This window comes from Taudactylus pleione, unplaced genomic scaffold, assembly GCF_031769625.1.
Source record: "Taudactylus pleione unplaced genomic scaffold, aTauple2 ptg000127l, whole genome shotgun sequence".
NCBI lineage: Eukaryota > Metazoa > Chordata > Amphibia > Anura > Myobatrachidae > Taudactylus > Taudactylus pleione.
This window is the reverse complement of record NW_028284529.1, coordinates 8,171,397-8,243,485: the sequence shown is the minus strand read 5'-3', so window position 1 is coordinate 8,243,485 and position 72,089 is coordinate 8,171,397.

The following is a 72,089-nucleotide window of genomic DNA, read 5'->3' as shown; positions in this document are numbered from 1 at the left end:
CAAATTTGATCAATAGAATTCTTAGTGCTTATATTGTGCATCTGCATCTCCCTTTTTTTTCTGCTGTAGAACTAAAGTTCTCTGCATGGTAGCACCTATTATTATGTTTAAGATTAGGATTTGCAGCTCAGCCCCTTCCAGGATGTCATCCAGTGCCTAAAACTACACTTCTCTGAAGGCACAGGCTGATATGTACCTGTGAGGGGGGGGGGAGGGCCAGGCAGAGCTCCCATGGAAGAGCAGTGAGTCGGAGGATCAACTGTAACACTGCACCTGTACTGACAGTTACTAATTTCCTCCAAGCACATTTTCATATGCCATGGTCTCCAATATTGGTCTGCAATGTAAAAAATTAAGGCTGCAGATGTACATCAATGTTCATTCTTCAACTTGGGTAATGCCGGGTATCCCAGCTAGTATAAAATAATGCTAGGTAGCAAAATGGTAAGCACAGGTACTGATAAACTTTGTGAAATATGTTTTACATTTAAAAAATATGAACTTGAGATTTGACTGTTATATTATTATATTTTTGTATTATATATTATTTGTGTTGAAATCTGGGATAATTCAAAGTAACAAAGTAAGAATAGATCAAAGTAACTTGCAATCAACAAACTAGAGCTAATCTCTGGTCTCCTACTATATCTGTGGATTTTTCTGTATTTCTGATTTATCTCACTTATGTACTTGGTCCTCGTGTTTTTCTAATACCTCTTGATATCTTGTATTTTTGTTGTATTGTATTCCTGATTTATTGGATATCCTGGTTTTCTGTAATATTGTATCTCTAATTTTTATAATATCTTGAGATTGGTCATAGTGTATTTTACTTATTCTTCTGATTCCCGAGCTGTTGTATTGTACTTATTTCACATCTGCTATCCCGGACTTCAGTTAATTGGTACTTTGTTTCTTGTTGCTTGTGATCTGGAAATTATCCTTATTTACTACATTTGGGAAATTGGCAAGTGTGGGGGGCATAGTGATGCTATTCATATCATTATACTCTGGGGGTGTGGGCCACATTGATGTATATCATTTGAGAGTGGAATCCAGAAGGGTTCATTGCCCTCCTGGGAGGCCAGATGAACTCCCTGAAATTTGGGAATCCAGGAGAGCAGGCAAGTATGTCATTATCTATTGTATGCAATGTTTATAACACCTCTTTGCTCTGGGACTCCTGCTGAATGTTTTGTGAACATATTTTGCACAAAAACACTATCGACATATCTGAGGTCTGTTGATGACCTCTGCTGCTAAAATCCAGAGAAGGACCTTTGATGCTAAAGAACAAGCTAAAGCGACCTGAGGTTCTAGAACTATTTGTACATTCATGCTGGAACTTGTACTATGATAGCTGGAAAGCTATAGGTTACCTAGGCCTTTTCTGTACCCTTTCTGATGTTTGGAATATTAAGAACAATTATGGAACTTCATGATGTGTCATAAACTCCCTAGCGGTTGATATCCACAGTTACCCATTAGACTTATATTAACTGTAAACTACTTATCTAAAATAAAGACACGGACAACCAGAGTTGGGATTAATTTATTTATTTTGAAATCACCCAATTCAATTTTCTTCCATTTTCTATTTGTTAAATCATTTAAAGTAAGTATGGTGGCGGACAACAAAGAACGGACAGCACACAATAAGAACCTGCATGCAAATCATTAGTTAGAGTTCAACTCTCTTGGGAAGCACGCCTGTGTCATTTTCGAGCAGGGACCGAGTGGACTTTAATAAATAAAGGAGAGCGCACCCATCTAAAACATCTAACCAATCAACTAAAAACTTCCACCACTACACAAACACCACATATAAACAAGCAGGTGGTAGGGAGGGAAAAAAATTCTGTCACTCCCTATAGGCTGAACCATCGAATACAAAAGATACTACGAAAGAGGAGGCGAGTTAACATACCCCTTAAAAGGGCGCTGCTCCTACAACCTCAGTGTTTAACCCAGCTCACATATAATAGATACCTTACAAGCCTTCTAAAAATGTGCACAAATATAGCTTTATAGCTGTTTATTTAATTTAAACAAGTTCACATAACACTTTTACCATTTGTTTAAATCTTCCAGTAGTATATAAGAAAAATGTCACAGCTGTGGAAATTACTTAAGAAGTTATGAATTGAGAACATGACAGTTGCAGCCTGAGAAGGTACTTTTAGGCTGGAGGTTTGTGATTTAACACCTGCTGTAAATTGCAGCCCAACTAAATAAGCAATGTTAATTGCAAAGCTTTTCTTCCAACCTAATTTACATGCAATTATGGAGCACTACAGGTTGCAATTTCTTTGGCGTCACTTCACATCTCAGGTGGTTTAACCTTCATAAGCTCGGTCTTTTGGAAAGAATATGAAGAGCAGAAGAAAATATCAGTATCTATTTTAATTTCAATTTGTTCATTAGTTTTTATTTTCGCAGCACCATATAAAATTTCACGTATATACTTAGAACACAGAGACTACTTACACTCAATACAGCTACTATCAAAAAGTTAAATAACCAATCTTTAACCCAAAAAAGGCATAATCACAAGTTGCCCATAAAAGCGCTTCTAACAACATTTAAAAACATCAAAGTGTCCATAAGCACTGTCCTCTATACATGGCATGAGGTCAGCAGCTGTATCCAGGCTACTCAACTTCATGTTCTGTCTCCCTTACATCTTGTAGTGTACAATATACTGCAATCACTTGCCCGTCTCTTTTACATGCAGCTATATACACTACTGAGCAGTATGGATTCAACAAATGGGTAACACATGGGTGTGAAAATTTAGACCAGCTGGATCAGTTTAAAGTAACAATAAATTGGCAGATACAGAATATCTACAATATAAATTGTATCTAATATTATAATATAAGTAATAATAGATCTTTATTTTTACTAGGGATGTGCAGGCTCGGATAGGTTCGAGTTTGCACGTGGAGTTCGGATTTTTCCCTCCAAAAAAACGGAACTCAGAACGAGGCAAAACGTCATCTTACATGGACGAACATCATCATTCCTGGTCTTTTGTCCAGGAATGATGATGTTCGTCCATGTAAGATGACGTTTTGCCTCGTTCTGAGTTCCGTTTTTTTGGAGGGAAAAATCCGAACTCCACGTGCAAACTCGAACCTATCCGAGCCTGCACATCCCTAATTTTTACATAAGGTAACCCAGTATTTGAGGCATTTTAGATCTCTTAAGAAACATATTTTGTTAATAATATTATATGTTTTTTGTAATTCTTACATTAATGACTTATATTGTTAGTTTAAAAAAACTCAGTGTGGCTGTGACCTGAGTGCAACTAAACTGCATGGATTTACTGCACCACATCAGTTGGGAGCAGTGGCGTAACTAGGGTATTTGGAGCCCAGGGCAAATTTGAAAAGGGAGCCCCCCCGCCAACATCCCGAGATGCCCGAGGCACGCGCGGAAAAAATGGGCGTGGTCACTTAAAAATGGGGCGTGTCAACATGACACACCCCTTTATTTTCACGCTGAACATTCCTATCCATATGCCCCTTAACCCCAGTAGTACCCCTTATACAGTACCCCCAGTATGCAGTTGTGGTCCCTCTTATGCAAGCCCATAGTAGTGCTCCTTATACAGTATCCCCAGTAGTGGTCCCCCTTATACAGCCCCCAATTAGTTCCCCTTACTCAGTACCCCCAGTAGTGGCCCCCCCAAATGCAGTGCCCCACGTAGTGTTCCTCCTTATGCAGTGCCCCCAGTAGCAGTCCCCACAATGCAGTGCGCCCAGTAGCGGTATCCCCTTATGCAGTGCCCTTTATATGGTGCCCCCAGTAGTAGTCCCCCCCTGTGCAGTGCCCTTTATATAGTGCCCCCAGCAGTAGTCCCCCCCATGCAGTTTTCCCAGTAGTGGTCCCCTTATACAGGCACCCTGTAGTGATCCCCCCTATCCAGTGCCCCCTGTAGTGGCCCTTCCTATTATTGCCCCAAGTAGTGGTCCCTTGAGTGCAGTGCCTCTAGTAGTAGGCCCCTTTTATAATTCCCCCAGTGGTAGTTCCCCCCAAGTAGTAGTCCCCAGTAGAGTAGGTCCTCCCAGTAGCGCCCCCAGTAGTAGCCACCCCTCCCCCAGTAGAGGTCCCCCAGTAGTAGCCACCCCTTCCCCAGTAGAGGTCCCCCCAGTAGTAGCCACCCCTCCCCCAGTAGGTCCCCCCAGTAGTAGCCACCCCCCTCCCCCGTTGTGCAGATAGGTTAAAAAATAAATAAATATATAAATATATAAAAATATACTTACCTGAATCTCTGCTCCTGGTCCTGGTCGCGACGCCGCTCCTGCCCGGGCTGGCGCACTCAGCATTATGGGACAGACGTCATGACGTCAGTCCCATTACCCACTCTTGCAGTGGGTGCTGCAGCAGTTAATGAGAGTCTATCTGACGGCGATGCGTGTGTTATGCACAGCCTGAGCCCGCCTCCTGGGCAAGCGCTCAGGGGGAGGGAACGGGCTCAGGCGTGCAGCACAGGACTGGCGCTGGAAGCCTAGCGCCGGTCCTGTGTAAATGTGTAGCGCTGACCGCACTCATTGCGGCGCTACACTGGCTAGCTAGGGCGGGCGGGTCGGTATCGTGGCCGGCGCCCCCCCCCGTGCCGCTGGTCCAACGGCGCCCAGGGCACGCGCCCCGCTCGCCCTGCCCTAGTTATGCCACTGGTTGGGAGACGGTCAGCAAGAGTTAATATCACAGTTGCATACAGAATGTACATACGTGATGTAATAAGGCCAGTTAGGGGGTTGTTATTAGAAACACATTATACAATGTTAGTGATGCGGCAGGTGAATTACTGTAATTAACCTTCCACTAACTTCCCTTGCCTTGTCAAATGTTTCCATTTTTAGTCATCAGACCACAAGCAAATTTGAATATGTAGAGGGAGATTAGCATTTCACAAACAGAATACAACAAATGTTAAGGATGCACAGTAATAATATTTTATGCAATGAAGGATTGGGTACATGTTCATTAAAAGTGGTCCATTTCACATTAACTGGTTCATATGAAATGCATTGCATTTTCCCATACTGAAATCATTCCACTTCATGGGTCTGAATTATTTAAGACCATCAAAATCACTCCCCACTGGGTTAAATATATTAGGCAGGCCAATTAGAAAAAAGTTAATGAACCATAAGCAATAATATCTTTCCGTTAGCATTGCTTAGGGCTTTCATCATGCCATATTACATTTCTTAAGAAAATCAGAGAAACCTTTATAAAACTGTCATGAACCATGGTTCTCAGCACAGATATCTTGGGAAGATAATATACTATAATTGTACAAATATGGATGATTCAAGGACATCATTACGTTCCTCTAACATTTAATTGTATCAAATGGAGTTTATTCTTACAGTATTTACATTATAGTTTACTTTGTCAAATGTCATGTACTGAAAGGTGGTTTGACATCTGAAACTATAGGATTGCCAATATTGTCTTCCCTAAAATAGCTATCTATTAATAACTGGGAGGAACACTTTTGGGGGGGGGGGGTTCAGTTAGGTGCATATATCTAGCATCCCTGAGTAAACTTATGCTATGGAAAATACATTTTGGTCCAGAACATTATGTCATAGTTAATGAGAGGTTCAGGAACTGAGTTCCTGCTTGTTCCTGCTGAAAAATAACACTGGCTGCAAATATTGCAAACTGTGTCAGGTGTGTTGTATACACCAATGTTTTTAACCTTTTTTTATGCTTGTGAAATATGTATTCACTATTAGGATTCAATATAATGTAAAGAAAAACCCTCCCTACTACACAGAAACAATTGCTAACTGTGTACACAAACATAAATATATTCACTTTCAGCCAAACAGAAGCATTGTGTATTTGCACCTACTCTTGGTCACCTGCAAGTGATATGGCTGTCACAGACGTACAGTACAGTATGTGCTTTTTTGGACCAGTTTGTATCTGTCTGGATTTGAACAAACATTCCCTTACTGATCTTGTCCTACATTAATCTGCCCCTTCCTTCATCTGACCTACCTCTCTTGGCACAGTCATACAATAGTGCCAGAGTGTGCCCAGAGTCTACTGCGCATGCGCAGGACGCCGGGGAAATGGCACGGCCGCCATTTTCCTGGCAATTCCCTCACTGCTCATGCGCCAAATGCCAGAAAACTGGCCACGGGCTGAGACACCCGACGCAGCGGAGAGGTAAGTGTAAGATAATATGGATGCACCCTGCACCAATTATAGATACGCCCCTGGTGGCATATTAGTACTATACTGTATGCTATGAATAGCAAAATATTTAATCAATATTATATATTCATATTTGGCATGGTGGGCAAATATAATACTATATATTTCCATATACTTAGAGGAAGACTATTCACACATATACAGTTTTGGACAATTTTATAGAAATTTTAATATATAATAATAATTTTAATTTTCAATAAATAAACTTTCTTTGATCCTTGTTTATTAGTTGGTTTGCTTACAATTGGCGATGTGCCTCACAGCCTTTCCCATTTTCCTCCTGTACTACAATCCTGCAGCAGCTGATCAATATAATAATTTTGCCTCATTAAAATTCTGTCAAATTAAGTATTTTTTATTTAAATATGTTCATGGAATGAGCATAATAGTAATGTAGCTTTATTTCCCAAACAATAGTATAATTGATATTTCAAAACTATTTTAATGGTCCATAACCATGTGACATTCTCTCTAATGGACTCATAGACTGTCACAAGCCATACATTAGAATTATTGCCTTTTGCAAGGCAAAATGCTACTCTCATTGTGACCTATCTGTTGCTAGCACAGAATGACGCTGCTTATCTACTGGAGCATTGACATTTGCTAAAAATCAGACTGCCCATATAAAAGGACTGACAGAAGGTCACTTTTTCTTATTGTGGAGCTGAAAGCTTACACAGCATGTGGAGATTTTGATATTCTTGTTTTACATGTCTTTTGTGTGAAAGTTATCAGTGTTTGAACAGGCAGAATAACAAAGATTGTACAGGAAACCTGCCAACATAAAGCTCAAAGGTACAGTTTCCACAGCCATTTTGAATTGTTAGCTAAATATATTATGTTTGGAAAATGACAATTGTATATATACTGTAAGTTAATTATAAATGCAAGAGTTGCTTAATAATACAGATCACATATATAGCTAATACACAAGTATTTGTGGTAATGAAAGAAAACCAAAACATACAGGGGGTTATGTAATAGGTTCCAAGGTTAAATGATTGCAGTGAGTTCGCTGCTAAAGGCTGGTTTTATAACTGATGGCTTCTTTAAATTTAGTAGCAAACTCGCTGAAATCACACCGATTCTGTAATCATGGAATCTTTAACATAACCCCCATAGGGTTGATGCTGCGTTGAATGCAATTTCTCTCCAGTTTGCAATTGTTAAGTGCATTAAAAAAAAACACATTATGGGCACACTGTATAAATAATCATGTTGTAACTATCACAAGATGCATGTAGATTGGCACCATAGCACAGCCTCACATTTTATTCCAAATATGCATTCACTATTAGGCTTACATAAAGCTTATCTCCAGTATATCAGATGCAACTTTTTAGCTCATGTACGAGACAACAGTGGCTAAAATACACACACAAAAACATAATATATGCATGAGCAATGAACAAAGCATCTATCAGTGTTAATGGTGCTTTCACAATCAGATAAATACACACAGTTTCATAGGGCTTCTCGCTTCCAAGGCGAATGGTCATGTCTCACCTGTCATCCACTTTGGTCTGTCTGCCATGTTGGACAATAATTGACGCTATTGATCACCCCCTGATCTGTCCTCTCATGTATATTTTCTAACCGCACTAATTATTCCTTTTCTACCTCTCCTTTGGATCCTACACCCTTTTCTTTTACCTGTTCATGTGTTCCCTAAACTGTCCATCCTTGTCCTCCTCCTCTTCTCTTTTACACTATCTCCCTTGAAAACTTTATCAGCTATTTCAGTCTCTACACATTACTAAAACTTAACTCATTGTTTGTCCCCATCCAGTGCTCCCTCATTTTCCAAATCTCTTTCTGTTAATATCATCTGCCTACCTGTTGTCCATTAAGTATGCTGCCAGGGTGTCAGCTTGACTCCTATCCTTCAACCTTCAAATTCAAAATACCTATCACTTTTGTCTCTACATCTCTCTATATCACATTTGTCTCTAAATCTCTCTATATCACATGTGTCTCTACATCTCTCTAGAAGACACTTTCCCACCCCTGATGCCACCAAGACTCTCATCCATGCACTCACCATATTCTGCCTTAGACTTCTGTAACCTCCTCCTCTTTAGCCTCCCCTGTTCTTGCATTTCCATTCTTCAATCTATCCTGAATTCTGCTGCTCATCTTATTTTCCTTTCTTGTCATTCATAGAATCCAGTTCAGTATCTTAACCTTTGGATATAAGGCCCTTAATCAACCCCGTACATATCCAACCTCCTCCCACTCACTGATTACCACCTCACCTCCACCATGATTAACTCCTACCACACCCACCTCTAACTCCTGCTCTGTGTCCCTCCTCTGAAACAGACTTTATTCCATTCTCACTAGCTTCAAATATACAATCAAAACACAATTTTTCATTAAAACTAATTGACCCTCCTCATAAATTGCGCTTAAATCTCTGCCCTTGACTGGCTGTTCTCGCTAGTTCACCCACCAACTTTTCACCCCTCCTTAGTATGTAAGCTTCCATGGGTGGGGCACTCTTTACTCTTGGGTCTCTCTTAGCACTATCCAACCTGTGCTCCTTGTCTTTTGTCTCCATATCCAACCAATGACTCTGATAGTATATGCTTGCTCTTACCTTGTATATAAATTCATTGAGTACCTAGTTGCCTTCCCATACTTGACTTTCCACCACTTCCCAAATGGTCAACACAGAAAAGGTTGACACATGGTTTTTCATGATTTTTTATGATGGTTAATGTTAAGCACCTGGCGAAGGGTTAGGGTTAAGCTGCAGAAGGGGATGGTTAGGGGTAGGTACTAGGGGGAGTGTTAGTATTAGGCACCAGGGCAAGGGTTAGGGTGAGAATTAGGGATAATACATATATATATATATATATATATATATATGTTGAAAAATAATAAGAGACGTGCATCTACTAGTGTAGTAGTTAAGGTAAAATAACTTTTGCTCAAAGGTGCATACCAAAAAATAATATTTTCAAAGCTTATCTGATGTCCAGGTAATGCTCCTATGGTCAGGAAATACGTGGCAATAATGTGTTCAGGATATGAGTCCCAGGGATGATATTGCTTGAATAAACCTTAAAAAAGGGCTTAAATCAAGCCCATAAATGCAATATAGTTTAGTATTTTCTTATGTAAACATATTAACAGTAGACGTACATACATCTGCGTACCAGATAATGCAATATAAAGTGCAAATAGAAATGTCACTCCTCCGTGTTCCTGGTATTTAAAGACCAACCTGCAGCTTCATAAACCAGATACAGCAGGTCATCAGGGTAGATGAGCAGCTATATATATATGTGTGTCAACATTTCCTGTGTCAACCAATTGAGGGGTGACTTTTTGACCATGTCGACAATTTGACCATGTCTACCTAAGTCCATGTTGGTCATTTAACAGTTGACCATTTGACCCTGTCAATCACTTGACAAGGTCTACCTATTGCCTGTCGACCATCTGGAGTTGATCTATTGACTCATGTACAGGTTGCTCCTATCAGTAACAACAGTCCTTTTAGACTCATATCTTTTTCTTAATTCTTAATAATTGGTTTGATGTATAATTACTGTGAGATAGTGTAAATTGCACCAATATTGGACATTTTTTATCTAGAAATAATTTTAACACATTTATTGTTTGCCTATTTTATCAATTTATTTAATTTATTATAATAATATTTACTGTGAGTTGAACCTAGTGATTTAAATAATCTATGTTCCTTTATGTAAATTACTTCTACAGCTATATAGATCTTTTTTGTGAGTGTATGCAACTGTGAAAATTGTCTTTTATATTATTTTAGTAGTTGAAATAATGTATGGTGGATTTTTTTTGTAATCTGTTAAATCAAGTTAAATACATATCTGCATTAAATGATTATTGGATTCATTTTTGTGTTAACTAAAGTATTTTGTCACAAATGTATATCAATGTAGTGTAAAAATAAAAAAAAAATTAAATTTCTTGTTTTAGAAAATATATACATTCTCTGAGAGCAAGGACTGATTAGGCTTAGTTCTGCATTTTCTTATTGTATGTTTTTCTGCTTGTGCATACTGTATGAAAACCTAGACATAAATGGTGTGCAGGTACCGTACACAATAATCATTTTATTTTATGCCTGCTACATTGAGTTTCAGTGGGATCTTTTTTCAGCTTCCAGCAATTATTTTAACTATATTTTTGAAAATAGTTTAAAATAGTTTAAAGTAAAAATAGTTGAATACTACTTTTTAATAATAAGTAATGACTACTACTCTAAGGAAAATGGATATCAACTGTCGGTAACACCTAAGCTGCTAAAACCTGACGCTAGACAACCATTGGCTATATACTTATATTTAGTGTGATATAGCTGCATACAATGATCAATCAATAGATTATGTAAACATCACCATGTGCTGCTGCTAATTTTAATGCCAGCAGCCAACCTGGCAGTACATAGTAATTACTATAAAGAAAGGAACAAAAAAAAAGCTGCACAATGGTGAGAAAAATATATATATTAAGTGATGTGGCCAAATGTAATAGGGTGAGAGTTTAGAAAATGTGAGAGTTTAGTAGTAAACTCTCACATTGTTTGAGTTTTATCTTCAAAATGGGAAAACATCTGAATGAGATTTTAAATCGTGAGAGTTTTTTAAGTCTAAAAAAACATGCAAGTTCGCTCTGTTACTTTGTTTTTGGACTCTATTACATTGGCAAAGTTTAAAAAGTGTCAGAAACTCTCACTTTTCTAAACTCTCACCCTATTACATTTGGCCCATGGTGTTTGATAGACCAATTAAATACAGGCTTCTTCTGACTATGTATAAAAAACATTTATTTCAAAAACACATACAATATAAAATTATTAATATCAGTAGTACATTCCAATACTGCTGCCAATAATGGATAATAAGTTAGTAACAAATTCACAAACCTATGTAAACACAATGGGCCAAATGTAATAAGGTGAGAGTTTAAAAAAGTGAGAGTTTCTGACACTTTTTAAACTTTGCCAATGTAATAGAGTCCAAAAACAAAGTAACAGAGCGAACTTGTATGTTTTTTTAGACTTAAAAAACTCTCACGATTTAAAATCTCATTCAGATGTTTTCCCATTTTGAGGATAAAACTCAACCAATGTGAGAGTTTGCTGCTAAACTCTCACATTTTCTAAACTCTCACCCTATTACATTTGGCCCAATGTATCCTATTAGGTGTATGGCTTATGCCAGTGGTTCCCAAACTGTATTGAATCACGGTGCCCTAGACTATCAGTATTGTTTTCATGGTACCTCTAAGCCAAATGTTTGTTATTGAGAAATGCAGAAAAAAATGTAGTAAAGTAAATTGTGCTGACCTGTCATCTTTAGGTTCAGTTATGTAGTGTTGGACAGGTTTGCGCTTCTGTTTGTCCACATATTTACATTACATAAATTATTAGATTTTGTGTTAGACCACCAACCTGAGGCACCCCAGGGTACCTAGGCACACAGTTTGGGAACCACTGGCTTATGCACTCATAGTGAACACTGCTCACCAGAAGATAATCAGTCAGATCTCCATAGATATTCTGCACAGAGCAATGACTGTGCTGGATCAGTAGTAATTGGATGTCACTTGAGTAGTATAAAATCACAGCAATTCATGAAATTAGTTAGTATGATTCTCCACTGGAATATTTCCCAGTGGACAGACTCTGATGCCAGGCTGTATTCAATTAAAAGCATAGTACCTGCATATACGGCTGCTCATATAACACTTGTAGTTAGTAAATAGTGTGTAGGACTGATTGTCCCGGGCCGGGTCTCACTGTGCCCGATCTTACAGCGCTTCAGCCGCAGAAGTGGCGGAGCAGCCGTGGATGGCAGATATCAGCTGGTATGAATGGCAAGCCTGCCTGTACGTCGTGTGTGTGGCAAGGACCTAGCTAACAGCCACACTCTTCACTGATGCTTGTCCAGAGGGAGCAGCCAGTCCACTGTAAGATAGAATGATGGCAAGTCTGCAGCTGGGCAAACAGGAGCTCAAAGCTGGTGAGCAGTGAGATTAATGCAGCAGTAATAAGGAGAGGCCCCTATCGGCTAGTTTTGCTCCTATTCAGGAGCTTTTTCAAGATCATTTTCCTTTCTTTATATGACTACTACTGTGTAAGGCAATCAGCTTTGGATCTAGAATTAAATGCTTCTCAACCTACGCTTTTTGTTAGAGAAATCTTTATACCTGAACACTGTTTTGCATGAAAATATTGGGGTCTGTCCTGGTAATTTTGGCCTGGTATTAACTCATTTACTCAAAAGAATGAGAAAAAGGGAAATCAAAGGCACTCACACTTTTTCCATTAATATAAATTCTTAGAATACAAAAGCATATAATCCACTACAATGATAGTGCTTTTTCAATTTACTGTGACGTTAAAATGTCTATAATGCATTGCAGAAAAAAAAATACAACTGAAGCTATTATTTGCATGGTTAATAAATGTGTATCATTCACGTACAATGATATACAGTTGAAATCAGCATCCATCAAGCCCAATGACAATGCTGTCAAGTTCAGCAGTTGTATATAACACAACTGAAATTAACAAATGTTTACGCATTTGATTATCTAAATGTTATGGGATGCAGTATGAGATAGAAGCTGCTAAAGATTATTGATGATGCATTGGTTGGGCCCTTTGTGCTTACATGATTTAACATGAGGGATAAAATTTACTATATAGCACTTTTCAAAACGGCAGCGTCTTTGGCGAATTTGACTGATGGATTTAAAAGGGCCAATAATATTAAATAAAAAACATGCCTGGTTTTGTAGTAATATTTTTGCCTCTTTTAATCGTTTCAAAAATACTGCATAGTAAATTTATTCAAAGATGTCAATTATGTAGCTCATAATATTGCAGGACAGTTAGCTTAGTTACATATATGTAGTTATGGACCATTTGTTAGGGAAATACAGTACAAAACTGTGGTAGAAAAACACCCACTATGAGGTTGTGAGCACGTGAGCCATTAAAAATATTAAAGCACAGTGCTTACAGCTTGTTTTACCCCCTCACATTCAACTCAATGGCCATATCTGAGTGTTGGACTATAATCTTTTGCTATGGAGGAGCCCCAGTAAAAACCGTGTTTTAGCATGCACTCCCTAAGCGAAAGGAGCAGGTCATTGGAAATTTATGCAGCTTTAAAGTAAAACCAGTACCAGATTAAGGTCCACATAAACCTGGAGCTGAAATTTAAAAAGGGCCTATTGTGAGCACTGCATGTATTACATTAGGGCTATTCTTTGACTTTCTCAGGACCTAGGGGAGGGGGGGGGGGTTTCAAAAGCGCAGTGACAAAAAAATTTAAATATACACATAAATTGAATATATAACATGACTGCAATAGTTATGTTGATTGCAAAAGTTAGTATAATAGCTGTCTAACATACAGTATTAATATCTAAACATCTAATAGAGCAGGTAAATGAGTTCTGTAGTTAGAAAGGATATTTTACATTAGTAATTGCCATTTATCTATTCTATGTACACACCCAGCTTACCTTGATGCTTTGATGTTTATATATTTCAAAGGGTAGCCTATATTTTATACTAACATTAGTAATGTAATAATAATATATATTCTGTTTTGAATTATTATTTTCATTTTAAAATATTATCTGTGTCTGTATGTGCCTCTATATATCTGTATGTGCCCCTCTATATATCTGTATGTGCCCCTCTATGTCTGTGTGTGCCCCTCTATGTCTGTATATGCCCCTCTATGTCTGTAAGTGTTTCTCTATATCATTAGTAATGTAATAATAATATATATTCTGTTTTGAATTATTATTTTCATTTTAAAATATTATCTGTGTCTGTATGTGCCCCTCTATGTCTGTATGTGCCCCTCTATATATCTGTATGTGCCCCTCTATCTCTGTGTGTGCCCCTCTATGTCTTTGTATGACCCTGTATGTCTGTAAGTGCCTCTCTATGTCCATATGTGCCTCTATATATCTGGATTTGCCCCTATATGTCCAGATGTGACCTTGTATGTCTGTAAATGCTTTATGTCAATATGTGACCCTCTACAGTATGTCTTGTATTCAGCCCCACCCTCCACCTATATGGTCTTTATTGTGCTACCTTCTGTTCCATGTTCTGTAGTGTGCTCCACTTTTTTGTGTTCTTTATTGTTCCCCATCTGTTTTTATATGTACAGGTTGAGTCTCCCATATCCAAATATTCCGAAATATGGAATATTCCAAAATACGGAATAATTTTGGCATGACTAAAATAATGAAACCTTTGAGTTTTTATGGTTCAATGTACACAAACTTTGTCTAAGGCACAAATTATTAAAAATTTTGTATAAAATTACCTTCAGGCTGTGTGTATAAGGTGTATATGAAACATAAATGAATTTCATTTCTGTACACAAACTTTGCTTGAGCCACAAAATTATTGAATATATTGTATAAAATTACCTGCAGGCTGTGTGTATAATGTGTATTTAACACATAAATGCATTCTGTGTGTATAGTGGGGTCCCATTCCCAAGATATTTCATTATGATATGCAAATATTCCAAAATACGGAATATTCCGTTATCCAAAATACCCCTGGTCCCAAGCATTTTGGATATGGGAGACTCAACCTGTACTCCCTATCGCCGCATGTATTTTCCTTTCTGAGCTCTTCATCCCCTTAATGTGCTCTGCATCCCCATCTGTATATTCTTTATTGTGTACGTAATCCCCCAGTATGTTCCTTAGTGTGCCCCAGCCCCATCTATAAATTTGTTAGTGACTCTTTAACCACCCATATGTAATGTATTGTGCCCCAGTGTCTGTAGTTTCCCTACTGTGCTGTTTAACCCCCCCTTCCCCCCCTTCCTCTTTCTCTATCTATACTGTGGTCCCACAGCACTCTAGTAGGTAACTTACCTTAGGCTGTTTTGTTTTCTCTCCTCATTGAAAGGGCTCATCCGATAGGTAGCAGCAGTGTCGAGACCTCATCATAGCAGAGATGAGGTCAGGTGTTGTTGGGGAGCCTGGACCTATGAGCCTCTTGAGCCAATTGACTGGATTACACAGCGCTAATTGTGGCGCAAAATCAATTCCAGTATCTGGGGCACCGGAGTAGACACATGTCCATTAGTTCTGTCCCTTAAGTGACATCACTCAACATGCCAGCGCGAGGGACGCTCTGAGACTTCGACAGTATGCGACACAAGGAGAGCCTCTGAAGCTTTCTACTGCACCGGCATCTGAGATTAATGAAGTATAGAGAGGTTCTCATGGGGGGGGGGCAAAGGGATGGAATGGGCGCAGTCTCAAATGGCCGCTGGTTGTGACAGGGAAGTTTTTTTCCTTGTGGTGTGGGCCTATTTTCATTGGAGGGCCTTGAGCTGAAACTCCATCCGCCCCATTGTGAATCCAGCTCTGAGTAAGACTATTAATAAATAACTGAAATACAGTTTCTGAGTCATAGTGTACAGTAGCTCTTTTTAATTCTACACTTGTTTTATATGTTTTGGCAGTCCTTTTATACTCTAATAGATTCAGGGCCTCATAACAGAGGCTGTCGGAGGATGGAAGCGGTCGCTCAGAAACTGGGCGGCCACTTGCATCCTGACCGCCCACCTCTGTTGCGGTCGTTAGGCTGTGGGTTAACACCCACAGCTCTAATGACCGCTCGGGTGATGGTCGCGATGGTCATTGACCATCGCGACCATCGGGGCTTACGACGAGACCCTAGGGTAGGGTCTCACTTGTCGTAAGCCCCGGAGAGCTTCTGGCTCTGTCAGAGCCGGAAGCTCTCCACTGACATCACTAGTGATGTCAGTGGGGCCTCCCCCAAATGGCAGGCATTCCCATGGGAACGCCTCCGTTTGGGCTGCCACCCCCCCGGCCCGCCTTCCAAACGGGGCGAACTGTCAATCAACATCGACAGCTCGCCCCCTTTGGAAAGAGACCTGCTACGACCAGCGCTGTCGGTCGTAGCGGGTCTCACGCATGCGCACAAGGGAGCCGGCTCCCTCGTGCGCATGCGCACTGGCAAAACATCGAGGTGGCCGTGCGGTCGTAGACCGTACGGACGCCTCTGAATAAGGTCCTCAATCTCTAAAAGCAACTTTCTGAATTTTTTTTTAGAAAAGTTTGCCTCTTATTCTTTTGCCTTGCAAATGATCAAAGCATCAGATATTTCCTAATTTAAAATGTCAAGTTTAAAATACTTTTTTCACATTTCAAATGAACTACCATGTTGTAAACTTAGTCTGCAAGATGTTTCAGAGTAAAAATACCTTCTTAGAGACTGTTTTCAAGTTATCACTTTTAACATAGCAGCATGTATTAATAAAAAAATTAACCTTTCACTAAAGAAGAAACAAATAATAATCTTGTAATGGTTTTGCATGTTATTTAGCATATATTTGGATCTAATTGAATGACGTGTCTTTTGGGACCAAAGGTGGCCAGGAGCAACCATTTTTTCATCAGTTTTAACACTTCTGTTAATGTATTTTCACATTAAACTGAATGCACCGCTGCCTCAAGATATAAGCTTTCAGCAGAGTGTTTCCTAATGAAAAACAAAAGATGAGTTCCCAGTACTTTCAGCAGTGAGAATTTAAAGGAAATTAAAAAGTAATAGGCTTCTGTCTTCTCCTAAAGGGGGAGATGTACTAAGCCTTGGAGAGTGATAAAGTGGAGCGAGATAAATTACCAACCAATCTTCAAGGCTTAGTACATCTACCCAAAAGTCATTCACGTGAACAGTTGTTTTGAATTGTTTAAATATTATCAACATATTGATAATATATTCTATATATTGATCAAATTCTACTTAATAGTAGATATTTTTGAGAATCCATAAAATCTAATCACACTGATATTCCCACATTTAGACACACTGGGACTGATTATGAGTTAGACAGATCTCTGTGCATTGACACAGACGGTGTAATGGTAGCATTACTTCCTCACAACACTGAGGTTGTGGGTTCAATTCCCACTACGGCCCTAACTGTGTGGAGTTTTTATATTCTCCCTGTGCTTGCGTGGGTTTCCTCTGGGTACTCCATTTCCTCCCACACTCCAAAAACATGCTGGCAGGTTAATTGGCTCCAAACACAAATTAACCCAAGTGTGCATGTGATAGGGAACATAGATTGTAAACTCCACTTGGGCAATTACTGATGTGAATGGATAAATATTCTCCATAAAGTACTGCGGAATATGTGTGTGCTACTGTATATATAAATAACTGGTAATAAATAATAAATGGACACAGACATGTGTAGAGGTGAATTTATTTTGGTTACCTCTTTCCTATTCAGAGTAAAAAATAACTGGATCTGTCTTTCCATGAGAGTGGTCTTTTTGGGTCAACAACAATGCAATCGAGTGTCATGGAAGTGTTGTGGCCATGTAGCTAAAGATCCATGCAATTCTGCCGCATGCATGGCGAGGGGAAACCTGTTTCTGTTGCATCTCTTGCACCTAGCATTGGGCTGGTGCAAATGCCGATACTGATGATGACTGCTGCGGTGGCTGGTATAAAATCAGTGGTCACAAAACCATGCATTAGTCCTACAGATTCTCACATTAGCATAAGATAATAATTCTGGTTTCCATGGCAGCCTGTTACTACAGCCACTTTGCATACATCTCAGAATGAGCCCTACAATCTTGACAAATTGTGTGAAAGTTTGACACTGACATATTGGTGATTTACTGGTTATGATTCCATTCGAAACATATTAGTCTAACCCCAAAGAAGGAGGACCACTGCAAAGCACTCAGGATCATGACTGCTAATCACTACGCAGGGAGTGGTTGGAGAAAAATAGACGTGCCTGTCCGTTTGAACGCTGTTGCTTGAGCGTGCATAAATTGGCCACTGCGACGGCATATGCAGCTTGTGTACTCACTGCGCTAGACGAGGTTAGCAATTTCTGAGTAAGGTCAGACCTGTTGTAATTGTGTGTGACAGCCCGATGTTACGCGATGTTCCCGATGTATACGCAGGGCTACAAGGTTTTACAGATGTGAGATGGCAGTAGTGGGTGTCTCTATGCTGGCTGTGCGACGACTTTGCGATTGCATTCATTAGCATATTTTCACAGCAGACCTGCTTGCGTAATCACAGCTGCGATCGCAATAGCGATCCGTGATGAATCGGGCCTAAAGTCCAAATTCCTACAACTTTATAAGCGCACGTTACATAAAACTTTGGCTTTTCTCATAAAATACTGATTGGCTTATTTATGGCTTATATTAATTGTGAGAGTGAGGGGGCATTGTTTCAAGCCCTTTACAACAGCACAAAAAATTCCTACAAATATATTTCTCAGTGCAAGTGGACTGTGCAAAGTGCATCCCATTAAATGTATACGCAGATAACAAAAAATTATTTTAGATGGTGAAATGATCGTGTTTTTGTGCTTCATATTCACAGAAAGGAAGGCATTTTGTATATTATAAATTATATCCTAAGGGGCATATTCAATTGGGGGTGTGAGGTTTAGTGAGGTAAAAAAACCTAGTGCCCCTTGCGCCCAATTTTGGAATACAGTGGGTATGCACGCTCCCGATACCTGTGGTATCCAATAAAAAAAAAGTGGTTGCAGGGTTTTCAGCTCTGAAATCCCCGCGCCGCATAAAAATTTTTTAATAAATATGCTGCACTTACCCGGTCAGGGGCTTCCGGTGGTCTCCGTGGCTCCCGGTGGCCTCCCCTCTATCTTCTCACTGGAGAGAAGGCTGATGGGAGTCCCGGGGCTGCTGGGAGGCTCTAGGGGCTGGTGGGAAGGGCAAGGGCTGCTGGGAAATGCAGTTCTTCCAGCGGCCATTCTGTGGGGAGGCACACAAACACTGGGGGGACCACACTCGGGGCCAAACACATACAACACTCATAAACACACTGGGGGCCAAACACATACAACACTCATACATACACACACACACACACACACACACTTACAAACACTAATAAACACACACACACACTGACATACTCACCCTACAGCAGAGGACCCGGCGTTTCCGAATCTGGAAGCAGAAGAAGATGCAGAAGAAAGTGCTACAGAAGGTAAGTAATTAAGAACTAATTAAGAAAATTGGAAACTTCCAATTGCGTAATTAGTCCTCAGGGGGGGTACTGTCGGGGGCCCAGAGCAAGTCCTAATGATTTTCTCCAGAAAATAACAATTTTGGAAAAAAAATCACACTTGCTCTGGAGGTGGGTGAAAATAAACCTCACGGGGCTCTAAATTGAAAAAAACACACACCTAATTGAATAGCAAAAATCCTGCACCTGCAGGAAAATCCTTGCAGGTGCAGGATTTTTGCTATTCACGCACCCAATTGAATATGCCCTTAAGTGTTCAAGTCAAGATAAAGATATAGCAAGCATTAAAGAGACCCCGGGCATACCACAATCCTATAGCATTTGAACATTCATGGGGTACCATTTCTCAATACATTATGATTATTATTATTATTATTATTATTATGACTAGGGGATCCCAGCAGTAACCTCCTTAGTTATGGAGGATATTATGTATTTTAGTTACTGAGGATATTATGGAGATAATGATTACGTAATTTGAGGGTATTTGTCATGAAGAGTTCTGCTAAATATGGTGGAACAACCACATTGTGACAGCAGTCTGAAAAATGGCCGTTAATCTCCTCTATCAAGAAGTGTAGGGCCCCACAGTTAACACATTGCATGTCCATAGGACCCAAAAAGTAATAGTGTGGTGAATATGTCATGTCCAATGTTAGTGGCGTATCAGTTGATCTTGTTATAAGTTGAATATGATGATAATAATCTTAACTGTAAGATTTTTGAACTGCACGCCCTGGGCGAACTGTAAGGGTTCCACCATGTTGACCTCCTCAAGGCTGACCTCTAGGCATGTTTTGGTTAAGCAAAGCATGAAGAAATGAACAATGAAATAACACAGCAGTTAGTGATTGAGGTCCCACGCAAGAAGTGCTGATACAGTATATGTGGCTGAAAATTACTGTCACAGTTTCCAGAACACCCAGCAGGTCATATGTTCCAGCTCACGCAGCAGGTGAACAGGGAGAGTTCATTAACTAACAGTTTCCAGGCCACAAGACAGGTCACCTGTTCCAGGGAGATTTCACCAACTGTCACGTTTTTCAGAGCACAATAGTGATGCATTGTAAATGGCGGGTGGACGCTTTGCCAAAAAACTCAGAAGCAAAGCAACTAATTACAATGCCATTATTTTACTGCAAATCTATGGACCAAGACCTTTAATTTGGTATATGATGTGCCCTGCTCAAACAGCGGCATCATAGAAATATGTCACTCATAAAAGTTGTCCTTTTGCTATTAATATATAGATTATTATTATACTTTATTTATATGGCACCACAAGGGTTCCTGGTGGCTAACAAAGTACATAAACAGTAGAGCAGAACAAGAGAACAGTGACTTACAGTACAAGACATTGCAGGGCAAGTATATGGTATATAAACATTGCTGCAACAGCGATCATATCACTCAGTAGCAGGGTGGCAGAAGTCAAGGGTTAGGTGCTGTTGTAAAGAGTATGGCGTAGATAATCGTATAAGTAAGAGAAGGAAAAGCACATGGTGGAAAAGGGCCCTTCTTGTGAGAACTTCAATTCTAAAGGGGAGGGGCAGACAGACAAGGGTGACCAGAGGCGTCACTGGGTCTGGTAACATCTGGTGTGTGCCTGAAAAGGGGCATAGCCTAAAATAAAGAGGTGTGAGCTCATGGGGGATCCCGATGACTTCACTCCGGGGCAGCCCATCATCACCGGAGATGCTGGGCTGCCCCCAGAGACTGGGCTGTCAGCACTGTCGGCTCCTCTTTTATGACAGCAGCCAGGTCCTGCAGGAGAATGTCACACAGCAGCACCTGGTTCCTGTCACTGCAGAGGAGCCGGGATTTTGGTGTCACCCTCTCCGAGGGTGACAGCTGGGTGCGGCCCGCACCATCCTCATGACGCCACTGGGGTTGACACAGATGGAGTAGACAGTAAGCATGGGACAGTGAGTTAGGATGAGAGATGGATGGCTTTAATGAAGAAGTGGGTCTTGAAGCTCTCTTGTTCTTCTTTACACTGAAGATAGTTCTTAATGACATTGGCTGTATGTATGTTTTGGGTCATTGTCCTTCTGCAGAATACATTTCAGGCCAATCAGATGCCTCCCTGATGCTATTGAATGATGGGTAAGTACCTGCCTGTATTTCTCAGCATTGAGGACACCATTAATCCTGTCCAAATCCCCAATCTCCATTTGCTGAAATGCAGCCCCAAACTTGTATGGAATCTCCACCATGCTTCTCTGTTGCCTGCAGACACTCATTATTGTACCGCTCTCCAGCCCTTCGGCAAACAAACTGCCTTCTGATACAGCCAAATATTTCAAATTTTGACTCATTAGTTCATAGCACCTGCTGCCATTATTCTGCACCTCAGTTCCTATGTTTTCATGCATACTTGAGTCGCTTGGCCTTGTTTCCACATCAAAGATATAACTTTTTCACTGCAAATCTTCCATAAAGACCACTTATGGCCAGACTTCTCTGAACAGTAAATGGGTGTACCTGGGTCCCACTGGTTTCTGCCAGTTCTGAGCTGATAGCACTGCCAGACATCTTCTGATTTTGAAGGGAAGTAAGCATGATGTGTCTATCATCTGCGTTTACAGTCCTCAATGTTGCTTGTTTCTTTGTTCTTCAAAAGAGCTTGAACAGCACATCTTGAATCCCCAGTCTGCTTTGAAATCTTTGCCTAGGAGAGACCTTGCTGATGAGGTATAACTACCCTGTAGCTTGTTGCTGTGCTCAGTCTTGCCATGGTGTATGACCTGTGACATGATACTGTCTTCCTTAACCTCACCTTTGAAGCAGGGTCTGGCTGATCCTCACCCAGTTTTAAGCCTCCTACACAGCTGGTTCTGTTTCAGTTAATGACGGTGTTTTAACCTACATATGAAAATGATTACCATTATCACCTGTTTGGTATGATTGGTTAATCATACACCTGACTATAATCCTACAAAATCCCTGACTTTGTGCAAGTGTACCTGGAAGAATTGATGCTGGTTTGAAGGCAAAGGGTGGTCACACCAAATATTGATTTGATTTAGATTTCTCTTCTGTTCATGTACTTTGCATTTTGTTAATTGATAAAAATAATGATTAATACTTCTGTTTTTTAAAGCATTCTCACTTTGCAGCATTTTTTCCACACCTGTCTAAAAAATGAAAACTTTTGCACAGTATTGTGTATATATATATATATATATATATATATGTATATATATATATATATATATATATATATATATGCAAATATGTATATACAGTGCATGTTTTCTGTGGAAAAATGGTAGCCTTCCCCAGAAATAGAAATAGCAGTACTCATCTAAAGGTACATATTGATCCAAGACTTACAATAGTTGCCATAATCTTTATAGACTCAGGGCGCGATTCAGAGCCGCTTGCAAGCGGCTCGATGTTATAGCCCTGCACATGCACGTCCGGCGTGCGCGAGCCCCGCAGAGCAACTGAAGTTCAGTCGCTCCGGGGCTCGCAACAAGATGGGGCAGCTGTCGATGTTGATTGACAGCTCGCCCCATTTTGTGGCCGGACAAATGCAGGCATTCCCTTAGGAACACCTGGCGTTTGTAGGAGGGCTTACTGACATCACTAGTGATGTCAGTAGTGGACTTCCTGCTCTATTAGAGCAGGAAGTCCACTCGGGCTTTCGGCAGCTAGACCCTACCCCAGGGTCTAGTCGCAAGCCCGGTGGTCGTGATAATTGCTACGGTCTGCAGTCCGCTGGTTGGATGAGAATGGCTGTTACTCAGCTAGCGCTTCCTCATTTATTTATTTTAGTAGCATTAGAGGTGTATCTGATCTTTCATAAATAAATTATTGCTCTTCAAATATAGGACTCTGTCATGATATATTTAAAAAGAGCAAGATAGTGTAAACATATTATGATAATGTCTTTATGATAGATTAGATGCACCACCAGTGCTACAGAAATATATGTGTGTGTGTGTGTAGCGCTGGTGGAGGTGTATCTGACCTATTTTAAAGACATTATTATACTATATTTACACTATATTGCTCTCTAAATGTTAAATTTTCATTAATTTGTGGGGGGCTATGGGGGTGGGGTAGGTGCTGGGGGGTGATATATTTAAAGAGAATATGTTTTATCACTCTGTCATGTAAGGAGGGGTGATATATTTAAAGTAGGGGTGTGCACCGGCCACTTTTCGTGTTTTGTGTTTTGGTTTTGGATCTGGATCTTTCTTCGTGTTTTGGATCTGGATTGGTTTTGCCAAAACCACCCTTCCGTGTTTTGGGTTCTGGGTTTTGTGTTTTGGATCTGTATTTTTTTGAAAAAAAGCATAAAAACAGCTAAAATCACAGAATTTGTGGGTTTTTCTGCTCAAATGCTATTATTAATCTCAATAACCTTAATTTCCACTCATTTCCAGACTATTCTGAACACCTCACACCTCACAATAGTGTTTTTATGTCCAAAAGGTTGCATCGAGGTAGCTGGATGACTATGCTAAGAGATACGAGTGGGCGGCACAAACACGTGGTCCATCTAGGAGTGGCACTGCAGTGGCAGACAGGATGGCAGTTTGAAAAACTAGGCCCCAAACTATACATAATGCAAAGAAAAAAAAGAGGTGCAAGATGGAATTGTCCTTGGGCCCTCCCACCCACCCTTATGTTGTATACACAGGACATGCACACTTTAACAAACCAAACATTTCAGCGCCAGGGTCTGCCACACGACTGTGGCTGAAATGATTGGTTCGTTTGGGCCCCCACAAAACAAGCTGACAATTAATCTGTCCCTGCACAAACTGGCTCTACGGAGGCAAGATGTCGTCCTCATCCTCCTCATCCACCGATTCCTCACCCTCTTCAGTGTTGTGTACATCCTCATCCTCACAGAGTATTAATTCGTCCCCGCTGGAATCCACAACCACAGGTCCCTCTGTACGTTCTGGAGGCTGGTCTCCCTGGAAGAGTTGATAATTCATTTTATGAACATCATCTTCTCCACATTTTGTGGAAGCAACCTCTTACGCCTTTCGCTGACAAAGTTCCCGGCTGCACTAAACACTCTTTCGGAGTACACACTGGAGGGGGGCAACTCAGGTAAAATAGAGCCAGTTTGTACAGGGACCTCCAAATTGCTTCTTTTTCCTGCCAGTACAGGTACGGACTGTCTGACATGCCTACTTGGATGCTGTCACCGATGTAATCCTTTAACAGACAGACGCACGCTTGTCGCTGCTGCTTTGAGGATGCAAGTGCGGCTACAGCCCACACAATTCACAAAGACAGAAAAAAGAAGAAGAATATTTTTATTGTTTGTGTAGCACACTTTGAGGGTGTCACCACCCTTTAACAGACAGACGCACGCTTGTCGCTGCTGCTTTGAGGATGCAAGTGCAGCTACAGCCCACACAATTCACAAAGACAGAAAAAAAAAGAAGAATATTTTTATTGTTTGTGTAGCACACTTTGAGGGTGTCACCACCCTTTAAGAGACAGACGCACGCTTGTCGCTGCTGCTTTGAGGATGCAGGTGGAATCTAGATGGGATTTGGAACCGGGGACACACTACCTCCATCAATTGTCTAAATCCCACCGCACTAATGGCGGATACCGGACGCACGTCTAACACCAACATAGAAATCAAGGCCTCAGTTATACGTTTTGCTTCAGGATGACTGCTGTCGTACTTCATCCTCATTGCTAGGGACTGTTGGAGGGTCAATTGTTTAGTAAAAGTAGTGATGTTCCTACTTCCTCTCTGGGATGATGAACAACTCCCAGCAGCAGCAACAGCACTAGGAGGAAGTGGTTCTTGATCTTTCCCTATTTTATTTTTATCGGAGAAAGTTTGGTCCTCCATTTATGTTATATTGATATATACGTGCGGCTAAAGCGCACACAAACACAGAAAATATTTTTTTATTTTTGCTGGAGAGTAGTGCACTTTGTGGGTTACACCACCCTTTAAGAAATGAGCCAGCCGGCTCTTTACTTATGGGACACAGGCGCACGCTTGGCGCTGCTCCTTTGTTGATGCACGTGCAGCCACAGTGCACACAATTCACAAACACAGAAAATTATTTATTTTTTGGTTTGGACTGGAGTGTACTTTGGGGGTTACAGCACCCTTTAACGGTCAAGCCAGCCGGCCCTTTACTTATGACACAGGCGCACGCTTGGCACTACTTTGTTGATGCACGTGCGGCTACTGTGCACACAATTCACAAACACAGAAAATATATATTTTTTTGGTTTGGACTGGAGTGTACTTTGGGGGTTACAGCACCCTTTAACGGTCAAGCCAGCCGGCCCTTTACTTATGACACAGGCGCACGCTTGGCACTACTTTGTTGATGCACGTGCGGCTACTGCGCACACAATTCACAAACACAGAAAATCATTTTTTTTTTTGGTTTGGACTGGAGTGTACTTTGGGAGTTACAGCACCCTTTAACGGTCAAGCCAGCCGGCCCTTTACTTATGACACAGGCGCACGCTTGGCACTACTTTGTTGATGCACGTGCGGCTACTGCGCACACAATTCACAAACACAGAAAATAATTTTTTTTTTGGTTTGGACTGGTGTGTACTTTGGGGGTTACAGCACCCTTTAATGGTCAAGCCAGCCAGCCCTTTACTTATGACACAGGCGCACGCTTGGCACTACTTTGTTGATGCACGTGCGGCTACTGCGCACACAATTCACAAACACAGAAAATATATATTTTTTTGGTTTGGACTGGAGTGTACTTTGGGGGTTACAGCACCCTTTAACGGTCAAGCCAGCCGGCCCTTTACTTATGACACAGGCGCCCGCTTGGCACTACTTTGTTGATGCACGTGCGGCTACTGCGCACACAATTCACAAACACAGAAAATAATTTTTTTTTTGGTTTGGACTGGAGTATACTTTGGGGGTTACAGCACCCTTTAACGATCAAGCCAGCCGGCCCTTTACTTATGACACAGGCGCACGCTTGGCACTACTTTGTTGATGCACGTGCGGCTACTGCGCACACAATTCACAAACACAGAAAATATTTTTTTTTTGGTTTGGAATGGAGTGTACTTTGGGGGTTACAGCACCCTTTAACGGTCAAGCCAGCCGACCCTTTACTTATGACACAGGCGCACGCTTGGCACTACTTTGTTGATGCACGTGCGGCTACTGCGCACACAATTCACAAACACAGAAAATATATTATTTTTTTAGCACTTGGGGGGAGCACCCCTGATGGACAGAGCACCCCCTGGACAACACTACAGCACCCCTTTAGGACTGGGACACTGCACAGGACTTTGGAGTGGACACAGCCCCTATGGAGAACTGACTGCACAACACAGTCCAGCCAGCCCCTATGGACTTTGAAGTAGTGGACACAGCCCCTATTAACAACAGCAGCACAGCACAACACAGCCAGCCCCTATGGACTTTGAAGTAGTGGACAACAGCAGCACTACACTACACTACACTACACAGCCCAGCCAGCCCTAACTCCCACCCTCCCTCTTCACTGTCCACAGCCGAGTGAGAAAATGGCGCCGACGCGGGTACCTTATATAGGATCCAAAACCCGCGAGACTCGGAAGGCGGGATGATGACGTTTTGCCTCGATTTCAGATCCGAGTCAGGCGGGAAAAGTCGAGCCTGACTCGGATCGGACTCGGATCAGGGGGCTCGGGGGGGGTTCGGATTTCAGAAATCCGAACCCGCTCACCCATAATTTAAAGTGCATATATTTTACCACTCTGTCATGTTAGTGAGGGTGATATATTTAAAGAGCATATGTTTTATCACTCTGTCATGTTAAATAATTCAACATGGCAGAGTGATAAAAAATATGCTCTTTAAATATATCGCCACCCTAACATGACTGAGTGATAAAATATGTGCACTTTAAATATATCACTCCCCCCACCTCCTACCCCCAGCACCAACCCCACCCCACCCTCATTGGGCTTGGCTTGCACTTGACAGATTTACTATAATGTATTTTACTGCCAGTCTGCCACAGCCAGTGCCACTGTGATCTGCTGGGCTGGCTCTGGGTGCTCTCCCGGCCACTCTTCCCTCAGTGACAGCTGCCGCGGCAGCGCTGGTTTCAGGGCATGGTGAGGATGTCCACTGCCAGCCACCAACGCCGCCTGTGCAGTCTCTGAGTCCCAAATCCTCAGGCGGGCAGGCACAGGTGTCTCCCGGCCGTTCCATGTCCTACTGGCTTCTATAACAGAGGAGCCGCTGAGCTGAGGGCAAATCTGCATCAGCGGCACTCCTCCATGTCTGGACTCTGTGGTATCTGGTCGCGGACGTCACGTAGCATGTGACCGCCTGCCTATATTTCCCGCCGGACTCAGGTCTCAAAATGAGGAAAAACATCATAATCCCACTGTCGGATTCTTGCAGGTTTTGGAATGTATCAAGGTCCCGTGATCGCCGCCATTTTTCATTCTGGCTGTGGAGAGTGAAGAGAGAGGGGGCTGTGAATGTGCTGTTGCTGATGCTATGCATAGGGGCTGACTACTGTTGTCATTGTCACTCAGGGGCTGGCTGCTTATGTCAATTCTTTTTCTTATGTCAATTCTTTTTCAATTCTCTTTAGTGTCAAACTTGAGAGTGTGATAAATTCTGGATCTGATTTGTAGGGATCAAGTTGTTGGTCTAGACTTTCAATTTCTGGCTTCAGTTGGTCTAATTCTGTCGTATGCTGATCTATTAAGAGTTTTATTAGTTTGAATGAACAGTCTTTTAGAATATTGTCCCACTTAGTCATAAATTCTTTGTCGTCATGGTTACAGGTAGGTATTTTCTTCACATGTGAACCTTTAGGTATGATTTTGTTATCAAGGTACCACTTCAGGGTATGTGTGTCCCACCATATGCGTGTTTCTTTGGTGACAAGTTTCTCCAGTTTTAGAAAAATGTCACAAAAGTTGTTTGTAGTGTGTTTTGCATTGATTGTTTGTGAGAGTGCCGAGAAGGCTCTATGGGCTCTTTCTTCCCTATGGGTTCTAATATCTAGAAGTCCCATTTACTTCTGTCTGCTGCTGGACCTTGGTCAGTTGGAAATTGGATCTTTAATGGGGGATTGTAGGTCCTGCGCAAGTTGTGTAAATGGTACTGCTTATCACAGGTGTGCTGCTGCACTGGAGGATGCCTGACCTCATCCAATGGATAAATACAGAAAAAAGGGGGGACCCAGATGCTGCGCACAACCTTATACCTCTACCTTAATATTCTACCTTATTAAGTGGTTTCACTTGTCGATTATAAATATATGGAAATTATTGCATAAATGATATATGGTCTATTGCTATTGGCACCAAATGATGATACAGTTTGTGTATAGAAATGGTAATTTTACTGATAAAACTGTCACATTAAAACATCACTGCAATTCCAATAACAGTGTTTGCCTTAACATTGCTGGTAATAGGAAATAAATGAATTATAAGCAATAAACAATAATCAATAAACTGAAATATTAATGAAGGAATGCAAAAATAAATGAATAATAATAAATTGAAAAAAGTTGAAAAAAAGTCAAAATAGCATATATGCTAATCCAGATGCAAATGGGCACTAATGCTGGTCTCAACCTGTGATGCCGCTAACTGATTGGTCCAGAGATGATATAGTTAATAGTTAATATGGAGATATAGCGGCGTCCCGCTAACTCGATGTGGGGTACCTTTAGTGGTGTAATGTAAGTCCTGTGGACGTCCGTGCATTGCCCGGGATTGTCCTTCTTGCGGTGTCGGGATGGCTAGCTCAGGCGAGTGCCGGGGATCACTCTGCGTCGCAGGCATCCTGAATGACGAGATCACGGACACTGTCCCTGTTGCCAGGGGCAGGTCCGTGCACGTGTATCAGGCCACACCAGACGGGGGAGGGGAGTACCTGCGGTCCTAACTTATGTGAGCCAGGAGCCGCGGACGCTTCCACAACAGAGGATACTCGCCCGGATGCTCAGCTGCCGATCCCGACGGTCTTCTTGTCGGGGACGATGGTGCGCTTCTGCTGCTTACTGTTGTTTCCGGTTTGCGTAATGATGTACTGGACCAGCTGGTGGCAGGTTTAGGTTGATAGAGACACTGTTAGGTACGATTTTGCGGTGTTCCACCAACGCGTTTCGACCTGTATGGTCTTCTTCTGGGAGTATAGGTATTCTGGTAGTGCTGCATGAATCTTCAAATACAGCTAAATTGTCTGTGATTGGTTCAGATTCTGACGTCATTACTGTGTTTGATCTCTCTGGTATCCACAGTTTCTTTATATATTTATATATTTTTTGTCTGGATTTATTTATATGTATTTGGTTTAATTAGCTCTATATAAATTATTCTTTTATATATATACTCTCTAGCTGATTTAACAGTTCTAACTAATCAACTGTTACTGTCTTTTTATTAGCGATCAATCCCCAGCTGGAGTTAATTAGACTTATAATGAAGGGATTCCCACTTCTTTGTCCTTTACCGCTATCAATTGGCTGAGGCTCCTTTAAATAGGGATTCCCCAGCTACACTTCACGGTGTGTGAACAAGCCCAATTTACGGCGAAACGTACGTCACTTAGCAGGAAGCAACTAACGGCTGGGCATCGTCCTGTAAGTAGCATGAAGGAGCTATCCCCGCTACTACGAGCCGCGGCTTCCACTTTCATAGGCAGTTTACTTGACGGCTGGAAAGATTTCCTGCGAGCAACTTGTGGTATGAAACCCCGCTATCGGTGCTGTCAATTTTTCTCTGCCTATTAGTCATCAGCAGTCGGGCACTTTCTTGAGAACAGCGGGAGAGAGGATTCCGCTGTAATAGCTGAATGACTTAGTCTGCCTGTATGCCCCTACCCGCAGAGCCTTCAGATGGGACACGGGAGACCAGACTATCCTTCAGGCTGGACCAACATAGGGTCCTTCTACTACGCTATCACCTACTATAGCAACCTGTATTAACTACGGGGAACACCAATTAGCTAAGTATCACTGTTTTTTTTCTTTCTCTGAAATTCCACTTTAAACGCAATGTACAGAGCTAAAGTTTTGGTACATGGAGGTAGAAGTTAAACTGATATTGAAACATTGTATCATCTTGTTTTTGTCTCACTTCCCTCTGTCTACTACTGAGGAAATGCTAGTGAATACACTTGTTTATCATCTAGTTTGATTGATCAATGCTATATACTTGTATACATGTTATAACATTTAAGTGTACAGTGACAATTTTCTCAATGTAAGCTGTTCCTATATTGTTGTCAATTCTAATAATTGATATCATAGTACAGAATACTATTAGCTGATCAACCCAATTTTTTCTTATATTGGTTGCATGTACAAATTATATTTGACACATGTACTGCACATTTCCCCTTCTATGTCTCATTGTATCAACAGTGTTTGAATTAATAGATACAGTGATGAGCATAGTATTTGCTGGTCTTCTATGTAGCAAATATTAATTTTAAGATATAGGCTCTGACATCAGTAATAATTTGAGTGGTATACAATTTGGCATAATTTTACTGTTTTGGTATTGTTCTATATGGCAAACCAGGTAATAGGATCTATCTAATATCACAATAGGGCATCTAATCACACGGAAGGAGGGTCCTGTTCGCGACCCACCCTTGTTATGATGTGTTTGTTTGTTGTATGTCGTACTTTATTTTAGAATAATTAGAATAAATGTTAAGTTTTAATGTAGACAGATTTCACAACAAGTAAGTGCCCCCAAACAAGAGTCCTCTTCTTTTTTCTTCTGCTTTACTGATTCTGGTAGTGCTGCATGAATCTTCAAATACAGATAAATTGTCTGTGATTGGTTCAGATTCTGACGTCATTACTGTGTTTGATCTTTGGTGATTGACAAGGGGGTGGATCACTATGGCAATTTCATCCTCCTGATAAAGCTGTCTATAGTTCAATGCATCATTAATCAATTAGGAGTGGAAATGGAATTCCACATGTGTATGCAATGATAATAAATGGAAAACTTGTATAATTATAATAGATAGGAAGCAGAGAGAGGGAAGGAAATAAATACAAATAAATGGATTGAAAACCTATCCTTATGCCTCACCTAAAAAAGTATTTTATGTTAAATGAATACAAAGACACGAAATGAGGGTATTTTTACCTAATATTAGATCCATCTGTATTGTGTATAATTCAGGTAATGTCTAGAGGGATACAGTTAACTTGAACCGGACCTCATAATATTGTACTGTATTGTTATATATAGTGTTTATCTTATGATGTGTAAATAGAGAAGGAAAAAAGGTCTAGTGTTCCTGGAGACAATATCTATGTAGTTGATGTCTTTGCAGCTGTTCAAGTGAGGAGTAAACTGTCTGTGTAATGGGCAAAACTAAAATACACTAATATTGTGAGAGAGATCATATCTATATCTATATAATTTGACCAGAGATGTAAATGAGGTAGTAATCTTATTTCTTACATACTGCATTATTGATATTATCTCATTATCATGATTCAGACCTCTGGCATGAAAAGTTTGTAACTTATACATCCATCCCAGTTCCACTTTGTTGATGTAGTTTTCAAAATTGCCCCCTCTCCAGTCTGGTTTCACTGTCTGTAGTGCTATAAAGCTAAGATGTTTTGGGTTATTGTTATGATGATCATTAAAATGTTTAGATAAATTGTGGCTATCTAGTCCCTTGTTTATGTTTCTAACATGCTCCATGATCCTGGTTTTCAGGGGTCTAGTTGTTCAGGCCATGCATTGCTTTGGACACGTGCACTCATAGCCCCTGTGCTTTTGCATTCGGAGCACGAATGACAGTGGAAAAAGCCATTCGATGCAGGGCCGGATTAATAATGGGGCTGATGGAGCTACAGCGCCAGGCCCAAAACCAGAATAGGCCCACAGTAGCATCTGCTGTGTGGGCCATTACAGACAGGAAAATTTTTTTCCTGCTTCATTAGCCTACCAGTCCAAGGTCACGCCCCCTCAACCACGGCCACAATCACCCTCCTCCCCCTGCCTTTGCTGCTGTGCCGGAAGATCACAAGCTGGTGCACTGCGCAGTAGATCAAAATCGGCACAGTAGAAGGCTTAATTAGCCGTCTCTGCGCCGCGTGACGTCACTGCGTGTGATGTCACTAAGATGCCGCCCACCACCAGCGCGCCCAGAAGTATCCCACCGGATCCAACAGCACAGCCACACAGGCTCAGCAGACAGCGGTTTTTGAAGGCGGTCCGGCAGCGGCAGGGTGTCTGATCTGAGTCCTAACTGAGGTGAGGTGTCAGTCCTGCCGCCTGGCTGTTTTTTTTTCTGATAGCATAAATATATGGTAACAGAATTTAACAAATATATATACATATATTATACCTACCCACCAACATGACCCATTAGGTACATATAGGTATAGGTATATATATCTATATACATATACATATATATATATATATATAATATAGTATACTCTATTCATAAGATATATATATATATATATATATATATATATATATATATTTATACAGGTTGAGTCTCCCGTATCCAAAATGCTTGGGACCAGGGGTATTTTGGATAACAGAATATTCCGTATTTTGGAATATTTGCAAAACATAATGAAATATCTTGGGAATGGGACTCAAATATACACACAGAATGCATTTATGTGTTATATGCACCTTATACATACAGCCTGCAAGTAATTTGATATAATATTTTCAATAATTTTGTGGCTCAAGCAAAGTTTGTTTACAGATATGAAATTCCATTATGTTTCATATACACCTTACACACACAGCCTGAAGGTCATTTTACTAGGGGTGTGCACCAGCCACGTTTCGTGTTTTGTGTTTTGGTTTTGGATCTGGATTGGTTTTGCCAAAACCACCCTTCCGTGTTTTGGGTTCTCGGTTTTGTGTTTTGGATCTGTATTTTTTTTGAAAAAAGCATAAAAACAGCTAAAATCACAGAATTTGTGGGTTTTTCTGTTCCTATGCTATTATTAATCTCAATAACATTAATTTCCACTCATTTCCAGTCTATTCTGAACACCTCACAGCTCACAATAGTGTTTTTAGGCCAAAAGGTTGCACCGAGGTAGCTGGATGACTATGCTAAGCGACACAAGTGGGCGGCACAAACACGTGGTCCATCTAGGAGTGACACTGCAGTGGCAGACAGGATGGCAGTTTGAAAAACTAGGCCCCAAACAGTACATAATGCAAAGTAAAAAAAGAGGTGCAAGATGGAATTGTCCTTGGGCCGTCCCACCCACCCTTATGTTGTATAAACAGGACATGCACACTTTAACAAACCAATCATTTCAGCGCCAGGGTCTGCCACACGACTGTGGCTGAAAAGATTGGTTCGTTTGGGCCCCCACAAAACAAGCTGGCAATTAATCTGTCCCTGCACAAACTGGCTCTATGGAGGCAAGTTGTCATCCTCATCCTCCTCATCCTCCTCATCCACCGATTCCTCACCCTCTTCAGTGTTGTGTACATCCTCATCCTCACAGAGTATTAATTCGTCCCCGCTGGAATCCACCACCACAGGTCCCTCTGTACGTTCTGGAGGCTGATCTCCCTGGAAGAGTTGATAATTCATTTTGATGAACATCATCTTCTCCACATTTTGTGGCAGCAACCTCCTACACCTTTCGCTGACAAGGTTCCCGGCTGCACTAAACACTCTTTCAGAGTACACACTGGAGGGGTACAGGTACGGACTGTCTGACATGCCTACTTGGATGCTGTCACCGATGTAATCCTCCACCATTCTGTCAATGGTGACAGAATCATATGCAGTGACAGTAGACATGTCAGAAATTGTTGCCAGGTTCTTCAGTCCAGACCAGATGTCCAGACTTGGTCCTGCTAGCCCTGCATCACTGCCAGCGGGTTGCTTAGGATACCTAACTTGTTTCCTGGCAGCCCCAGTTGCGGGAGAAAATGAAGAAGGAGCTATTGACGTGTCACGTTCCGCTTCAGCTGACAGTGTTTTCACCAGCAGGTCTTTGCACCACTGCAGGCTTGTGTCGGCAAGAAAGAGAGACACCACGTAGGCTTTAAACCTCGGATCGAGCACGGTGGCCCAAATGTAGTGGTCTGATTTCAACACATTGACCACCCTGGAATCCTGGCAAAGCGAATGAAGGGCTTCATCCACAAGTCCCACATAAACAAGTTGTAGACAAGCGACTTACAGAACAATACAATACAGGACCAGGACATGGATAATATATATTGCTACATTAGTGACCATAACACCCAGATAAGCAACAGAGCATAAGCAGCCAAGTGTTAGGTGCCCTAGTGGTGAGTAAGAAGTTGATGAAACTAAAGTAGGGAGAAGTACAAGAGGTTAGAGGGCCCTGCTCATAAGAGCTTACATTCTAAAAGGGGAGGGGAAGACAAACAGGGGTGACACAGATGGGGAGTATGTATCAGGGAGTTAGAATGACAGCTGGAAGGCTTTGATGAAATAATGGGTCTTGAGAGCCCGTTTGAAGGATTGCAAAGAGGTGGAAAGTCTGAGAGAGAGAGTTCCAGAGGTGGGGAGCAGTGCGGGCAAAATCTTGGAGGCGGGAGTGGGAGGAAGTAATCAGCTGGCATGAAAGGCGGCGTGCATTAGTTGAACGAAGAGAGCGGAGAGGAGAGTGAAGGGAGATGAGATCAGAGATATATATGGGGAAGATTGGGTGAGGGCTTTGTAAGTGAGCGTGAGAACCTTAAATTGGGTTCTAAAAGGGAAGGGGAGCCAGTGGAGGGCTTATAGGAGAGGGGAGGTAGATGTAGAGAGGAATATAAGCCATGCAGCAGCATTGAGGACAGACTGGAGAGGAGAGAGATGGGATTTGGGGACGCCAGATAGGAGGAGGTTACAGTAGTCCAAACTGGAGATGACCAGTGAGTGTATGAGGGTTTTTGTAGCATCCTGGGTGAGATAGGGTCTGATCTTAGAAATATTTTTGAAATGGAAACGACAGGACTGTGGGAGTCATTCAGACCCGGTCATTAGCGCCGATGCGCTCGGCCCGGGTCGATGGCCCCCACAGAGCATGCGCACGACGGCGCCGGCACTGTCGTGCGCATGCGTGAGACCCGCTACGACCGACAGCGCCGGTCGTAGCGGGTCTCAATCCAAAGGGGGCGAGCTGTCGATGTTGATTGACAGCTCGCCCCGTTTGGAAGGCGGGCCGGGGGGGTGGCAGCCCAAACAGAGGCGTTCCCATGGGAACGCCTGCCGTTTGGGGGAGGCCCCACTGACATCACTAGTAATGTCAGTGGAGAGCTTCCGGCTCAGACAGAGCCAGAAGCTCTCCGGGGTTTACGACAAGGGAGACCCTACCCTAGGGTCTCGTCGTAAGCCCCGATGGTCGTTAGAGCTGTGGGTGTTAACCCACAGCCTAACGACCGCAACAGAGGCGGGCGGTCAGGATGCAAGCGGCCACCCAGTTTCTGAGCGACTGCTTGCATCCTCCGACCGCCTCTGAATGAGGGCCTGTGTGTATAACGTATTCTATATAATTTGACTTGCCTGTAAATAAATATCAGATAATCTGCGCTTGAATTTAACATTTGAACTCACTTTCGGAATCATAATTCATAATTCATACGTGTGCATGTATTTGCAAATATATATAAAACATATGTTAATTGAACGTTATATTTATAAATAAATATACAGTATATAAAAATAGTATACATATATTATTGAAGACTCCATCTTCAATAATTGGCACCCTAATGGATAAATATTATATATAAAAGATTCCTCCACAACACGGACCCCTGGGGGCCCACACCACACACCCATATTTTTAATACCTCTCTGGAGTCCTACGTCAGCTGTAACAGCGCTGCACAAATCGCCTGGAAAGTGGCTGCTGCGGCTCCCTATGCTGCACCGTCCTTGTCCATTTCCCCGGTGATCTGTGCATGTGCAGACTAGTGCCCAGAGTCTACTGCGATGCTCAATGTCCCGCCGGCCCATCCTCTCTTAATATGCCTGTGAGTAGAATATACCATATAAGTTGTAAAACATAAAGTGGATAACACAATGCAGTATTTATAGGTTAATAACTAGAAGCAATGTGAGTGACGGAATAAATTATGCATATAGCGATAGATGGTAAAAGTATGTTAGGTTTTATTCGGAAGGCAATGTACTATCATACTAAATGTCCTATTGTGGACTATGCTGCATGTTACTGTGCCAGCAAAAGTCACTGATCACTGTAATGCTTCTTATTATAATGTTTGGGGGAATGATGGTTTCCCATTCTTGGAAGTGCAGGAGATGGTCTGAGTCCACAAGTGGTGCAAGTCCTGCCGGGGTAGTCTGCTCTGGAGGGGCGGCATCCTATACCCTCCATTTGTGTCTTGCTGTGCGTTCCCCTCTTGGTGAGCAGTATCTTGATGTTGTTGTCCTGCATTCCTGGTTCTGCCCCCAATGCTAAGGACTGATCCGTAGTGCGTCTGCACTTAGGAGTAGGACTGGCAACAGAAATCCCAGTCTATTGTGTAAGTGCTTGTCCCCGCCTCTTATCCTCCTTTGTTATTATCTCTGCATAAGGAGGGGGGGCAGAGATTTCATTGTACCCCAAGATCTGTTGCCGGCCCTGATCAGGCATCACTTGTGTTCTGCAGGACAGATGCTGCGGTCCCTCAGCGGTGGCCCCCGACTCCATGTTCTATGAAATATAATACATGATTATTTTTCATATTTGGTGTCGTGTTTTAAACAATATGGCATCTTGCATGTGGGGCAAGAATGGCGCAGCATATTAGTCCCAATAAAGTGCTAGGTTTAGTGGCCATTTTCCCCAAACTGTGAATGCGCACCTACCACAATGAGGTAACACATAGACAATAATAATGGCAGCAATTAGCGCTACACCTAAAGGAGGTCCACAAAGGCCACCAAAATAGTTACGTCTTCTAGTAAAATCATTTTTCACACTCCACTTCTCATGCGACGCTGCTATTTCTCCAATAACTGTTGTTCTGTATGTCAATAGATTAATCTAAAGCAATAAGGGGTATATGTACTAAGCCACAGAGAGAGAAAAAGTACCAAGCAATCAGCTTCTAATTGTCATATTTCAAATACAGCCTGTAAAGTGACAGTTAGGAGCTGATTGGTTGATACTCCTACTTTAGTGGAGGTAACGGAAAACTTACCGATATTTCAGTGTAGCAGGGAGGGTGGGGGCGGTTTCAGGTGGCAGAACGGGGGCTTGCTGAAGCGATTGCGTTATCCTGACCCTGCCCCCCACTTTATAATGCTGATATTACCGGCAATATAAAGCAGGCGGCGGAGCTACGATGACGCGATTCAGCCTGAATTGCGCCATCACACCCCCAGACAGCCCACTATCATGGCGGGCGTGGGGGGGAGGTCGCCATTCTGTTGGGCTTGCTTACTCTTGCGGGTGACAGGAGCTGCACCCGATTTTCAGGAGGCTCCCAGCAGTCCCGGAAGAGTAGGCAAGTATGGTAATGGGGAGTGTCGGCAAAAAATGCAGGCGTGTCGCAACTGTTTTGTGGGTGTGTCGCATCCTGTGTCTGCAATCCCATATGGAAGATAAAAGTCTCTGGCGTCTTAGTGAGCACGCCCATTCTACGCGACCAGAGGGTGACTCAGAAGACCAATATTCAAAAGATCTGCCTCTATGCACGTGGATGCTTGGACTTTCAAAGCCATAGGGGGGGGTCTCAATACATTACTGGGCATCTGCGACATTTGCATAGTTTCGCACAACAGATGCGTACAGAATCGCAGCTGCAATGACATTATCACACAACTCTGAATCAGGCCTAGAATGCAATAAAATGTGTTTGAAAAAATACTTATTTGACATAAAACTTAAAATTGATATCACACAATACATATACACTTCCCATTATCAAGTATAACACACATGGCATTAAAAGTGAAATGTTCATATAGTATATTATACAGACCTGATGTCATAAGCAAAGCTGCACCTAGAAGAACAGCAGGTGGGTGAGGATGATGTGGAGGATATGAAGATCGCACATGATCTTACCTTGCCGGTCTGGCTGATATAACTGCTGGCGTATACAGGAGATGTCTGGGCTGTATGCCTGGCAGAGGAGAAGGAATAAGAAGGAAACTACATTTAGCCAAAGAGTGAGGAGGATTCACAAGGGGAATTCATTTGTGTATGTATCCCTTTTCCTTCTTCACTATCATGTGCCAGCAATTTCCCTGACTATACAGCGTGCCGGCACTCACACTAACTATACAGCGTGCCGGCACTCTCACTAACTATACTGTATGCTAGCAATCTCATTACCCATACTGTATGCTAGCACTCTCACTAACAGTACAGCGTGCCGGCACTCTCACTAACTATACAGCATTCCAGCACTCTCACTAACTATACAGCGTGCCGGCACTCTCACTAACTATACTGTATGCTGGCACTCTCACTAACTATACTGTGTGCCAGCAATCTCATTACCCGTACTGTATGCCGGCACTCTCACTAACTATACTGTGTGCCGGCACTCTCACTAACTATACTGTGTTCCAGCAATCTCATTACCCATACTGTATGCTGCTCACTCTCACTAACTATACAGCATGCCGGCACTCTCACTAACTATACAGCGTGCCAGCAATCTCATTACCCATACTGTATGCTGGCACTCTCACTAACTATACAGCGTGCCAGCACTCTCATTAACTATACAGCGTGCCAGCAATCTCATTACCCATACTGTATGCTGGCACTCTCACTAACTATACAGCGTGCCGGCACTCTCACTAACTATACAGCGTGCCGGCACTCTCAATAACTATACAGTGTGCCACCAATCTCACTAACTATACAGCATGCCAGCAATCTCATTACCCATACTGTATGCTGCCACTGTCACTAACTATACAGTGTGCCGGCACTCTGACTAACTGTACTATATGCCGACACTCTCACTAACTCATTACTCATACTGTATGCCGACACTCTCACTAACTCATTACTCATACTGTGTGCTGTCACTCTCACTAACTATACTGTGTGCCTGCAATCTCACTAACTATACAGTGTGCCAGCAATCTCACTGACTATATAGTGTGCCAGCACTCTCACTAACTATACTGTGTGCCAGCAATCTCATTACCCATACTGTATGCTGCTCACTCTCACTAACTATACAGCGTGCCGGCACTCTCACTAACTATACTGCGTGCCAGCAATCTATTTACCCATACTGTATGCTGGCACTCTCACTAACTATACAGCGTGCCGGCACTCTCACTAACTATACTGCGTACCAGCAATCTCATTACCCATGCTGTATGCTGGCACTCTCACTAACTATACAGCGTGCCGGCACTCTCACTAACTATACAGCGTGTCAGCAATCTCATTACCAATACTGTATGCTGGCACTCTCACTAACTATACAGCGTGCCGGAACTCTCTCTAACTATACAGTGTGCCACCAATCTCACTAACTATACAGCATGCCAGCAATCTCATTACCCATACTGTATGCTGGCACTGTCACTCACTATACAGTGTGCCGGCACTCTGACTAACTATACTGTATGCCGACACTCTCACTAACTCATTACTCATACTGTGTGCCGCCACTTTCACTGACTATACAGTGTGCCAGCAATCTCACTGACTATACAGTGTGCCAGCACTCTCACTAACTATACTGTGTGCCAGCAATCTCATTACCCATACTGTATGCTGCTCACTCTCACTAACTATACAGCATGCCGGCACTCTCACTAACTATACAGCGTGCCAGCACTCTCACTAACTATACAGCATGCCGGCACTCTCACTAATTATACATTGTGCCGGCACTCTCACTAAATATACAGCGTGCCGGCGCTCTCACTAACTATGCTGTGTGCCAGCAATCTCATTAGCCATACTGTATGCTGGCACTGTCACTAACTATACAGCATGCCGGCACTCTCACTAACTATACTGTGTGCTGGCACTCTCACTAAATATACAGCATGCCGGCACTCTCACTAACTATGCTGTGTGCCAGCAATCTCATTAGCCATACTGTATGCTTGCACTCTCACTAACTATACAGCATGCCGGCACTCTCTCTAACTATGCTGTGTGCCAGCAATCTCATTACCTATACTGTATGCTGCTCACTCTCACTAACTATACAGCGTGCCGGCACTCTCACTAACTATGCTGTGTGCCAGCAATCACATTAGCCATACTGTATGCTGGCACTCTCACTAACTATACAGCATGCCGGCACTCTCACTAACTATACAGCGTGCCGGCACTCTCACTAACTATACTGTATGCTGGCACTCTCACTAACTATACTGTGTGCCAGCAATCTCATTACCCGTACTGTATGCCGGCACTCTCACTAACTATACTGTGTGCCGGCACTCTCACTAACTATACTGTGTTCCAGCAATCTCATTACCCATACTGTATGCTGCTCACTCTCACTAACTATACAGCATGCCGGCACTCTCACTAACTATACAGCGTGCCAGCAATCTCATTACCCATACTGTATGCTGGCACTCTCACTAACTATACAGCGTGCCAGCACTCTCATTAACTATACAGCGTGCCAGCAATCTCATTACCCATACTGTATGCTGGCACTCTCACTAACTATACAGCGTGCCGGCACTCTCACTAACTATACAGCGTGCCGGCACTCTCAATAACTATACAGTGTGCCACCAATCTCACTAACTATACAGCATGCCAGCAATCTCATTACCCATACTGTATGCTGCCACTGTCACTAACTATACAGTGTGCCGGCACTCTGACTAACTGTACTATATGCCGACACTCTCACTAACTCATTACTCATACTGTATGCCGACACTCTCACTAACTCATTACTCATACTGTGTGCTGTCACTCTCACTAACTATACTGTGTGCCTGCAATCTCACTAACTATACAGTGTGCCAGCAATCTCACTGACTATATAGTGTGCCAGCACTCTCACTAACTATACTGTGTGCCAGCAATCTCATTACCCATACTGTATGCTGCTCACTCTCACTAACTATACAGCGTGCCGGCACTCTCACTAACTATACTGCGTGCCAGCAATCTATTTACCCATACTGTATGCTGGCACTCTCACTAACTATACAGCGTGCCGGCACTCTCACTAACTATACTGCGTACCAGCAATCTCATTACCCATGCTGTATGCTGGCACTCTCACTAACTATACAGCGTGCCGGCACTCTCACTAACTATACAGCGTGTCAGCAATCTCATTACCAATACTGTATGCTGGCACTCTCACTAACTATACAGCGTGCCGGAACTCTCTCTAACTATACAGTGTGCCACCAATCTCACTAACTATACAGCATGCCAGCAATCTCATTACCCATACTGTATGCTGGCACTGTCACTCACTATACAGTGTGCCGGCACTCTGACTAACTATACTGTATGCCGACACTCTCACTAACTCATTACTCATACTGTGTGCCGCCACTTTCACTGACTATACAGTGTGCCAGCAATCTCACTGACTATACAGTGTGCCAGCACTCTCACTAACTATACTGTGTGCCAGCAATCTCATTACCCATACTGTATGCTGCTCACTCTCACTAACTATACAGCATGCCGGCACTCTCACTAACTATACAGCGTGCCAGCACTCTCACTAACTATACAGCATGCCGGCACTCTCACTAATTATACATTGTGCCGGCACTCTCACTAAATATACAGCGTGCCGGCGCTCTCACTAACTATGCTGTGTGCCAGCAATCTCATTAGCCATACTGTATGCTGGCACTGTCACTAACTATACAGCATGCCGGCACTCTCACTAACTATACTGTGTGCTGGCACTCTCACTAAATATACAGCATGCCGGCACTCTCACTAACTATGCTGTGTGCCAGCAATCTCATTAGCCATACTGTATGCTTGCACTCTCACTAACTATACAGCATGCCGGCACTCTCTCTAACTATGCTGTGTGCCAGCAATCTCATTACCCATACTGTATGCTGCTCACTCTCACTAACTATACAGCGTGCCGGCACTCTCACTAACTATACTGTGTGCCAGCAATCTCATTACCCATACTGTATGCTGGCACTCTCACTAACGATGCAGCATGCCGGCACTCTCACTAACCAGTAGCGTAAGTTCATCCCATACGCCCGGAGGCAAGTTATAATTTGGTGCCCCCCCCTGTCACAGTCGCTGACACTGTAGTGTTTCAATTCGCATGCAGACAGGCTATAGATAGACGAAGACAGCAGCTGATGGTCAGACATGGAGCTCTCCACTAGTGTATGGTGGCTTCTCAGGTGCCGGGAAGGGGTGTCATGTATTGGGCGACTGTGACGGTACACTCCGGTTACATAGTAATAGCCACAATTGGGGTGAATATGTTGTGGACAATGGAGGAGGTGCCCCTTCATAGCTGGAGCCCGGCGGCAGCCGCCTCCAATGTCTCCCATAGTTCTGCCCCTGTCACTAACTATACATCGTGCCGGCACTCTCACTAACTATACAGCGTGCCGGCACTCTCACTAACTATACAGCGTGCCGGCACTCTCACTAACTATACAGCGTGCCGGCACTCTCACTAACTATACAGCGTGCCGGCACTCTCACTAACTATACAGTGTGCCACCAATCTCACTAACTATACAACGTGCCAGCAATCTCATTACCCATACTGTATGCTGGCACTGTCACTAACTATAGTGTGCCGGCACTCTGACTAACTGTACTGTATGCCGACACTCTCACTAAGTCATTACTCATACTGTGTGCTGTCACTCTCACTAACTATACTATATGCCAACACTCTAACTAACTCATTACTCATACTGTGTGCCGGCACTTTCACTAACTATACTGTGTGCCTGCAATCTCACTAACTATACAGTGTGCCAGCAATCTCACTGACTATACAGTGTGCCAGCACTCTCACTAACTATACTGTGTGCCAGCAATCTCATTACCCATACTGTATGCTGTTCACTCTCACTAACTATACAGCGTGCCGGCACTCTCACTAACTATACACCGTGCCAGCAATCTCATTACCAATACTGTATGCTGGCACTCTCACTAACTATACATTGTGCTGGCACTCTCACTAACTATACAGCGTGCCAGCAATCTCATTACCCATACTGTATGCTGGCACTCTCACTAACTATACAGTGTGCCGGCACTCTCACTAACTATACTGTGTGCCAGCAATCTCACTACCCATACTGTATGCTGGCACTCTCACTAACTATACAGCGTGACGGCACTCTCACTAACTATACTGTGTGCCAGCAATCTCACTACCCATACTGTATGCTGGCACTCTCACTAACTATACAGCGTGCCAGCACTCTCTCTAACTGTACAGTGTGCCAGCACTCTCTCTAACTGTACAGCGTGCCGGCACTCTCACTAACTATACAGCGTGCCAGCACTCTCACTAACTATACAGCATGCCGGCACTCTCACTAACTATGCTGTGTGGCAGCAATCTCATTAGCCATACTGTATGCTGCTCACTCTCACTAACTGTACAGCGTGCCGGCACTCTCACTAACTATACAGCATGCCGGCACTCTCACTAACTATACTGTGTGCCAGCAATCTCACTACCCATACTGTATGCTGGCACTCTCACTAACTATACAGCGTGCCAGCACTCTCACTAACTATACTGTGTGCCAGCAATCTAATTACCCATACTGTATGCTGGCACTCTCACTAACTATACAGCGTGCCGGAACTCTCACTAACTGTACTGCGTGCCAGCAATCTCATTACCCATACTGTATGCTGGCACTCTCACTAACTATACAGCGTGCCAGCACTCTCTCTAACTGTACAGCGTGCCAGCACTCTCTCTAACTGTACAGCGTGCCTGCACTCTCTCTAACTGTACAGCGTGCCGGCACTCTCACTAACTATACAGCGTGCCAGCACTCTCACTAACTATACAGCATGCCGGCACTCTCACTAACTATGCTGTGTGGCAGCAATCTCATTAGCCATACTGTATGCTGCTCACTCTCACTAACTATACAGCGTGCCAGCACTCTCACTAACTATACTGTGTGCCAGCACTCTCACTAACTATACTGTGTGCCAGCAATCTCATTACCCATACTGTATGCTGCTCACTCTCACTAACTATACAGCGTGCCGACACTCTAACTATACTGTGTGCCAGCAATCTAATTACCCATACTGTATGCTGGCACTCTCACTAACCATGCAGCATGCTGGCACTCTCACTAACTATACAGCGTGCCGGCACTCTCACTAACTATACAGCATGCCGGCACTCTCACTAACTATACAGCGTACCAGCATTCTCACTAACTATACAGTGTGCCAGCAATCTCATTACCCATACTGTATGCTGGCACTGTCACTAACGATACAGTGTGCCGGCACTCTGACTAACTGTACTGTATGCCGACACTCTCACTAACTCATTACTCATACTGTGTGCTGTCACTCTAACTAACTATACTGTATGCCAACACTCTAACTAACTCATTACTCATACTGTGTGCCGGCACTCTCACTAACTATACAGTTTGCCGGCACTTTCACTGACTATACAGTGTACCAGCACTCTCACTAACTATACAGTATGCCAGCACTCTCACTAACTATACTGTGTTAGCAATAGAAGGGGATGCAGGGAAAGGGAAATACGTCGCACAGGCTATAATAAGTTTGATTTAATGTTAAACAGTAAATGACAGAGCCACTAAGTACACTATAATATGAAATATAAATACTAATATAGTAGAGTGGCGGTGCTCACTAGAGTCATATGCAGTGTATTATGAACAAAAAGAAGAAAAAAAGGGAGACTCTTTTAGGTGAGCACTCTTGATAAATATGGACTAAGGGGCAACTAGGAATATATATTAGCCCCTAAAACATAACTTTTAATAAGAGCGATTAAAATGATAGGTCATCTGTAAACTGATGACCATATCTGACCCAGTTGAGACACTTAAATTCTAACACACATAGACAAGTACAACATATACCATAATACCACTTGAATAGATCAATATTGTAATATTTTCATATGAAAAATAAAGAAGCAAATGTAGTATCCTCCTCAATGGCGAAATATAAAAATTGTAATACCGTAGGTAATTCAATAATTCGTAAGTCTACCACATATTAGTTTGTGCCCTTTTTATCACATCATTCATCTGACTTTTGTATGTGAAGTCAGAATAGAAAAAGTCAGAGCATAGGACTGCTACTCCTCATTCTACTTCTCTTCACCTCTGCTAACAGCTATCTATGAAGAGTGAGGGATTACCGGAGAGCAGGTTGCCCTTAGAAACAACAGATAAACAGGGACTTTACTCACATTTCATTTCTGCTTTTGGGTGTCATACTAGCGCATTGGACACCCAATGAGAGAACTACTCTAATGAGATTGCCCGCAGTTTAATAGAGTGAAAGAAACAGTGATAAACAGTAGTCTTATTATAAAAAATTCAGTAGTGGGAAATCAATAGAGCACTCTATATGGTTCTCAGGTCTCTCTGATAATTGCTCGACATATTATGGGAATTGCTGTCCATACACATCTAATAACGGGTCATCTGTGAATATAGAATAATTTCTTTAAGAAAAAATATAAGCCCAAATGTTTTCCTTAAACTACCTATTGTGGTAGCCAGTAATGTTGCAGAATAAGTTCTGCGGATTAGTACAGTCATAAATAAATACAGAAAAAGCATATATACAACACTATTAATCCCACGAACAGAGTGAAAAAACAGACAGCATATAAATATCTTTAGCCGTCATAACGTATCACCAAAACATGTGTGGCTATACCTATAGGTTGATGGATCCTATACAGAAATCAGTGGACCACTCAGATGAAATTATTGGTCATATGACAAAATAAAAGAGACAAAGACATACAGAGACACACTTTACATATATGAAATTCAATAAAAAATATACTGACACACCCTGTATTACACTCAGGTCTCACTGATAATTATAAAACACAGTATGGAAAATGCTGTTTGCATGTATCTCTGTCACTTACATATGTATTTCCTAGCTACTCATCTGTTAATATTGTTAGCTACCTATTCAGGCAGTCGCAGAAAGAGCACATGTGTTGTATAATTCATCCCCCTAATAAGGTAGAAGACAATAGGGCATATAATGGTCTCTTGCCGTGATATAGCCTCTTATTTAAACGGACAAGGTCTTAAGATCTAAAGGTTTTTATAGCACAGTGATTCTTAGTTGCGTGTCCCTTGAACATATGTAGTTGTGCCTATAAGTTAATCTTATATTGAAATCAAATAAACATAGTTGTGGTGAAATCATACAGTATATTATAAGTGCTCTGTCAATGTAAAGAAATTATATAAGAGACACCTAAGTAAACATCAAGTATGTAGATCATACGTGGGTGCACAGCAAATGCAATCCTTGCTGTACGGATTTATCTCACCGCGCGAGACTACTGCTCGTGAGCTGTTGTCTCCAGGTTTCAGTGAAGTGTCCTGTGGTGAGTGCAGGAGAATCCCTGCTGGGCACAAACTAGTGGTGCGGATGCCTCGTACCTTCTAGCCGCGGGCACCCGTTGCTTCCCCGACGCGCGTTTCGCTGTATGCTTGATCACCTTCGTGATAACTAACTATACAGCATGCCGGCACTCTCAGTAACTATGCTGTGTGCCAGCAATCTCACTAGCCATACTGTATGCTGCTCACTCTCACTAACTATACAGCATGCCAGCACTCTCACTAACTATACTGTGTGCCAGCAATCTCATTATCCATACTGTATGCTGGCACTCTCACTAACTATACAGTGTGCTGGCACTCTCACTAACAATTCAGCATGCCAGCACTCTCACTAACTATTCAGCATGCCAGCACTCTCACTAACTATACAGTGTGCCAGCACTCTCACTAACTATACTGTGTGCCAGCAATCTCATTATCCATACTGTATGCTGGCACTCTCACTAACTATACAGTGTGCTGGCACTCTCACTAACAATTCAGCATGCCAGCACTCTCACTAACTATTCAGCATGCCAGCACTCTCACTAACTATACAGCATGCCAGCACTCTCAGTAACTATGCTGTGTGCCAGCAATCTCACTAGCCATACTGTATGCTGGCACTCTCACTAACTATACAGCATGCCGGCACTCTCACTAACAATTCAGCATGCCAGCACTCTCACTAACTATTCAGCATGCCAGCACTCTCACTAACTATACAGCATGCCAGCACTCTCAGTAACTATGCTGTGTGCCAGCAATCTCACTAGCCATACTGTATGCTGCTCACTCTCACTAACTATACAGCATGCCAGCACTCTCAGTAACTATACAGCATGTCGGCACTCTCAATAACTATGCTGTGTGCCAGCAATCTCATTACCCATACTGTATGCTGCTCACTCTCACTAACTATACAGCGTGCCGGCACTCTCACTAACTATACATCGTGCCGGCACTCTCACTAACTATACATCGTGCCGGCACTCTCACTAACTATACAGCATGCCGGCACTCTCACTGACTATACAGCGTGCCGCCAATCTCACTAACTATACTGTGTGCCAGCAATCTCATTACCCACACTGTGGCCTTCATTCAGAGGTGGCCGTACGGTCTACGAACGCACAGCCGCCTCGATATTTGTCAAGTGCGCATGTGCACGAAGGAGCTGGCTCCTTCGTGCGCATGCGTGAGACCCGCTACGACCGACAGCGTCGGTCGTAGCAGGTCTCTTTCCAAAGGGGGCGAGCTGTCAATGTTGATTGACAGCTCGCCCTGTTTGGAAGGCGGGCCGGGGGGGGTGGCAGCCCAAATGGAGGCGTTTCCATGGGAACGCCTACTGTTTGGGGGAGGCCCCACTGACATCACTAGTGATGTCAGTGGAGAGCTTCCGGCTCTGACAGAGCCAGAAGCTCTCCGGGGCTTATGACAAGTGAGACCCTACCCTAGGGTCTCGTCGTAAGCCCCGATGGTCGCGATGGTCTCTGACGATCGCGACCATCACCCTAGCAGTCGTTAGAGCTGTGGGTGTAAACCCACAGCCTAACGACCGAAACAGAGGCGGGCGGTGAGGATGCTAGCGGCCGCCCAGTTACGCCCAGCGGCCGCCCAGCATCCTCCGACCACCTCTGAATGAGGCCCTGTATGCTGGCACTCTCACTAACTATACAGTGTGCCGGCACTTTGACTAACTGTACTGTATGCCGACACTCTCACTAACTCATTACTCATACTGTATGCCGACACTCTCACTAACTCATTACTCATACTGTGTGCTGGCACTCTCACTAACTATACTGTATGCCGACACTCTAACTCATTACTCATACTGTGTGCCGGCACTCTCACTAACTATACAGTTTGCCGACACTTTCACTAACTATACTGTGTGCCTGCAATCTCACTGACTATACAGTGTGCCAGCACTCTCACTGACTATACAGCGTGCCGGCACTCTCAATAACTATACTGTGTGTCGGCAATCGCATGCCTAACTGTACTGTATGCTAGCAATCTCACTAACTATGTTTAGCCGCCGGTTCAAATCCCGACAGGAGAAGCCCAACAGGTGGAGATCCCGACGCCAGCTGGTAAGGACCCTAACCCTCCCCTCTTCTCCCTAACCCTCCCTTAGGAGTGCCTGACCCTAAGTCTTCTCTGGGGGTGCCGAATCCTAACCCCCCTTCCCGCACCCTAAACCTAACCCTCCCGGGGGGTGCCTCACCCTAACCTACTGCCAGGGGTGCCTAACCCAAATCCTCTCCCCTAGGGGTGCCTAACCCTAATCTCCCCCCAAAAAACCTAACCCTAACCCTGCTACACTCCCTAAACCCAAGCCTCCCCCCCCCCCCCTCCCGCGGGTAATGTGCTAAGGACACCACGTATTTTGACGCCTATCTTAAGTCCCCCGTCGGGCTTCCCCTGTTGGGATATAGACCAGCGGCATTCAGTCTGCCGGTCTATAAACTGCATCTCCTCACTAACTATAACAGAGAAATACAGTAATTTATGCCATTAAGACCATTACTTGAGACTTTTCTATCAGTACAATTGGACAATACATACAGCAATTAAATTACCAGGAGCCACAAGGTCTTCATGTACTTTTTTATACGTTGAAATATACCAGGTCCTTTAAAATGAAACAAAATATATACATATGTACTTATTAATGAGGAAAATTACATTAGTATTACACCAGCATAAGTATTTATGTCTCTCAGGGTGTGGGGATAACAGAAAGACAGGGATACATAGGACATTGTATTATCCATACATCAGAGAGCTATGAAGCTCTCAGTCACCTCCATGCAGGGTCAGACCTACTGGCAGTGTAACCGGTGCATTGCACCAGGGCCCGTAGGAATGAAAGGGCCCACAGCTGGTGGCATTATCAGAGAGCCGTACTAACAAAATGTGTCACACTAACTCATTACACTATGCCGAAGCTTGTCGTGGGCCATAACTAAGAAGAGGCGGTCCGGCCAGTGGAGAAGAGAATACCCCTTCCCTTAGTATCCTCTAGCTGTCACTATACACTAGAGTTACTCCACTCTAAAGCTGGGTACCCAGGACCCAGTGATACATTGCACACGCTGTACACAATGCACAATCCTGTGTACAAGGCCATAAATGTACAGCAACATAATAAGAAAATAACACCCACATAACTCAATTGATCTACATGCACAAGTCTTTGCCATGCAAGCCAGGGACTCTCTGTGTTATTTATATGAAAAACATCTCTAACAAATATAGACTTACCATTCTCTCCCATCTCCTGCATAAGGTAGGCCTCATATGCCTCTGGGCTGGTATACTTCTCTGCAAAGAAAAATAAATGATTACAAACACTATCAAGTCATGAATTGTCCAGGGTCAGGCTAGTGAACTAGATTTCTGACTAGACCCCTACCAAATCCCAAACATACAAAACATCTACCACAGAGGGGCCTATTTATCAAAAACAGTTGTGGAAAATCCCAGTTTTCGGGGGATATACACAAATGCGTATTCAGTATCACCTATACATATGAAGGAGGAACTGCAGCAGATATCTCCATACCTGCCACAACAGCAATGCCTACCACCGTGCCAATCATAGTGCTGCCCACCACAATATCACATAAAATAAGAAATGTGGGATAAATGAAGTTCATTAAGTGCTTGGAACAAGTTGTGTGACATAATTGGAAACAGTTTTAGTGCTATATATAATAAACTAGCTGTAATGCCTAGTGTAGTCTGACTTTAATACATTTTTTTCTCTTTCTCCCCCTTCCTCTCTCTCTTCCCCACCCCGACACTTTCTCCCCAGCTCTTCCCCCTCCCTATACTGTCTCTCTCTCTCTATCATCGCCCTCTGACTCTTTCCTGTCACTTCACTGACACTGGTGGGAGGGGTCAGACCAGCTGTCACTACCAGCCAACATGATGACATCATTTTAATCACCAATCAATTTTTTTTCTTTATAGAGATTGGAAAAACGTATTTGATAAATAAAAACTCACCATGTATTTTCATATACACCGGAATTTCTGGGGTTGTGTCTGCAGATAATAAAATATATTGAATTGAACATTATCTGAAACCCATATTTGGCCATTCAGTTATATTATTTAATAAAGGAAATTGTTCAAATAAAGCATACATATAACAGAGACACAGGGACATGGGGGTCTATGGGCCTGATTCAGCAAGAGTCACAATTGCTAAGCTGCACGCAGACTATAGATATATGATGTATGCACGCAGGCTATAGATATATGATGTATGCACGCAGGCAGCTTTGCAATTGTGATCCTTGCAGATATGATAATGCAGCAGGAGGCATCACACCTCCTGCTGCATTACTTATCCGAGCTGCATTGTCCAATGCAGCATTGGATAATCTGCGGACCATCGGCTGGCTAAGGTGACCCATGGGGTCACACAAACTGGCCACCGCAGATGAGAGGAAGAGGCAGGAAAATCTCCATCAGCCGACAGAGATCCTGGTCTCTTCCCTCCCCCCTAGCGTCATCGCCACCCCCTCCCCATCCACAAATGGTGGAAGACTGTCAATCAATAACAGTATGCTGCCAGTCTGCGTGGGAGACCACAGATCCATTCAACACATGCACAGAACGGGTCAGGTGCCTGCACAGATTCCGAATCTAATCTGCACAAGCACCGGATCTGTACTGCACATATGCAGTACAGGCCCTGAGTGTTTGCACACAGAGCGGCAGCAGACTGTCAGTGATTGACAGCCTGCTGCCATTTAGGGGCAGGGTGGGGGGCTGCAAAGACCTTTGTTTCCCAAAATGGAGGTGTGTCGTCGCCTTTGGGGGTGAGGAAAGAGGCCAGGATCTTCGTCGGCTTATAGAGATTTCCTGGCCTCTTTTCCTCATCTGTGATAGCCAGGTTGTGTGATCCCATGGTCACTCAGCTGGACAGGGAGTACTATACGCTGATGATCGGATGCTGCATCCGTGGACGCAGGTCGGATCATTAATGCATGCAGGAGACGTGGTGCCTCCTGCTGCAGTAATATAACTGCAAGGCTGGAATTGCAAAGCTGTTCGCATGCAGCTTTGCAATGCCATCCTATGCTGAATCTCACCCCCACAGTCTCAAGTCAAGTTCAGAGACAACAGCAATTTCAAATTGGCTTTCAGACTGAGTTAAGACCCATAATCAACATTATGTATAATACATATCTTAAATAGTCTTTTTTTTTTTTTTACTAAAACAAACTTTATAAAATTAGGGGGAGATTTAATAAAGCTTGGAGAGTGATAAAATTGGAGGTAAATAGAACCAAACAGTCAGCTCATAACTGTCACTTTACAGGCTATGGCCCCCATTTATTAATGGATTTAAAAGGGCCTTATTTATCAACGAGTGTATCACTCAAAACTAGTGATAAATATCACTTTTTATGATAAATGGTGCTCCAGCCAATCAGCTGCCAACTGTCATTTTTCTAACAGTTGACAGTTGGGAGCTGATTGGCTGGAGCACCATTTATCATACACAGTGAAATTTATCACTATAAAGTGACAGTTAGGAGCTGATTGGTAGGTGCTATTGATCTCCAATTTTATCTCTCGCCAAGCTTTATTAAATCTCCCCCTAATTTTATAAAGTTTGTTTTCACCACTTTAACAATTACATAAATAGAGAGCAAAGAGCCCCCCTTTACTAAAATAAATTCATAAATATTAATTGTTACTTACCTTCCGATAATATGCCGGATAGGCAAATGAAGGAAAAAACTACGAGCATTTTCATATCACTGTGTCGCACTCACTATCCCTCACTAATCTGAGAGTGAGGCCACAGGTCCTCATCATGGACTCATCTCACAGCCTGTGATGTCATAATGTTACCTATTACATGGGATGTAGCACCAGTCTGTATTGGGCTCACTATATTTATTGGATGTGATTTATTATTGCCAAAAGAACTATGAATATTTGTTGCATACATGTCCTTTATTTTAGTTGAAGTTACTGGTGGCTTATTCCCTATCTCCCTATTTATCCCCCTCACTTCCAGAAGGCATGAGAAGGAGAGGAGGGCATTATTACTGATACTGCCTAGTATAGTATATGCCCAAAGTCCTAATCTTCCATATATGACAATATTAAAGGACGCCCAATGTACAGTAGGAGATGCATTAAGAGAATTTATTTTAAATTAAAAAATGATTTTTCTTTACAATAACACAGGACAAGCATGGGGCCTCCTCTCATACACCATACATGGACTTATTTATACACATGTGATCATTTATGTTTCATAAGGCATCCCATACATACCTATCTTACATACATACATATATGGGGGGGCTTAGCACGCACGTGCTCCAGGTGCCCTGGCCACATGCTACACCTCTGCACAACCTCACATCACTAATCACACCCTGTGGTGCTGGTCACACTCCCTGCGGCGCCACACAATAGGCCCTTCATAAATTTCAGGCCCAAGTTTACATTAATCTGGCACTGATTCGATGACGTGCACATAGTAGTCTGTTTTGATACATCTCTGGACCAATCAGTTAGCGGCATCACAGGTTGAGATCAGCATTAGTGCCCATTTGCATCTGGATTGGCACATAATCTATTTTGACTTTTTTTCAACTTTTTTCAATTTATTATTAATTTTTACATTCCTTCATTAATATTTCAGTTTATTGATTATTGTTTATAATTAATTTATTTCCTATGACCAGCTGTGTTAAGGCAAACACTGTTATTGGAATTGCAGTGATGTATTAATGTGACAGTTTTATCAGTAAAAGTACCATTTCTATACACAATACTGTATCATCATTTGGTGCCAATAGCAATAGACCATATATCATTTATGCAATAATTTCCATATATTTACAATCGACAAGTGAAACCACTTAATAAGGTAGAATATTAAGGCAGAGGTATAAGGTTGTGTGCAGTATCTGGGTCCCCCCTTTTTTTTCTCTCTTGAATAATAAAAACATTTGTTTCCTGATGTGCCATGTTGGAAGTTGAACTGCCACATTTTTATACCGCTCACTGCTGCCGTATAGCTTAATCTGCCAGCTAGCTTGGTGCAAATTTTGGGCCTAAACTGGATGAAAACAATATAGTGAGCTGTGCGGTGGTCAAAATTGACTGGAAACGAGTGGAAATAAATATTATTGAGGTTAATAATACTGTAGGAACAAAAACAGGCCCAAATTATGTGATTTTAGCTGTTTTTATGATTTTTTAAGAAAAAATCCAGATCCAAAACCAAAACCGAAAAACAAAACACGGAGTTGAGGTTTTGGCAAAACCAATCCAGATCCAAAACCAGGAAAGATCCAGATTCAAAACCAACACACGGGGGTCACTTTAGGTCATGACCATGAAAAATGTTTATACTTAACATAGGGGGTTATTCAGCAGAGGACACAGGAGCAGGAGGTGTCACGCATTCAAGGAGGCATCCAAGGATGCAGCATTGGATAATCTGCAATCACATCCATCGGTTGAGTGACCCATGGGGTTACCCAAGCCGGTCGCTACAGATAAAACAAAGAGGCCAGGAAATCTCTGTCAGCCGAAGGAGATCCTGGCCTCTTCCCTCCGCCCAATGGCATTGACATGCCTTTGTTTTGAGAAATGGAGACCATTGCTGCACCTCCTCACCCACAAACAGCAGCAGACTGTCAATCACTGACAGTCGGCTACCGCTTTGAGTGTGATCGCGAAGTACGGGTCCGTCACCTGCACAGATTTCTGTCCATCGGGAATCTGCATTCAGCAGTGTACTTACGTGCACTTCTGAATCAGGGCCATAGGCAAGTAGTTCCAGCCCTCATACCATCTCGCCTAGAGCTGGCGGAATGATGGTGGGGGGATCCCCACATTTTGTGTCTCCAGTCAATGGTTCCACCAGCATTGGATGGTCAAGCTTAGAACCGATTAAGTTTAAAGGCTTAGGACTGATTAACAATTTGGGGGGAGACATAAACCCTTTTTTTTAAAATAAAGTCTTGGTATTTTTTGCATTTTCAAAACATATATAAGCCTGCACAAGTCCCTAGTGCTGGATCATGGCGGATTTGCAGCAGGTAATCAATGGGTTAAGCATTTAGAAATCAATGGGGATTGATGGTGGGTTCTTTTAAGAAGGTCAAAACAACTTTTAGTAAATTATGTCTCTGAGACTTAGAACCCGTCATCAATCTATGGTTGGTTCAATTAGCTTCCAAACCCCTACAAACCTGCAGCTTAGTAAATCTTGACCTAAAAACTTGTTTGGCTTTCTATCAGTTTACTCTCCCATCAAAACAGTGTAATGGTAGAGGTCCACAAAGAAGTGAGTGTGGAGAATTTCCACTAGGTTGACCATGGAGGACAAGGTTATCTCCAGACCTAAATATACAGTATAAAGAAAAAGTATATCTTGTATATAAGGCCATCCTGTGACATCATAATAATAAACATGCTACCCACCTCTTTTTCTGGTAATAATATGATTCTTTTGCTTTGGTACACTTGCGATTTAGTGCATAATAAATTTTCAATGAGTAATCCCTGACCAACAGTGTCTCCTAACCCTGTTAGCATGTTTAATAATGGCATTTTGAGCTTGTTCAATATGATGCATAATAAAACTTTACAGTTGCACAAGACGACTCTTCAAAGTAGAAGATCGTGCTTACCTGCCATCCTTAGTTCAGTTATGTGGTATTGAACATGGTTGTGTCTCCATTCATCTGCAATGCTAGTGATAATCTCCAACCGGGACTCCATTGAATTTAGAAGGAGAATGGTAAGGGGTGAAGAGGGGAGAAGTTAAAAAAAGTGGGACACCTGAGAAGGTGCAGGGCAAGTGAAAAAAAAGTGAAGTTAAGGGCACAGGGGAAAATTGAATGGTGAGTGGAAATGGTAGAAGTTGGTGAAGGGTGGCTACTTTAATATGGACAAATAGAGACACAGATGAGGAGACAGTGATGCATATACAAAATTAGAGACAGACACACAAAGTGGATGACAGAAAGGAACAGAGACACACACAGACAATTACACAGTGGGCAAAGAGGCACACATGTAGAGACAGACAGAGAGAGACTAGTACAAACAGGGAAAGTGCAGGGAGATTGTCACAGACAATGGAAGGTTTAAGACTGATGCAGACAGGGTAAGAGAGAGAGGCTGGCATAGACAGTGGAAGGAGTGATGCTAGCACAGAGAGCAGAACGGGAGACAGACAAGCTCAATCAATGACTTGCAGAGAGTCTGGGACAGACATAGATGGGAGAGAGGCTGATTCAGACAGGTAAGGAGGAGAGAGTGGTGCAGACAAGGGAAGGAGAGAAAAGCCAATGCAGACAGGGCAATGTCACAGTGGTTGGGTAAGACATTGAAAGGGAATAAAGCCTTGCAAAATGAGGCTAGTGCAGATAGAAGCAAGAAGAATGACTGGTACAGACTGAGGACAGGCAGATTGTTTGGCGCAGACAAGGGAAGAAAACCAGGGTTGGCAAGAGAGTCAGACACAGATAAGATAAGGGAAGAGATGCTGGTGTAGACTGGGAAGGAGACAGGCAGGCACAATCAGTGGAAGGAGAGTGTTGTCATAGACAGGGATGGACAAATAGGCTTGTGCAAATAGGGAAAGGGCAGAGATGCTGGCACAGACAAGGGATGTTCAAAGGGAATTGTGTAGACAGGATAATGGAGGCTGGTACACATAAGAAAAAGGCAAAGAGACTTGCACAAAGATGCAGAGAGGATGTCACAGATAGGAGAGAATGTAAAAAGCAGTGATATAGACTGAATGTAATAGCTTGAAAATTGGTCACATCACCATTTTTTCTGCATTTATTTGGGGGTTAGATGCAAATCACCATGTGCAATAGAAATTAAATTGCTGAAAAATCATCGGAAAACCACCAAGTGTTTTGTTCGCAATTTTTAAAGGGATCTCAAAAAAATTGTACATTTGATAAATGCCTCTGGGTGGCATGATAGCTGAAATCGCTATTCAGCAATGGTGACTGCTAGCGTGTGGCATCAACACTGCATTCACCTTTGAATTAGGCCCTTAGTGAGAGGATGGAGTCATTCTGAGGAATATGGATTAACATAAATTTTGATAATAATTAAAAATTCACTTATTTGCAGCCAGTGACCATTTGCAATTTTGTAAAACACAGTTCAGTTGCACCCACCTACCAGCCAACAGTCAATGCAGTGGTGGAACTAGCGAATGAAGAGCCCAGGTACAAAAATATGTTTTGGGGCCCCCCTTACCAAACAAACAACAAAGGTGAGGGAATGTAATAGAGGTTAGGATGAGGAGATGGGAAAGAGAAAGGTTGGAGGGGATGAGAAGAGGAGGGAGGATGGAGGGGATGGGAGAGAGGGAGGGTGGAGGGGATGGGAGAGAGGGAGGGTGGAGGGGATGAGAAGAGGAGGGAGGATGGAGGGGATGGGAGAGAGGGAGGGTGGAGGGGATGGGAGAGAGGGAGGGTGGAGGGGATGGGAGAGAGGGAGGGTGGAGGGGATGAGAAGAGGAGGGAGGGTGGAGGGGATGGGAGAGAGGGAGGGTGGAGGGGATGAGAAGAGGAGGGAGGATGGAGGGGATGGGAGAGAGGGAGGGTGGAGGGGATGAGAAGAGGAGGGAGGATGGAGGGGATGGGAGGATGGAGGGGATGAGAAGAGGAGGGAGGATGGAGGGATTGGGAGAGAGGGAGGATGGAGGGGATGAGAAGAGGAGGGAGGATGGAGGGATTGGGAGAGAGGGAGGGTGGAGGGGATGAGAAGAGGAGGGTGTATGGAGGGAACTGGAGAGAGGGAGGGTAGAGGGGATAAAAAGAGGATGGAGGGGACAGGTGAGAGGTAGGAGAAGAGGGTAAAATAGACAGAATACAGGCAGGGAGCAGAGGTAAGTGAAGGAACAAAGGTTTGTTTCTCTAACTTTGCTTTCCCTAAAGACCCACTTTTGTGCCTCAGTTTCCGCAGCCTTTATAAAAGAAATAATGATTTACAAGGAGGGCAGGAGTTATATATTTTCATTATTTAGTGGTTGTCCCAATGTCATAATGTACGTACATTTCTTTCTTACAGTAAAAGTCTAACTGTGTCTGATAAACTTATAACCACATGAGCCCCTGGTTGCAGGTAGCACACCCCTTCTTGCTCAATTGTGTGGGATGGCAGGGGCAGGGTGTATCCTCTCCTTTTCACACCTATGACAGTCACAAGACTATCTGAATGTGACATCTTGTTCGGATGATCCCCTTTGGAGAGTATGATTAGGGGGAGTGGCCAAAACGGCAGTAGCATTACCACCATTTTATTTGTCAGATTTGAAATACATTTTTTTAATATGGATTTATTGCATCAGACTATGTCATGCCCCTACATATTCCATAGCCCACTCAAACCCCTTATAGCTTTAAATAAGATGGCAAAGTTGGCAGTACAGGGCAGGCAGTGCATATAGTGACACTGATTAGATAGATACAGCATATCATGTTGGCACTGGGGTCAAGGGTCAATGAGAAGGTGACTGTGTTAAGTGTGGTGCTGGTCAGCATTAGAGGGAGGAGTGTAAAACAGAGTGCAGTCACTCACCTCAAGCAGGACACAGATAACAGCTGTTGGGGGACTTCACTGTGTTTCCAGTGCATAGCCCAAGCATGTCATTGACTTCTGGCCACTCTCTTCAAGTCACTCATCCAGTCACTCATCCAGACTGAGCACACTCCAGCAGATACACTGGTGATGCCCACCCCTGATCTCTTTGGCTGTCACTTCAGACACAAGAGACTTCAAGAAAGTCTGGAGAATTCCATCAGAACAGTATCCCATTTCTCAAGGGGGTCAAGCATGTGGAGGCTGTATGGACCAGAGAGAGGATAAATGAAGCAGGTGGAGGTATGGATGGTGAAGGGGCAGGTGGAATAAAGCAGAAGGGGGTGTGGATGGAGAAGGGGAAGGTGGGATGGACCAAGGGGAGGCAGAACAAAGCAGGAGAATTGGATCCCCCCTGGCCAGACTACCCCTCTTCCTTCATTACTCACATGGCCCACAGTGATGGCGTGCAAAAATTAGAGATGAGTGTTTTGGTTTTGCTGAACACTGAACACACCTGAACTTTGGGGTTCTGAGTTGACCCGAGACCTGGCTCTTATCACTTTTTTGGTAGAACTGAGTCCTGGCTCAGGTCTTCCCGTAACTTCTAAAATCAGATCTAAAAACCGAATCTTGAGTTTTGGATTCCATATAAACATTTCTAAACTACATTATTTTAGCTGTTTTTATAAATTTTAAAGAAATATAAAACCAAAACCGTACCAAGACACCTGAGGGCGATTTTGCCCCCCAAAAAACCAATAACATTTGAGGATGGTTTTGCCAAAAATAAATCCAAACACGGGGGACCATGCACATCTCTAGCTATAATGAGTCACTAAACCTCATTATTAGTACTGACTAATGTCACTAGTATGAGCTGGCTGCGGGCCCTTCCATCACTGCGGGCCACGGTGCACCATCGATAGTCCTGCCCCTGAGTCAGTGTTATTTCTAGGAAGGTTTATGCCAACAGCAACCTGATCTGAGAAAAAACAACAACTTACAAATAAGGAGGTTAGACATTATGAAAGCAGCAGGCCATTACAGCAGATCACAGCTAGTTATTAAGATTTAACTAGAAAAATGTTTCTCTTTAATGTTGTTCTGAAGAATTTAATTTCATTTTGCTCCAAGTTCATGATTAATATTCAGCAAGCAAGAGTAAGACAGGATGAAAGTGTGAAAACTTTAAATGTCTTGGATGTGTTAGTTTACATGTTGCTTTCAAATGCAAAAATTAAAAATGATGTTTTTGCCTGTAGCTAAACAGTTTCCTGATGATAGTTTACATAGGAAAACTGCTCCGAGTGCTACTTTTAGTATACAAACTCAAGAAAGGCAAACTAGGATTTCCTGCCAAGAAATGAAACCAAATATAATAAATTTTCTCTACTCAGAGATCTAATTTAAACAACTTGGCAAATGTTGCTGATTATGTAAATACTTACTTCAGTAAGTAACCTTTATTTATTTTGAGGGCAGCAGTGAATTATATCATGATGAAAAACATAACAATATCACCTTTAGCAATATGCAAGCTTACTGCTCTATATTAATATGATTAAAGGACCAGTACATCTATGCAGTTAAAACACTTTGTACACATTTAAACATGACTTTTATGAGGTTAATTGTAAAAAGATCTATTTGCTACAGATGAGCTATTCTTTATATTTATATGCAGTATTATTCATTTCTTTGTTTTGTTTTTATATACAGGTTGAGGAGTTATTTATTCAATTGAAAATTTGCAGTGACTAATAAAAACCAATCAGCAGTTACCTTTCATCAATCCACTAAAACTTACACAATGAAAGCAAATGCCTAATTGGTTGCTATGGGTTACTAGAAAATACTAATATTTGTTAATAAAACGTGACCACTTCAACTGCTATTTCATATCTCTACAAACTGGCATACATCCAACCCTGAATCAGTCCAAATATGTTCATGGCCACAGAACTGTGAATACCACATATTCATTCCAACAGCGAAGAATCACTGCAATACCAGCTACAGGGGAAAGGTGGCAGTGGACCTTCAACACTGACAGTTGTACAAGGATGTAGTTATGAGACCAGCAGCTGCAATGCCACTGGTCTCAATACCGACATCGAAATCCAAAAAGGGACTTAAGATAGGCGTAAAAATACCAACGAGGTAAGTCCGGGCACCCTTAGCGTTAGCCTCGGGGGGAAAAGTTAGAATTAGGGAGTGTAGCGGTGATAACGTTAGGTTTTGGGGGGGAGGTTAGGGTTAGACACCCCTAGTGGACTGTGTTAGGGTTAGACACCACTGGGGGGGGGAGTTAGGGTTAGGCACTAGGGGGGAGGGTTAGGTTTAGGCACGAAGGGGGGGGTTAGGTTTAGGCACTAATGGGGTGGAAAGGGTGCTGGGTGGGGAGGGTTAGGCTACAAGTAGGGAGGGTTAGGGTTAGAGGGGGAATGGAGGAGGGTGAGTATACTTACCCGACCTCTCTCGGGACACCAACCATAGGGATGCAGCTGTTGGTATTCTGACAAGAGGCATCCCGACAGCCAGCATCACATACCCATTCCGTTGTACATTCCTTTCACTCACTGCATTCAGCACTTTGCAAACTGTCAATTAGGGACTAAGTGACCTCACCTTTATGCAGCCTTTATAAGGCTCTCTCTCCTTGAGCATGCATGGAAATTCATTTCTCAGCAGGGGCTTCAGAGTCTTTACGTTTTGCCTGTTTATCTACTTTGGCTTTATCCCTCATGTTTCTGCCTTCTCCAACTTAAGATATGTCCTCAATGACCTGTCCTTTCAGGACTAAACACTATGGCTGGTCATGCTGTGTCTCTGACAACTACCTCAACCAAGAGGATGCAGTCATATTGCCGGCGGATGGGATGCCAGGCGTCAATATACCGATGCCCGAATCCTGCCGCATGGCAATATGCTGATATCCCGAAAGTGAACAGGATACCGACATCGGCAGCCCGAACTGCTGGAATCCCGATTGTCAGGATGGGTAAGTAACTGCCTCACTCACTGGGTAAGAGAGGGTTAAGTTTGGCCACCCAAGGGGGGAGATTAGGGTTATACAACCCCCGGGAGGGTTAGGGTTAGGCATGGGGAGGGGGGGGTTAGGGTTAGGCACCACTGGGAGGAGGTTAGGGTTAGGTCCCCCTGTTAGGTAGAGGGTTAGGGAAGGAGGGGTTAGGCACCACCAGGGGGAGGTTAGGGTTAAGCACCCGCTAGGGAGGTTAGGGTTAGGCACCACCAAGGGAGGGTTAGGGGGGTAAGGGGGAGGTTATGGTACTGTTGTCAGGATTCTGCACCATGTGGGCTTCCACTGCCGGCATATCATACTGATTCCCAACCAAGTGGTTCTCTCCTGTAAGCAACCAGTATGGTGAAACTAACAAACTCCAGCTTGGCTTTAATTTAATAAATATGTGGGTCGTTCATAGACTACAAAGAAAATGGCTATAAATCCATCAGTTAACCGTTTGCTGATGTTCAGAAAAAACAATGTGACCCCTTTTCCTTGGGATTTATTTATCCCATCATCTCCACTAACTAACTGAATTAATAAAAGTTTTTAACCTATAGTAATTCAGACACAGAGGTAAACACAAACTTGAATTAAATGGGTGAAGGTGTCTATAGGTGTGTAATATTGGTAGTGATGTTACACTGCCTCATTATATATAGATTTAATTAACTACAAATTGCTTTGTCTGGGTTAATGTAATGCAGAAAGAAATAATAACTAGTCAGTGTCTCTCTTTCAGGCATTAAACTTATGGAATTAGGACAACAACAGTTTTCCTTAAACAAAAAGATAGTAATATAGATGTCTCAATTTAAATAACTGTAACAAACACCACCAGACTCCACCATACAAACCAATGAAATATATAAGTGAAGTTTGTGAAAAGAGACAGCTATTCTTTCTGCAAAACCAATCAGCACATACAAGTTCTATTCCTTGTGTGCTGTTTTATCTTGTCTCACTTTCATTGTCACAGCTTACAGAGAGAAGCTTAGGGTTCTCAGAGCTGGAGTCGCAGAAAATGCCACTTCAATTTAAGCAACAGTGATCAAAAGGAACTATCTCAAATCAACAGAAGTCAGTTTCAATCTCTTGCCTCTAATCCAAAACAAGTCACGGACAACATGTTCAAAATAGACAATTTTGTGAAAGTCTTGACCTTTAACCAGTGATTCAAATGGCTAAAAAAATACTGTTTAGCAGAGGTTTACTGGTGGTAAGTTTTAACGTTTGTAAGTTGAGAATTGACTACAATATACACATGAATTTTATATCAGATACGCAATATTCAGAAAAATGCATTACATTATATACTGGGACACGCATTTCTTAATGTAATGAATTTAGCCAAATCATTTTATCTCCTTCATAATTTAAATGCTTGTATTGACAGCACATTGGTGTTAAGGCCCCCATACATTGACGGATAGTCGCCATTCCCCAATCTGGGGTCAGGGCATCGGTGAAATACAACATGTTAGATTACCCTGATTGCTAATCAAAATATAATCAAGATCAGCAAATCAGGGATTTTTGACATGAGGCATTTCAGTGATTCCCTGACGGATTGCGAACATCGACGGCATTTCCGACTGGCGGATCGGTGGTTCTGATCGGTTCGGGGAATCGGGTGCACTTAGAATACTAAATTGTTCTTTGGAAAATGTAAAATGAAACTTACATCCATTGGCACTGTGGACATATTATTACGGACAGCACATGGTATAATATTAAGCAATAAGCATCTATCAGCATATTTGTTTTTTAAAATAGTTTCTGGGTTGAGTTTGTAGCTGAGCCAGTGCATCTAAGCACATAATGACGGAAGGATGAACCAGGATGTTACTTGTGAAACACAAAGAAGTGGTGATTGAGAGGATAACTGAGTGTTGTACATATTAAGTACATTTTATCAGGTGAATAATGTGATCTAAACATCTGTACATTTGTAAGTGCATCCTCTGTACTCTTTATATTTAAAGGGTACTGCACAATGTTTTCTATCATTGTTGCAGAATAAAATACTTCCTCTTGAAAGCATGAACCTCTGAACTTTTGTACACAGAAAAGCACTTTAAATAGCCCATGGGAGCGAGTGAGATTTCACTTCACCAATATATATAATTGAATCAACACAGGCCATGTATCTATCTTTTGTTTGAACAGTACATGTCTATTGGTTGAAGTGGAGTTTTGAATATGCCCCGTATTTACATATAACAATAGTTCCTCATTTGTGAGTACAGTGTCTTTGTGACACATTTGTTTTACATTATTGCGTGAGAACAGATAACACCATGCACTGAGAGACACCAGCCTTATAAGTCTATTAAGCACCATCTAACTCCTTTAGTGCTAAGGACACATCAGCACTGCATGGTTTAAGGGTAAAAGTGCTTAAAGTCCCCCAGTAATATTTGCTATTGCTATGTGCTGGGATGGGGTGGGACATGATGATATTAATGGGGGTGTGATGATTTCATTAAGCCCCACTCTAACCAGGCAACTACATAACAGAAATTTTCAAAATCCAGGAATGGGGGTGATAGCATTAAAAGTGCTTCTTCTCTCCGTCTTGGGGTACCCTGGTTTAAAAGAGGGGAGTCCATTCTTTCAATAATGTAATGAGTGAGAAGTTATTCTCTGGTGATCTTGTGCAATCTCTAAGAGTGTAGGAGGATTGGGTATGGTATATTTTGTCGACATTCATCAAGAGAATATCGACATGGTCATAAAGTTGACATGCAGCATGTTGACATGCTTTCAGTGTTGACATTGACCAGATCACAGGTAGTGCGGCTCCAGCGATGTCTTCTCAGTCCAGCGATCAGCTGATGATGAATTCTGGCAGTGATTATACCTAACCCTAACCCTTGCCCATGGCCTAGTTCATACCGCCCCTCTCATAGCCTAAATGTAACTTCCCCTCCTGCTTCCTAACCTCCCTTCCTATAGCCTAACCCTACTCTCCACTGCTAGTCCATGCAGAATGTTGGCGGGACATGTCATAATGTAAAAATGTTGTATCCCTACACATTTAATACATTTCATTGAAACTCAAAAAAATATCAGTAACATACAGTATATATATGTGTATACATGCACTCAGCTAACTACACTCCAAACTGTATTTCAGGGAATGTTGGTCCCAAAATATTGCAATAAATTGTTAAGCCAGCCAACTCTGATAGTCTTCCCTTCTGGCCCTTCTCACAAAACAATGAAACCTCCATTAGGAATTAAACAGATGTTATTTACAGACTATGGGGTCTATTTATCAAGCAGTGAAAAGTGTAGAGAAGTGGACCAGTGGAGAAGTTGCCCATAGCAACCAATCAGCTCCTACCTATTATTTTATAGACTGTACTTGATAAATGCTACTTCAAAGCTGATTGGTAGCTATGGGCAACTTCTCCATTGGCACATTTCTCCACGCTTTTCACTGCTTGATAAATAGACCCCTATGCTTTTTATGTCAGTTAATTCCCCAGTGCCCATTAATTGATATGCTTGAGGGAGTTTCTGTCTCTTTAAGCCTATGAGCAGCTCGTGACATGTGGCCACACCCCTGTTATTCACATCTACACACCCAGGCGCATGCTGGGGCCTATTTTAAACTTAGGATAGACTACTGCATGCTGCCATCTGATACTGCACAGTAAAATAAAGATTTATAGCAGGGCACCAGGAGATCTCTGGCTAGTCATGAGAGAGAGTGATGCATTCGGCCAAGTACGTCAAACATCTGGATCCATAGATCAAACTACAGGAAAATAGGCTCAGGCAAATGCATTATCTTTTTAGTAATGTAAAAAAAACCCTTATTTGAAATTAGACAATGTAAATGTGGCCTTATGTTGTGATGAAAATTGGGCACCTGTTTACTAAATCGCTCTAAATCCCGGATTGTCTACCCATTTCTAGTCTATGTCAATTAACTAATTGGTAATACAGAAAGTTTAGACTGAGATGTCTGTAAATCGTCAGTATGATTAGAATGTTTGCTAAGAAGAAAACCTAGAAAAAACGAACAATAAATAATACTGCTCTTTTAGCAATAGCAAGACAAGTACAGTTTCAATAGATGGGAACTACATATAGTCATGCTGTCTACACTATCCGCTACTATTCAAATTGATTGATATTAAGAGGAGTTTTTCTTTTTAAAGATTGAGCTCTGATTGCAGTCACAAAGCAGTCAGGTCAAGTGCACAGAAACAGGTTCAACAGTGTCAATCTTAGTATGTTTGAAGAAATGAATAAATCTGCTACTGCCATTTAATTCTGTTACAGTGTTTACACAGTAACTCATTTCACTGTTAGTTATAAAGCTAATAAATAAAATATAGGCACATGTAGGGAATGTACTGTATGGGAGCAAATTACATTCTCAAACACTGGAAAATGGACAAAAAATAGTTTGATTTAATCAAAATTGTCTGAATGGCTAAATGGCTTTTTGTCTGTTTCCAAATTGTTGATTGTCATTTGCTCTTATACATTACCAGATTTTCATAACAGCCAGTCAATTTGGATGGTTGTAAAGAAAATCTTAAAGTATATGGCCAGCTTAAGGTGTTCCCTACGCAAAACGAGTTAGAACAGCAGGGACATACAAATCTATACTTGCTGCCTTTTGGCAAATATATGGAAACTATTTTGGGGCTGTGCTCTGTGGACAAGAGTTTGTGAACAAACAAAAAAAAACCACATAAATTAAATTTTCATTATGACCGTGTTCTTCCCCCACACAAATAGTGTTTTTATTTGAGTGCATTTCAGAATTGGTACAGCTGCAATAATTCTGCTTGAAGAAGTGTTTGATTAGAGTTGTTCCTGCTATAAGGCAAGGTGAGAACCTTGACAGAGCCAGCACAATTATAGAAACGGCATAGATTAGATTCTAGCCTAGACTCTTGACCCTTAGTATACCTCTCACCATCTCCATGAAAGATCCAGTCATAGGCTGTTCTGCAGTAATTATTTGCAAAGGGAGTGTACCCTCCTGCACACCTTCCTACAGTGAGTGTGGGTCAAAGATGGACATGAAGAAAAAATGAGAGAGATGATAAGTGATAGAAACATTATCTCTCTACTAGTTAGTCTACTCATCTTATCAGTTACAGCATGGGTCTTCAACCTTTGGCCCTCCATCTGCTGTGGAACTACAGATCCCAGGATGCCCTGCCACAGTTTTAGCATGCTGTTATATCAAAATGGTGGCAGGGCATGCTGGGATTTGTAGTTTCACAGGAGCTGGAGGGCCAAAGGTTGAAGACCCCTGAGCTACAGCATGACATCAGGATATACTGGCAATATCCCAGCAAAGGGGATGCCGGCACTTTAAATACTGGTGACGGAATTTTGACACTTGTCAGAATCGCGGCGCCAGCATCCAGAAAGAGAGTAGCGGGCTTAGAGGAATGGTTAGGGTTAGGGGTTAGGCACTAGGGGGAGATATAGGTTTAAGATGTAGGGAAGTGAAGGTTAGGTTTAGGCACTAAGGGGAGGTTAGGTTTAGGCACCAGGGTGGGAGGGTTAGGGATATGGGTAGGGGTAGGAGAAGGGTTAGGATACTTACCCTAACCCTATCGGGATGCCAGCGTCTGGATTTTGACCGCCGGGATCCCGTGCGCCTGCATTCCATACCCAACCAGACATCAGTGCACTGTACTAAGAGTATGAAAGATAATGTAATTACAATTTTTTAACAATTTGCTTTAGGAAACCAAACACAAACGTTTATTTATTTTCTGAACAAAGGGTAATGGATTCTACTGGGTTCAAATTTTATATTGTTTTCTTTTTTCTGTTTTTTTTTTTAGGATACCATAATAACAGTAAAAAAAAGCATTCCTGTAAAGGTCCTAGGGCAGAAATCTAAGCCAGACTTACTAATTGTATAAATGAATGACCCTAAGTTGGTGAGCTGCTGAGATGTCTTGTATCTTTGCACAGATTTCTAAAATAGAAACTCCTTTTATAAGTAGGTTGCAATGTTGCTAATTAGCACTTGAAATAAATTGTAACACAGCTCCTAACTAGCTACAAAATAGCAATTGAAAGATAAAGTAGAGTGACAGTAAAATGAAAAATATTGTGAACCAGCTGTCATCTCGCACTTCATTAACAAGGAAACATGTCTGCAGCTTCTAAAATAGTGTTTTCAATGTACAAGCAGGAAGAGCTGCAGCCATATTTAATTCAGTTTAACAAGAAAGCACCTTGAGGAATAGAATGAATAAATGTAAAGAGGATCCCTGCTACAGGATTATCAAGCAATCACAGGGCACATTAAGCAAGTTACATATGGGGTAGATGTTCTAAGCCTTGGAGAGAGATAAAGTGGTTAGAGATGAAGTACCAACCAATCAGCTCCTAAGTGTCATTTTTCAAACACCTGTAACATGACAGTTAAAAGCTGATACTTTATCTCCATCCACTTTATCTCTCTCCAAGGCTTAGTACATCTCCCCCATATATTGTACTAACTGTCACCGGGAAATACTACGTAGAACGGTACACATAAATCATGATTGTAAAGACAAATTTATTACAATAACGCTGTTGCAAGGGAAATAAAGAAAAAAGGTACAAATGTAATGGTGTACATAAGAAGCAATGGGCCACTTGGTGGGTATAGTGTAGGGATCTCCTAAAGTGCCTGGCAGTGGCACACCCTGCCTCTTGCATTAGGCAGTCATCGTTGAAAAAGTATAGTTACACTTCACTGGTAAACAAAATCATTAAAAAGCACTGCAATTATGGAGTTATTAGCAAAAAAAGATGCCAAAAGTTGTGAACGTGATGTGCTCAAACTGGTAATTTTTATACAACTTATAAATACAACAATACAAAAAAAATGCAATTTCAATCTTGTATAATTCAAATACTGCAGGATCTTCTGACAAGTAAAAGAAGAAGGAACCCATATGGCAGTGGCTCCCAAACTATGCGCTGGGGTGCCTCGGGACACTTGCAGGGGTGCCTCAGATTGGTGGTCCAGCACCAAATCAAATAATTTCTGATGAATGTTATGTAAATATGTGGACAAACAGAAGCACAAACCTATCCACCACCACATAACTGACCCTGAGGATGACAGGTAAGCACAATTCACTTTAATACTTTACTATATTTTTTTCTGAATTTTTCAATAACAAACTTTTGGCTTAGGGGTGCCTTGAAAACATAGCTGATACTCTCGGGCGCCATGATTAAAAAAAGATTGGGAACCACTGCCATATGGCAATCTTTAAAAAAATCAGAGCAATATCTAAGACCAGAATCCAATGTATAGCAGCCTTTTTCCATAATACAAAGCAGTGTATCTGTGATTACCATTATTTCACTGCAGACCGTTTGCCATTGATGATGTTTAATATGAGGACAGGTACTAGTTTTTAGATCCCAAGGTTTCTGTATCAACATGTGAGTGGAATATTAGCTCACACCATGCTGTTAATATTAAAATTAATTGTAAGCTACCAAAAAATTTACAGTGACAAGAACAAGTGAACAGCAAGTCCATAACGGGATACAGTCATAATACCAACCGGTGCTCAGAAGGTTAGGTTTAGGCACCGGGAAGAGAGGGTTAGGGGTAGGGAGAGGGGGAGGGTTACTGGCATTGGGATTCTGACCACCGGGATCCCGAGTGCCGGCATCCCATACCCAACCCGGTTATAACATACTACATATAGGGAAATACATATAATCACATTCAAGTGCCATTAGAGTGACATGGTTAACACAGCTCCAATTCCATGGGTTGAATTCTAAACAGTGAAAAATCATATGTGGAGTTTGTATTCTCTCACCTTTATCAAAGAGTACAAAAATATACTGACATATTAGTTTAGCTCAATATTTCCTATAGTGCATGAGTTTGTGTGGTAGAAAATTTAGATTGTAAAAATCACTGGTGCAGTAACTAATGCGATTAAACATCATCTGTAAAGCATTATGTAATATATTAATGCTATATCTACATTTAAATAATAATAATAAATAATAATAATAATCATCATCATCATAATAATGTTATCCATTTAGCTCGATCTCAAGAGCATGATAATCAGTCATTGAAGCAACTACCAAGACCCTATGATCAGTGACGTGTGGTGAAGTCAATGGCTGGGGAAATGGGGAGGCACACATGGAGATGGGTCTGAGCACTGGGAATCTATCTTGCCCCCTACTCACTGTAACTCTCCCCTCACTACACTTTGCTTCAGTGTCCATTGGTTCTCCTACCTGTGTCACTGTGTCTTCTCTTACTTCTACTGACTGAGATCTGATCTCTAAACACTGCAGTGCACTTTCTGGTCACATGACACATCCAAGGCATCCATTAGTGCTCAAGGCATGCCTCCCATACTCAAAGGCATGCCTCTATTAGCTCTCTTTCTGTGCAGCTTACTGCCCATGGTGTGGGCCCAACCCCAGCTCTGCAAGCAGTGTCTGACTATACAGAAGCAAGGCTGAGCTGTTGCTGCCTCATCTCTCGTCTCCATGCACTCCCTGGGAACTCCACAGAATTGGTGAGTGTTAACTATAAAAATGATTACAATAAACAATGAAGATGTTTATAAGTTATAAACCTTAAGCCCTGCCTACCCTGACTGCATGTCCCTGCCTGTGATTCTCTTCATTAAACAACCATCTGCAGAGTCCTGGGTAATTTCTCATACTAGGACTGATTAGGAGTTGAATTCAAGTTGGCTGTAATTGCTCCAATATTGAATGCATGATACTAGGTGTGTATACTAAGTTGTATGCACCTCTGCAGCCAGACTGCCAGGATCAGTACATTTAGTTATTTAAGCGCAATCATTATTCCTAGTGCAGAACATAGAGTATGCCTAAAAACAAATCTTAGTAATTAAGGGGTTGACTGAACATGCAAAAAATATCTATCCTGTTTGCCTGTAGCCTGTTTTATTTCCTGGAACAATGCACAAGGTGTGAATACTGGTGAACTTCCCCATTGGGACAACTAGTCTGCTATCTCATTGAGGCAGTGGCAGAACTGCCGGAGACAGTGGCGTCTGTTGCCGCCGGGTGCCAACCCTGAAAGGGGACCATTGTCACCCAGCCGTTCCATGTCCAGTCCTACCTGGCCTGCTTTTAAAACAGAGGAGTCGCTGAGCTGAGTGTTGCTGATGTGGCGCTCCTCTTCCATGTCTGGACTCTGTGGTCTCTGGTCGCGGATGTCAAGTAGCATGTGATCGCCTGCGACCCTGTGCCTGCCCGCCTGAGGAGCTGGGAGTTGGGACTGGAGACTGCAAAGCATCGGCGGCTGGCAGTGGAGTGGACATCCTCATTGTGCCATTGAGGACAGGAACCTGCATGGCCACGGCGGCTGTGACTGCGGGGAGAGTGGGTGGGAGGAGACCATCCAGAGCCAGCCCAGCAGATCACAGTGGCTGTGGCAGACTAGCAGTAAAAAACATTATAGTAAGTATGTCAAATGCAAGCCAAACCCTAGGCTATGAGGGTGGGGTGCTGGGGGGGTGATATATTTAAAGAGCACACATTTTATTACTCAGTCATGTTAGGGGGGTGATATATTTAAAGAGCAAATATTTTATCACTCTGCCATGTTAAATTATTTAACATGACAGAGTGATAAAATATATGCTCTTTAAATATATCACCCCCCACCCCCCTAACATGGGAGATGGGTGGGCACTAAATGATAAATTGCCTCCAGACTCTCATTGGCTGCTGTGTCCACGGAGGGAGCCAGCTGGAGCTCACTCATGAGCTCCACCTTTTGGCTCCCCCTGCTGGGGGATGATGGGAGAGATGTCATGACATCTCTCCCATGGTGCAGTGTGGGCTGGGAGGAGCGGACAGCGGCGTTCGCAGCTGAAGTGGGGATTCAGGTAAGTTGTGTTTTTTATTTTGTGTGTGTGTGTATGTAAGGGGCATGGACACTGGCACTGCATGGGGGGGTGCTAGTGGGGGCACTGTATAAGGAGGGGTGCAACTGGGGGCACTGCATAGGGGGGGTCACTACTGGGGGCACTGAATAGGAAGGTGGCCCATTCTGGGGGCACTGAATAGGGGGACTACTACTTGGGATACTATATAAGGGGCACTACTCTGGGGACTACTACTGGGGGCACTATATAAGAAGCACTACTGGAGGACTACTACTGGGGGCACTACTGTAGGGTCTACTACTGGGTCACTACATAAGGGGCACTACTGGGGAGACTACTAGTGGGGGCACTATATAAGGAGCACTACTGAGGGCACTGCATAGGGGGGACTACAACTGGGGGCACTGCATAGGGGGGACTACTGGGAGCACTATATAATGGGCATTACTGGGGCACTGCAAAGGGGGGACTACTACTGGAGCACTATATAAGGTGCACTACTGGAAGCACTGCAAAGGGGGGACTACTACTGGGGGCACTATATAAGGGGCACTACTGGGGGCACTGCAAAGGGGGGACTACTATTGGAGGCACTGCAAAAGGGGGACTACTACCGGGGGCTCAATATTAGGGGCACTGCAAAGGAAGGACTGCTACTGGGGGCACTCCTGGAAGCACTGCAAAGGGGGGACTACTACTGGG